Source organism: Oratosquilla oratoria, chromosome 4, assembly GCF_046742065.1.
Source record: "Oratosquilla oratoria isolate Oo_2021 chromosome 4, ASM4674206v1, whole genome shotgun sequence".
Taxonomy (NCBI): Eukaryota; Metazoa; Arthropoda; class Malacostraca; order Stomatopoda; family Squillidae; genus Oratosquilla; species Oratosquilla oratoria.
Window position 1 is genome coordinate 29840007 of NC_134780.1, and position 72089 is coordinate 29912095.

The window sequence follows — 72089 nt, forward strand, 5'->3', positions numbered from 1 at the left end:
CGAAGGAAATGGAAATAAAGAGAAGAGAAGGGAAGGGAATGGGAAGGGGAAGGGGAAGGGAAAAGATAATGGAGTGGAAGGGAAACGAAGGAAATGGAAATAGAGAGAAGAGAAGGAAAGGGAAATGAAAGGAGGTGAAGAGAGAGGAATGACAGGGAAGGGAAGAGAAAAGAAGGGAGAGGCAGAGGGGGGAATGAAAGGAAGGGAAAAGGACTGGGCTACAATAGAAGGGAATGAAAGGGAAGTAAAAGGAACAGAAGTGGAAAGGGAAGGGAAGGGAGGGCCGAGGAAGAGGTAAAAAGCAGAGAAGAGTAGGGAAAAAAGAGGAGAACGAAAGGGAAAGAGAGGGGAAGGGCTGAGAAGGAAAAGGCAGAGAGCAGGAAAGAGGAGAGAGAAGGGACTTATGTGAGAGGGGAATTGGAAGGGGAGGATGGAAAAGCGAGACAAATCGTACAGTTCTCTTGACCTCTCTGTACTAGATTGGCTGAGGATGAGGAGGACGAGGAAGAGGAGGAGGAGAAGGAGGAGGAGGAGAAGTAGTAGAAGGAGAAGGAGGAATATGAGAAGGAGGAAGAGGAGGAGGAGGAGAAGAAAAAGGAGAAGAAGAAGAAGGAGGAGAAGGAGGAGGAATATGAGAAGAAGGAAGAGGAAGAAGAGGAAGAGGAGGAGAAAGAAAAGGAGGAGGAGGAGAAGGAGGAAGAGGAGGAGGAGAAGGAAGAGAAGAGAAGGAGAATAAAAGGAGAAGGAGAAAAAAGAGAATGAGGAGAAAGAGAAGAAAGAGGAGGAGGAAGAGGAGGAGGATAAGAAGGAGAAGGAGAAAAAAGAGAATGAGGAGAAAGAGAAGAAAGAGGAGGAGGAAGAGGAGGAGGATAAGAAGGAGAAGAAAGAGGACAAGGAGAAGAAGAAGAAAGAGGAGGAAGACGAGGAAGAGAAACAGGAGGAAGAGGAGGAGGATTAGAAGAAGAAAGAGGACAAAGAAAAGGAGAAAAAAAGGAGGAGGAGGAGGAGGAAGAAAAGGAGGAAGAGAAGAAGGAGGAGGAGAAGAAGGAGGAGGAGAAGAAGAGGGAGGAGGAGGAGAAGGGGAGGAGGAGGAGAAAAAGGAGGAGACGAAGAAGTAGGAGGAGGTGGGCGTGAGGGTAAAGAAGGAGGAAGGAGGAAGGAATAAGGAAAGGTGGCAGGTGAGGTGAGGTGAGGGGAGGGGAGGGAAGGGACAGGAGGGTGATGGAGGGAGGCGGAGCAGGACAGGATAGAGTGTGGGGGAGTAGAGGAAGAGGAGGAGTGGGTCTGAGTGGCCATATAGAGGCACGAACGTCCGAAGATCCAACACTAGTCCGGTGGTTGTTACTTGATCGTGTGTTCTCCCCTCAGCCGCACAGCAACCGATCCACAAAACAAGGTAGGCACTGTCTTAGTCTTTCAGTACATTCTGGAGGAGGGGAAGGGGCGTCGCTACTAGGGTTGGGGGGAGGAAGGGGGCTTAGGGGGGACCACTCTCCCCTCCCCCCTTACCCGACAGACCTTCAGCTCTCCCACCAATTTGAAATTGTTCACTTTGAATCTAAATTGAGTAAGCACATTTGTGTATCAGAACAACTTGTTTCCCTCATACCTTGTTCTTTTTTTCTGTTCTCCTGTGTTCATTTATCATCTATATTTCTGCTGCCAATTGACTAGGGATTTATAGTCCTATTTGTTGTTATTTTGTTTATCTTGCTCACTGCAGTCCGGTATTTAGGACGTTGTGTCAAATGGTTTGCTGGATCAAATCAGATATTGGCACCAAAAATATCCTCATTGCCATTCAACCTATGTCACCTCAATCCGTATTTGGCTGCTGAGGGTAGACAGCGGTGGTGGTGGTAGGGTAGGGTTGTGGAATTTTTTTTTTTTTTTTTTTTGTTTTTTTTTTTTAGAACTATCACTCCCGCGGGCTTTGTTTGACCCCGTGCGGTGGTGTTTATGTAAGATCCACCATGTGGAGAGGAAGTGGAATAGCCTAGCTATTCAGAGGGGGATAGGGGGCAGTAGAAAAGAGAGGCTGCAGCTGTTAGAGGGGCAGCGGACGCTCTAGTAACTGACGGAGCTCATAGGGGCTTTGGAGGCGGCAGAGGCGGCTCACAAGACCTTCAGGGGGAGCCGGTGGTCCCCGTCTGAGGAAAGAGGTGGCGGGGCAATCGCTCAGGTAGTGGAGGAGGAGGTCGGCATTTTCTGCACGGCAGTGGTTGCACCGGCGGTCTTCCATGGTGCTCTGGGGATTAAGTTGCCAGAGGCAACGGTCCTCGAGACGCAGCCTGAAGAGCAGCTTTTCTATCCTTCTGGGAGTGGAGCGGGGGAGGACTAGAGGTTCATATGCTGTCACCTTTTTGTACCACCCCGCTCATGGGGAAATCTGCGCCTCCAGACTGTGTTGGAGGTGCCACTTGGTGCGTACTGGTGCCCTAGTTCTAAGTTGGAGCTGGCTCTTGCTGGGAGGGACCTGGACATCGACACTGGCGTGCTTGCGGGCTGCGGCAGCTGCTGCGTCTGCAAGGTCGTTTCCATGCGCACCGACGTGACTTGGCACCCAGTTGATGATGACATTCCGTCCAGCACAATGATATTGGTGAGGAGGTGGACATTATCTTCGGGCTCTGCCTGTTGCAAGCAGCTTCTCAGGTTCAGAGAGTCGGTGTGGATGACCACGGAATTGGAGTGGGATACAAGAACTTGTTCTAGGGCCCCCTGCATCGCCACGGCCTCGGTTTGAAGGCCGTGGCGATGCAGGGGGCCATAGAACATGCCCTTGTATCCCACTCCAATTCCGTGGTCATCCACACCGACTCTGGTGATATTTCTGTGTAGGAGGGGTGAGGTTGGCCGTCAAGACGAGGCGACAGATATGAATGGTAAAAGAAATGCGAAGTGTTAGAATCCGGGAGACGATGGGGGGTGATCTTTTCCGGTCTAGTGACGACGCGCAGTGACGCAAGAGCAGATGGTTACAACAGATTCCATGGCATAACACACACACACACACACTGTGGTTAGAGCTCTAACCTGCCACTACGAGGGTCCGGGTTCGACCCTCGCCCGGGGCTGAAATAATATCAGTATCGCAGCGCTGAGGGGTGTTACTCCAACTCTCGTGGGCGGGGAGTTGGGGGTGTGTGTGTGTGCAAGTTCATAGCATTACCCATAGATCGGACCTACGAGCTCTGAGCTCTCTTCCAGGAGGGAAATAGCTGTCGATCACGAGTCCAACACGTGATCCAAAGACCAAGTGAATCCAAAGACCAAGTGAACACACACACACACACACACACACACACACACACACACACACACACACACACACACACACACACACACACACACACACACACACACACACACACACACACACACACACACACACCTCGTAGCGCTGTTGTTAGAGTTCTCGCCTGCCACTACGGCGGTCCGGGTTCGATTCCCACCCTAAGCTGAAATAATTTCAGTATCGCTGCGCTGCGGGGTCTTACTCCAACTCTCGTGGGCAGGGAGTTGGGTGTGTGTGTGCGTGTAAGGTCACAGTATTACCCATACATCGGTCATACGAGCTCTGAGCTTTCATCCGGGAGGTTAATAACTGTCGATCACGAGTCCAACACGTGATCCAAAACCATAGAAAATCACAGAGAGAGAGAGAGAGAATTTTAGCCGCATTCTTCCAACGAAAAATTCGGAGTTCCAAACTGCACAACACCGTGACAACGAATGACCTCGTTGCAAAGGGTGCATACGGTCGATATTCGTCACGAATTTCCTAGCGCTCATGATCGTTCAATGTTAACTGTCCATCGTTGAAGTTTTGCTTAGAAGTGATTAAAAAAAATCATACTTCAGTGTTATTTCTAAGGGACATGGAGAATAAAGCAATGGTGGATTTACTCAAGGCTCTTGAGAAAACACGAATATATATGTATATATATACTTATATATATGTATATATAAGTATATATATACATATATATACTTATATATACACACACACACACACACACACACACATATACATATATGTATATATATATATATATATATAAATATATATATATATATATATATATATACTGTATATCAACCACAATTCACTTTAATTCTAAGCCATCAACGTCGAAGAACTCAATGGAGGAATACATGCAGACATTGATACGTAATCAAGCATATCTCTCTTTATAGCGCAATGGGCTAAGTCACTGTCACCTGTTACGTGTTGGCGGGGGTTCGAGTCCATAGCTTGACCACGTATCAATTTCAGCATGTATGCCTCTATCGAGTTCCTCGACGTTGATAGCTTAGAATTAAAATGAATTGTGGTTGATAAATGTAAATCTATTCATTGGGACCCATTCAGTGTTGTACACACACACACACTCACACACACACACACACAGACACACACACACACACACACACACATATATATATATATATATATATATATATATATATATATATATATATTTATATATATATATAATATCAACCCCATCTATACCTAAAAGAGTGACTCAAAGAGAAAACAAAATAAAATAACTGGTGGAAGGTAAGTTGAGAGTGGAGGATAGATGGAGAAAGAGGAAAAGGACAGAATATAGGGAGGTGCTTATAGTAAATTGCTTAAATGTGAAAGAAAAGGAGAAGTACAAGAAGAAGCTGAGAGAGGAGTGGGAGGGAGTGAAGAATAGAGTAGAACTAGGAGGGAGGAGGAACGGGGATGGTTCAATGGGAATGGTTTCCTTGTAAAGTGGAACTATACCGGGACTCCTCCAGTCCTCCGGCACTGTACCCTCTTTTAGACAAACACTAAACAACCTCACCAGCCAGTCCACCATCTATCCTGCACTTTCCTTTTACCTTCCACCAGAAAATTATCTGATATTCCCCCATTCTCTCCCCTTGGAACATGTACATCCAAAACTTCTCCTACTTTTCTGCGGTTACCACTATGTAGTCCATTAAAGCCCTCTCTACTACCTTTCCAACCACCACTCTCTCCCATGTGTACATATGCTTGACTTTCTTCCTAATCACCGTATTTGATATCATCAGCTGTCTTTCTAGACACATCTCCACCATCATCTCTCAATTACGATTTTTTTCCTGGAAATTCACACTTCCCAATCACTCCGTCTATTGGTTCATTTCCTACCCTAGCATTAAGATCTCCCAATACCACTACATTGATATTTCTCCCTAAACCCTTTATGCATTTATTTAAATCTATCTAAAAATCCTCCCTTTCTTCTACACTCTTCTCACTACTAGGCCCATATACACTTACAAAAACCCACATCTCCTTTACCAGTTTCACCTTTATCCACATTATCCTTGAAGAAACCTCCTTCAACTCCATCACACGTTTATATATCTCTTCACTTACTAATATAGCCACCCCTTTTTTCCCTCGTCCTCTCTTCACATCTGACAACCTCCCAACTACACTTCCAAACTCAAACTCGCCCCTCCCTTTCAACTTAGTTTCGCTCAATGCCAACACATCCATCTTTCTGTAATTTATTTGGTCTTCCTTGTTTCCTTCTGTATATGTTGGTACGATGTTGGCCTTTTTCCAGTCTTCTGGTATTTTTCCTTATTTAAGCGAACAACTTATCATATATATTTGCCTACCATTTCTTATTTTCACTCCTTTAGATCCAGTTTGCAATTCCATCTGGACCGTGCGAATTCCTGACATCAAGGCTTGTTATTTGATTCATTATTTGATCTCGTGTTGCTATTATTTCCCCCATAGAGGAAATTTCACTTCTCGCCCTTCTTCCCTGTGCTATACTTTTTCTCTAGTGAAAACCGATTTGAAACGTTTACTCACGACCTCAGCCATTTCTATATCTTCTGTGTATTCCATGCTCCCCTGGCGTAGTTTCTGTATATCTTGTTTGTTTTTCAGTTTACCGGTCACATATCTAGAATAGTTTTGGTTGATCCTTATATTTTTCTATAATGTCTTTTTCCTAATTTATTTTTCCTTCCCTGCGTATTTTTATATATTCATTCCTTTCTTTGATATATATTTGCTACTTTCTAGGATTTATTTATTTTGCCTCGCTGCACCCTCTGTTAAACCAGCACTTAATATATTTTTTTCCTGTTTTTGTCTTGGGTCATATATATGCACCCCTTCATTATAGATTTCCGCCAGAATTTTCCATTTTTCTTCCACTCGCGTCTCTTCGTGGTGGAAAATTTTCCCAATTCGCTTCTTGGAGAAAAAAAAAAAAAATCTTAAGTTTCGCCTGTGCGTGTGTCTGTGAGTAGGGCTGGAGGGGGTAGAGGAGGGGGGGGGGAGACTAAGGCTAACCAGGTCCCTTCTGTAGGCGAGACCTTCGTCTCCAGGGGAAAAGAACGAACAGAGGTTCTTCTGTGCCTCCTTCGGGAGAGGAAAGGTCTTTGTCCTCCTAACGTTCGCTTAGTTTGTCTAATGCAGGGCAAACGACAAATGCTTATTACCCGCTCATAAATTCATTTCTGTCAATTTTATATTTTACTGTAAGAAAAATAAAAAGACTAGGAGTAGAAAAAATGTTGCAAGATTGGAAATTGTCATTTCTTACATGTCCGTCCGTACATGTTCACTAGGACACAAACAGAATCGTTGTAAAAAAAAAAAAAAGTAAATGCAACTGAGTTGATAACACACACACACACACACATATTTAACTAATTCGTGGAACAAGATAAAAAGAAAGAGTACAGTCAGACAACGTAGGCGGATAAATTTGACAAATGGAAATACAGCGGATATAGCTATTTAACTCAACTGTGTAATTGCACACACACATATACACTGGCGCCTGTAATGTTCTTGGTTTTTGTAAATTATGTCATGGAAGACACTACCGACATAAATATATTAAGTCAGTTGACGACGCAATGATGAAGAGTTTCAACCGTTAAAAAAGATAGAACTTATAACTGGAGCTAAGTTTTGGAAATTAATTTCAATGCTAAGAATATACAAGTCTTTGAAATGAACTAAAAATCCAAAGAGGCCATCAAGGATTTGTTTAATGGTAAATGAAACAATAAGAACAATAAGAAATGGATGTGGGAGTATTGGTCACGGATAATTTGTCACCCGACAATTACATTAACAAAATTTTCGATGAGACTTTTAAAACATCAACGAACATCACATCTTACTTCATGGGCTGAGAAACGAAGGAAAAAGAAATGATCAGTTCTAAAGTGGAATATGCAGCAAAGTCGTGGTCACACAAACAATCGAACGACTGCAAAGAATAACAATCAAAATGGTAACTAAGCAGACAGAAAGTATACAAGAGTATGTTTTAAAAATCCTCATTAAAACATAGAAGAAAGAGATGAAATATTTGTTGTGTTAAGAAAAATGGACAAGCTATCCGAAGAATATCAACAGGCATAGTTTATCGTATAGACCAGGGGTTCTTAATTAACCTTTTTTCTCCAATTCCCCACTTTTTAGTGAGTCAACTCTCCATTTCCCACCACAGCATTGGTCTTTGACAAATTCGATTTTAACCCATGCAGTGTTTAGTACGTAAATATACAGTGCTGTCACTTTTACCCAAACATGACTTACAATACCTCATATATTGGTTGTTTTTGTTATTAAAACAGTCTGTAAATGGTTGTGATTTGTAAAGTAAGTCAACATTTGGATGTAATGTATTACATTTTGAAGCACTATCGATTATTTGTGGGTGGAAACAAATTCACGAAATGTGACAACAAGAAGACACCAGAAACAAACAAAAAGAAACAAAAATACATCGATTAAAAAAAAAAAAAAAAAAAAAAAAAGACTGGTTCTTCTGTCCAACCGGTCATTCCCCACTTGGCAACTCCGCCATTCACCACCAGTGGGGAATTCCCCACAGGTTAAAACCACTGGTATAGACACATCAACATTTAGTATAACTTAAATTAAAAGAAACTAATGGAATCAAGAAAGCATAAGAGAATTCAAAGCCTAGGTTGTCAGACGGAGACAAAGATATAGTAATTTACGAATGTGGCTCTTTTCCTATAAATAAGTTAGATAAATACAGGTACCAAAACATACAAACACGCGCGCGCGCAAACATTTTCAGCAACAGTGTACCTCCTCCAAGGTATAGGTCATCCTCCAATTCCACCCACACTCACCCACGCACATGAACACAAGGCTGCACTGTACCCAGGCATGAAGATGCTCTGGGTCAAAGCTCCCCTCCCTCCTCCTGTTTCAAGTGACGCTTCTCCTTACACAATCTTCCTTCTCTGCACAACACAGACTTCGCCGCTCTTTAAGTAACTAATTAATTAATTGAATAAGTAAATAAACCAATAAATTAATTAATTAATTTGTAATTAAGCAACAAGTAAATAAATCTATGAATAAATTTATATGGAAGAATAAAAGTATATCAGTAAATGATTGAATAAACAGATAAAAATTATGCAGTAAATTCACATATAGTAATCCGAATGTCATAAACAAGCAGGTCTTTCTAATGGAAATCTTCACTTCAGAAATCTCCAGGTCTCGAAATCTGGAAAATCCCATATGACATATGCACTTCCTATTACAGAAAAGATTTTTTTATTTTAGATACTCATTAGATTATATTCTCTAACTTCTGATTTCAATCATTCCTCTTTACTTCCTATCTTACGCCTACTCCTCTGCTCTTTTATGAAAGTTACTTAGTTTAAAGAGGGAGTTATCAATAAGCAAATAAGTCAACATATAGGCAATGAAATTAGATATAATATCATTATTCGAAAAGTGTGAATAATAAATCCAGAAAATTGAGTGGGGAAGAGAGAAATAAGGACATGCATTAACATAGAAGTAACTACACACTGCACTGTCAGTAAATTGCTCCTGGACTGACAGGATAGAGCAAGGTGAAGAATACATTTATTTATTCAAGTTATTAAGCACTACAGAAATCCAAGAAAACGGCCCAACAATACACACTTTACATTTATTATATCGAACTATGTGTTCTTGTCATTATTTGCACTTCATGTACATTGATTTATTGCCAAATAAAGTCTATCTATCTATCTATCTAATGCCTGACTCTTTTAAGTAAGACACGAGAGAGAGAAAAGTGATCTTCAGAAACGCTCTCATGACATCATATCGCGCCAGAACGGATGCGTGCTCGCCAACGGCCAACGACACTTGTCAATGGCGAAAATGCGTTGGCGTATAATTATTGTAATAATTACTTCCAAAATAATAATGATAATGATGATGATGATGAAAATATACTACTACTACTACTAGTATTACTACTATTACTACTATTATTACTACTATTACTGCTACTAATGCTACTGGTACTAATACTTTCATTAATAATGATGATGATAATAATAATGATAATAATAATAATAATAATAATAATAATAATGATAATGATAATGATAATAATAACAATAATAATAATAATAATCATAATAATATTAATGACAATAATAATAATAGTAATAATAATGATAATGATAATAGCAATAGTAATAATAATAATAATAATAATAATAATAATAATAATAATAATAATAATAATAATAATAATAATAATAATAATAATAATAATAATAATAATAATAATAATAATAATAATAATTACCCTGCCCGTTTTAGTACGTCACAGTTCCTAGCTTGACAAGCTTTCACTGATAGTGCATTCCATTATTATCACCCTTGAGTAAATGGACTGTGTGTGTTTGTGTGTTTTTGTGTGTGTGTGTGTGTGTGTGTGTGTGTGTGTGTGTGTGTGTGTGTGTGTGTGTGTGTGTGTGTGTGTGTGTGTGTGTGTGTGTGTGTGTGTGTGTGTGTGTGTGTGTGTGTGTGTGTGTGTGTGTTACCCACAGATAGGTCTGTATATGAATTCTGAGCTCTCAGTAGGGAGGGTAACATTTGTCAGTTACGATTATAGCACATGATCCAAGTGTGTGGTGGATAACGAACAAAATTATCTCGCAGATCTCTCCAGACTGTTGCTTGATTTGCGAGGGAATAGAGAAGAGAGAGGGAGAGAGAGAGGGGGGGGAGAGGAGTTCGGGCCCAGTCCGGGCACTAAATGCCAACCCCTCAAGGTTGCACCTCGGGAGAAATTGAGGACATTGATGAGTTCTGAAGATTGGTGGCGAGGGGAGTTGACCCACTCCGACGTCCCTTGCTGATGTTCATCATTGGTCCCAGCTAAGAGGTTGAGAAACCGTTATGAACATCTCTGTGATCACCTAGGGAGCCATCTAAAACACTCTCCTTGACAGAAAGGCCTCAGCCGATTGGACTCCCTGCTTTACAGGAAAGAGATTTATACAAGAAAGGGAAAGCAAATAAACGAAAAAAAATGAAAAATAAAAATGAAAGAAGAAGTAAAAGAAAAGAAAGGAAAGGCAAAACGAAAGAGAGAGAGCTTACGGACGTTGTACTGCTAATGGATGCCTGAGTACAGAGTTCCCCAGATCCTGTTTTCAACACCGGAATGACTCATTTTTTCTAGTAATTAATCTTCAGGAAAGGTGCCCTTGGGGAACCGCTGAGGGGGTTGGCCGACGACCACGGCCCGACGCGACGCCGTGTCAACGGCCTTGCCAAACGCGGGAATACTCAGTCACCTCACCTCATTTCCGGAGCCAGCTAATTCGGAAGACCCTATCGCGGTATCCCAAACTCTTCCGAGGCAGGCAGCCTGGTGGCTCTACATTCTCAAACAAACCTTCACCCTGAATGTACCTTTTCATATCGAAAATTATTAAAGAACTGGGTTGATAAAGTGACAACTGTTTCACAGGATCTCCACGAAAAGTGACACAGGATATCAAACTCAGAAACAGACCCCACACCAAAAACGTTGAACGGATTTAATTGAAAAACTTTGGGTAACAACTTGGCCTACACGCTGCCAGATTGCAGTTACTCAACTGATTGTGTCCCTGGAATTCTCCTGGTTGGTAAGTTGACCACGATTTGAGCCACATATATATTACCCTGGAAGCCACCAGTCAATTCTGTTCAACCGAGGAAAGCCCCCAAAGCAGTTAAGAAAGTCTGGACAAAGTACAGTACGTTGGAGATCCGTAGAGTTGAAGACCTGAATATTTCTATTAGGTTACGTGCTGATGAACGTGAGTACTTCGCATACATCACAGAAGTCGATATTGTCTTTCCTGTATTACTCGAGTTGCCAGAATGTATTTTATCTACGAGCAGGTCTTCATTCAGTCTTGTTCTTTTCCAGCAAACTGCGCCACATGAGTCTATCTTCTGTACATTTCTTAGAATAATATTTTGCATAAATAGATGAATAAATAAAAATTAAAATAGAATGATAAACTTTATTTCGGTCGCTTAACTGAAAACTAAATTTGAAAACTGGAGACGACGCTAACACGTTAAACGAATCATTGATACCTTTACAAATCTACCCAAAATAGAAATCTGATCCCCTTTTAACTTCTACACCTCTACTCCCGTAAATCTACTCTTTGCCATCTCTACGACTACCCTTCGGCGCGATATTGTCCTCTAGGATAGAAGCGCTGAGTACCACACGAAATGCTAACTATACTTTTATATCGTGATGCTGAAACCATAGTTTTATATCTGTAATGATCACAATCCCATAGAGAGCTCTTTCGCCAGACAATAGACCTATCTCATACATGTTCTGTATATTAAGGTCAAACCTAACAAACAATATTTTCCATTAAATAATCAATTATTGCCATGAGTTTTGCGGACTGAAAACCCGCAGCCCCACGGCAGATGACAACTGTCCTTAGGCTTTGTCATAGATCTCTCTGGGTGGAAACTTTGGACTGATATTTGATTTGACGTGTGACTGTTTATGTCACCAGCTGAGGAGGAGAGAGAAGTCGCCGGTTGCCAGGCCTTCTCGTGTTTAAAGACCAGAATGCACAATGGGAGAGAATTTTTCAGAACTGCAAGCAGAGTAAATAAATGAAAAAAAAACACTGCCAACCATTCCCACGAAATATATTTGCTGTCAAACTTGAATTTAGGCGACAAAAACGCTATTTTTCGACTGAATAAATCGTCTGCATTTCGATAAGTTTCGGTTGTCGTCGTGAATCTCCGGAAGTGTGACGTACGAGTATGAGTAGCCAATCATCGCTATTCACACGCCATTGTTAAACATTGATTCTATTGAATAGCTGTGAGAAATTTTAGACCATAATCCATTAAGTTTTCTCAGTTATTCTGTAGATTCACTGTTTAACAATGACGTGTGAATAGCGATGTTTGGCTACTCATACGTCACACTTCCAAAGATTGCCGACGATAGCCGAAACTTTTACCGAATTACAGACGATTTATTGTTGAAAATAGTGTTTTTGTTGCCTTAATTCAAGTTTAATAGCAAAAATATATTTCGTGGGAATGACCGGGAATGTTTTTTATCTAATCTACTTGGAGTTCTGAAAAAGTGTCTCCCATTTTGCATTCTGACCTTTAAACGTAGAATAAGTGCAAACGAAGCAGACACAAAGCGGTCTTGGGACCAGTCCGAATGTAGAGTGTCAGCCCCTCGGGGCTGCACCTTCAAATGGATATGAGGGAGTTGATGGGGTTTGGTGGAGATTGGCAGGGAAAATACTTTCTTTCACGTCCTTCTTGCAGGACCACCTCGTGCAGAGGTGCTTGTCGTCTATCTAAAAAAGTACCCAAACGTTTTTGTTGTATGTCTCATATTACCATTAGCTATGCCGAAACCGACCATGGCACTATAATTGACTACGGGGATAGGTTATCATGATTAGGGAACAGTACTGGAACAATTCGAATATATTTGTCTTCCCTTGGTGCTTTGCCTGAGACACCTCCTCTTCCAAACCAAGAGACCGTGGCACCTTCTCTCTTTAACAAGATCCTGACCACAACCTAAGAATAACACCCTTTCCCACCTCCTCAGGCAAGGACAAGCATCATGACGTTCTGCACTGCAAAACAACTCATGGGCGTGGCCCTCGTCGTTGTGGCCCTCTGGTCCACAACAGCTGCCGTGGTCACCAGAAACAGTTACGTGGCTCCCCAAGAGCCAAATCGGAGACCGCCCCAGGAGCGTCATCATGGTGCCTGGGCGGCTTGCGAGCCAGCCGTGTGCCACCAGATTCAGACTCAAGCCGAAGGCCTCGATAAGATCAAGACCCTGAGGAACTTCGTCACGGAGACGGTAAGTTCCTCGTTGAGAGAACGGGAAGAAAGAAATAGTTGAGTGAAGCACTTAGAAAGGGATACTTGGAGGCTATGCTTGGGGAGTTTACTCAGAGATGTTGAAAATCTTGTTGTTGAAATCAGAGGTGAAAGTGCATCGTACAGGTTCCTTTCACTGTGTAGGATCCTGTGATGTACATCTTGTGGAGCTGCTCATTATTGAACGTTTGTTGCAGCTGATGTTACTGGATTCGTTGGTGACAACACTGGACATGGAGCTGGTAGAGACGGGATCGTCGCTCCGAGAGTTCATAGGACCTCGATGTCCGACCTCTCACTCTATACTGGACCGAGTGGCCACGGTGAGTTGTATCCACAAGGGAATTAATATAATACACTGGAGGTTCTCAACTTCTTTGTTCACTGCAGGACCCTTTTCGCTATATGTCAAAAGGTCTCTCTCACAAAGAACATAAGAATGGAGGAGACTGCAAGAGACCATAAGGCCTACACTAGGCAGTTCCATGTCCCTTACCACCTGTCATCTCTATCCATAAATTGATCTAATCTTCTTTTAAAACAATAATTTGTTTCAGCATTCACTACATAGCTACTAAATCTATTCCATTCATTAATCAGTTGGTAAACCAGTTCTAGTCTATTTCATTCACACACATACACACGGTCATACGAGCTCTGAGCTCTCTTCCAGGAGGGAAATAGCTGTCGATCAGAAGTCCAACACGTGATCCAAGACCATGGTGAATCACACACACACATTTATGAATTTGTATTACTCAAAAAAGTGAAACATTTACCTTTATTGCTCATCTACTCTTAAAACCTAACATGACAAAATATGATGTCCTGAAGATTAGGTAGATTGTAGAATCTGTAGAGTTCCAGTTTGTAGAAAGATAATTATCCCAATAGTTTGAATCTATGACCCCAATCCATCTTTGAAACCTGACCCCCCCCCCCCCCCGCCTGAATGGAAAACGCTGATACAGAAACCAATCTGTTCCTCAGAATCAGTGCCTTGCCACTGAGCATACAGTCAGTATCTGTGTTATTTCACCTGTTTTCCAGTGCTCATGATGTCTATGAACAATGTTAAACCCCGGATTACCGTCATGCTTATGACAATTTATGCTAGTTCATGCTGCAGTGAAGCTTTCAAAACCCCTTTTTCTGTCTCACTATCAACCAAACCTTCCATCGCCAGAGTGACATTTCCGTGGACCGGGACAACTTCATAGGTCAGGATGGAATCGACATACACGTGGGGGACCTGGAAGTAGATACCACAGGTAGTGGGGTAAGTAGTCTTGTTCTCAGTAGGACCTAGAGATCTGTCGATGTTCTGGGTACTTGGCTCAAGAGCGGATCTTCAGGAGCTCTCAACTTGATGACCTGACAAATTCCTCTCTTCGCCTCCGCTCATCCATTCCCTCTACCCTCTAGTCTGCTCCTGTTCCCGACGTTGGGAGTGACATTTCACTCCCCCCTCCAAAAAAAAAAAAAAAAAAAAAAAAAAAAAAAAAAAAAAAAAAAAAAAAAAAAAAAAAAAAAAAAAAAAAAAAAACACGCCCCCTCCCTCCCCTCATCCGCTTCCTTCCCTTCAAGCAACACCTTGTCCAGGACCTTTCCGTCCTATTTTGGCGTCCTTTCTTTTTACCCTGTTTGATCTTTAAATGAATGCATGTGCAGGCTACTTACTCTATACATAAAACGGTGTGTCCATATATACAGTGTGTATGTATATATATATATATATATATATATGTGTGCATATGTATATATAATATATATATATATATATATATATATATATATATATTATACATATATATATATATATATATATATATATATATATATATATATATATATATATATATATATATATATATATATATACATATATACATGTGTGTGAATGTCCTCATTTTAAGTCTGTCTAGCCATGGACCAATGATCCGCCGCATTTTTTTCCCTCGACGAACAACCCTTCCATTTTCCAGTCGGAATAATTCCCGTCGGGCTTTCATCTCATCTGACTAAACATGCTGGACCTTGCAGGGCCTGGAGCAGTCGCGAGAGCAGGGTCATCAGCTTAACCAAGAGCACACAAGCCAACAGCAGCAGCAGCAGCAGCAGCAGCAGCAGCATCAGGATAAAGAAAAGCATGCAGAACATCACTACGGATATGAGCAGTCCAAGGAACATGGGTAAGATCGATGAATCTAGTTTCACGCCAAGTTTTGACAAAAATGCCCCTCAATCTGCTATTTTAAGTCCACTATTGAACAAAGGGCTCTCTCGTACCATTCCAGGACTGGCATGACTACACCAACATCTGCCACTTTATTCCTGCAATCCTCTTTATCTTGTTTCTCCACCTGTTGTCTGGTCTTCCTCTTGCACGCTTCCCACCTCGTGGCGTCCACTCAGTAACACACTTGCTCCATCGTTCATCAGACGTTCGCTCTAAATTATCTGCCCGATTCCACTTACTCTCTTTTACCACCTCCACAAAATATTTCACTCTATTCTGCTGTTCTCTCACCCAACTTGCATCTCTTTCGGTCTCTTAGCATTATTCCCATCATTGACCTCTTCATTCTCCTGTGTATTCCTTAGCTTTGTCTCTATCGCCTTCGTCAGTTTTCAAGTCTCACACCTGTATATAATGGCTGGCACTCTACACTAAATTTGTGTTTCCAGTATAGGGGTAGAGGGCCTCTCATAATCTTATGTTCACCATCATCTCTCATCTAATTGTAATACACCCTTTTATTTCATTATCATGATCTTTAGTCGTTTTTACCACCTGGGTGGTAACCATCTTGTCGCTGCATCATATTTTCTTCCTTCGGACTTCACTCAGTCTCACTTGATGTTTTCCAGTTCTTCCATTAGACTCTCCAGCCTGTGGTCTTCTGAGAGGACTCTCATGTCGTAAGCGTAGATCTTCAATTTCTTCATGCTATGTAATGTCTAAGACTTCGATCTGCATGGACAGTGCTTATATTCTGTGGCACACTGCCCATAAGTACACAAGGCAATGCAATTGGGCCTATCAGGTGAATAAGATTGCCTGACAGAATGAAGACTACGCATACAAGTCAAATTAATTCTGCTTCACCATGTGGGAGGGGGGGGGGCAAAGATGAGATCTATCTCTGCCATCTTCTGTCGGATAACCTCCAGGGTCCTGTAGTAGGTAGCTGCCCTCTTGTCCTGAGGAAGTAGACAAAAGGAGTCACGTGGTCCCTGAAGTCCCCATGTATGGTGAAGATCTGCTTGCTGATCCTGGGGCAAGCTTTGAAAATGCCGTTCATGAAGACAGTCGAATATCTGGCAAAAGAGAAGTAGGTTGTCTTGGGTAGAAAAGATGATGACATGGTTGGTTTTGGTAGATGGGGAGGGTTCTCCGTTTGCAGTCAGTGACCAGTTATCTGGAAAAGAGGCATCAGCCAGGCTCTGTGGAATAGGAGAGTAGTTGTTCTCTCCTTGCTCTGTATATGGAAGCCTTCACTGATTGGAAGAAATAAAGCACGGTGGAACCAGTCTCCTCAGTGATCTTGCTGGTAACATACTTCTTACAGACCTGGGGGAGAGGACTTCCACTGCTCTCTGTGCCAGATCCCTTACATCAACATGGGAGCGGCACTGTCTTGCTCTTTCCTCATCTGGAATGTGTTTGTTCGAGGCCCCTCCTACTTCTGTGTAGTCTTCCTGTCACTAATCACCCATAAGAATACCTAATTAAATCCAACAGGAAATAAAAACTTAAAATAAAAATGTGGCTTCTTATAGTATTCTTACTTGATTTTCTTCCAGCTGTGTCTATGGCTTCTTACTTGTATTTGTTTGCTGATGATATTGTTTTATATGATAGAAATACAATATGCTTGAAAATTTGTAAAAACATAAGCATATATGTTATAAAATACATTATATGAACACATAAATAACTATTCTATACAACTGTGAGACAGACTATGAATATGATTCAGTTTTAACGCTGCCCTCGCAACTCTTGTCTCTCTCACATGCCATTAAACTTGTCAAGAATAGCCCATGCCCATTTCCATTTTACAATACTTTACAAATATATAGAGGCATTATTCGTGTGTTATTAGCCTGTTTGATTAGGTTCGCTATTATGGGCTATCGCGACCTAGATACTTGCTACTACGAGACCCGTTATAAAGGCCATCCTTTGGAACTGTCACCTATTCCCGGATTCCTTGCTAAGTTACGGGGTTTTGAGAGAGGGAATATATATATGTGTGTGTGTGTATATATATATATATATATATATATATATATATATATATATATATATATATATATATATATATATATATATATAAAACTGAAGCCATACATTGTGCACGCAATAAGCCGTTAGTTGGGATGATGTAATATATTTCAAGAAAACACAAAATGATGAGTGGCCATAGCAAAAATAAGAAGTAAAATTTTCTTCTTTTTGTGAAAATCCTGATATGCGAATTTTACCAACTTACCCCAGGGTTGTGGCCTATGAATGCAAAGTGCATTATGTAGTGAGAAATGAGTACATCACCATAGTGAAATGTGGTAACCAATTGCAACACCTTTAAGTTATTAAATTATATGATTAGATTAAGTATTTCAGCTACTAAATCTATCCGAAGGAAATTATACTCCTACTTCTGGAACATTCAAAAGTATTAAATTTACCACTTCCGCCAGGCATTTTCTACTGCATTTTTTTTCTGCTGCAAGATTTTGTAAACATTATAAAGATATTTTTAGTTTGCTAACCCGTTATGAAAACATAATTATTTACCATGAAACAGAATGATCAAATTGAGTCAATTCGATTTGTCTACATTCTACTGTGACAGCCTGACCCCGCCCATACAAAATAGGTACCACAAATTTTAAGAATTATTTGATATTAGGTTGGATTCAAAGACCACCACTGACACGTATTCTTGTCTTGGGCAGATCAAGGTTTCCGAGTTTTTTTCATCATCTCTTCATCCATATTTAGCCACTTTATTCTTCTGCAGTAGACTCTCCTACAATCCTGCTGACTTGTCTGTCAGGTGACAGGTTGTCTTTATCAACACTGCCAAATCTCAAATCTTTCTCTTCTTTTGCTTTTGTAATGAATTTACATAAAGATGGCCCTTTTGTAGATATCACCTATTTCCCGTACTTTGCATTATTTGGTTTTGAAATAAATTTTCCATTCATAGCTCCATGACCTTGTGCAAATAGTATCTAGATCTCTTTTCTAATAGCCTACAGTCCTCTTTGTTTTTCAGTCTTTGCATGATTTTTGCATCTTCTGCAAACATGTTGTATCTTCCATGTCACTGACTTAAATAAGAAACATTACTGTTGCATTGAACCTTGCAAAACTGCTGTTCATCCTGACGTCTTATCTTTCACTATTGTCCTCGTGTAGATTTCCTTTAAAAAAAAACCTTGTATCCATTCAATTAGTTTGCCTCTTGGCCCTCATATATACTCCAATTTCCATAAAGTCGGTTGTTTGGTACTTGTCAAAAGCCTTCTCTAGCTTGAGGTGCACACCCAGCCTTTCCTCTCTTGCAGCACATTCTTGAAGAAAAACTTGAAAGGTTTGACACACACGACATTCCAGACCTAAAGCCAGACTGACTGTCTGTCAGAATGTTCATCTCTTCAAGATATTTGAACCAAATGACCTTTCACATAATTTCATTATTATGGTGGTCAGTATTGACCTGTAATTTAAAGGTGTTTTCTTTCTTCCACCTTTGTGAAATGGTACATTAGCCCTTTTCCAATTATGCAGCACTATTACTTCATGTAATGAACATACAATAAGTGTGAATTTTGTCTGCCAGTTGTTCCCTACATTCTTATGTATCTAGTTTAAGATCCTATGCTGAAGTTTTTCTCACATCCAATGATCCCAAAGATTGACCACTTCCCTTGCTGCTACATTTTTATCTTCTAAACTGAATTTTCACTCATCTGTCTTTCCTCTAAAAACCTCTCCTGATTGGAAATAGCTTGGAAACTTTCATTCATTGTTTCAGCCTAAGCTGAGGCCTCCTCAAAAACCTCATCACCCACTATTAGCTTGGTGATGTCTTCCTTGCATCTGAATTTATCATTGATAAGCCCTGTACAAGTTTCAATTTACCTACAACACTCCTTTCAAAACTACTTTCCTCCTACCTGTGAATTCTAGTATATGTACATATGGGAAAATAACATTTCTCAGCTGTGAATATGTTGGGGTATTGCATCTAGTGTGTATGATACAAGGTGGTTTGGAAAGAAGATTTATCTCTTGAACTAAGAAATGGAAAGAAGATGAAGGTATTGGTGTTGATTCTTCTAAAACAAGGTGTAATGATATTGTTATGTAAAAGTGATAAAATAGGTTGTTGCAAGGGGTCAAACAGGTGGGGCAGTAAAGTAAAATGTGATGTAGTAAAGGTAGCACCAGTATATTCCATCAATATTATCAAACATGACTCGTTCTGTGTATAAAAAATATAATCTTGTTTCATTTTGGTTTAAAAATTCTAGGATTGCTAAAAGTAGCAAAGAGCATTCCACATCAGCCAGCAGCAACAGCAGCAGCAGCAGCAGCAGTAGTAGCAGCAGTAGTGGCAGCAACATGAAATTTCAACAGAGTTCTCACTCAACATCTGGTGATGGTAAATCACTGTCATCACAATCAACTCATTCAAGTATTCATGAAGGAAGCAGCAGTAGTCAAATTCAAACTTCTGTTGGGGGAGCAAAAGGTGATACTATTAAAATTGGCAGAGGCTGTCGAGGGGTTAAGAAATGGTCCCCTAATTGGGTTCCGGGGATAAACTCCTGGTGTGAAGTAAACTGTTCACAAGGTTACTGTCCAGAAACTCACTGTGTTTGTGACCCATACTAAAGAATACAATATTCTTGTAATCACCAAATCTTGTGAACTTAAAAGCAAGAGAGCACATAGAAAGCTACCACAAGTTTAAAATGTTGATGAATAAACTTTATGGGCATGAAGACATGCTATATATTATTAGGCATTCATGATCTTGTAGTATTATCTGTTACTGTGGTGAATATATGAAAACTACAAGGTCTCAAATTGGTAGAAGTACTTAGTCCACCGAGGTAGTTAATCATAGCCTGTCACAGCTGTAGACACCCCCTTCCCACCTTAGTAAGAAATTTTAAGGGAAATTCTGAGCATCAGGGTGTGTTACTCTCTGCCACACAGGCATGGGCCACCCTCATCCAGATGGCTTTTGTGTCGAGTTGAAATGTGGATGTGGTAGGAAGATGTTAGATAAAACATCAGGTGAGTCTGACAAGGTGCACATGTATGTTTAAGTGAAACCCATTTTTATCTACCTATGGGGATTTGAACTTGGGTCACAAGCACACAAACTGAGAGCACTGGCCAACTGGGGTTCTCATTTGGGATGAAATACTAATAATATTCTATGGGAAATTATTCACTGCATCCACTGAAATAGGAATCAATGTATGTATGTATGTGTGTATATATATATATATATATATATATATATATATATATATATATATATATAATGCATATATTTGGGGGAAAAATGTAGGAAAGCATGAAAAATTCCAGTTTATTGACATCTTGCTCTTTTGGGAAAAAGCCACCTCCCTTTTTGGCTGGAACAATGTTAGCTAAACAATCTATGTATTCAAAGAAAAAGTGTACCTATAAATATTCACTATAGAAGATGAACACATGTCTTATCACGACTTATTTTTGTATATTATCTCATTTTGAAATATTTCCTTGTCCACGACTGTACAGTTTACAAAATAAATCATGGTCATTTTAAACCCTGCCTTTACAGAAACCCATTAGTGGTACTTCAAAGAAATTCTCCTTTTCCAACTCCTTTGTGCCATCTATTAACATAAAACCAGGAAAGTGGTGTGGACAGGACATATTCAGAAACTATAGCATAGACACTTTCACTATAGAATGGAAGCTTTGGCATTCCATGCTACGTACATAAGGGCAGCTTTGGAGACCTGAACACTCTTGGTAAACACGAAAATTCTATATTTACCTCAATGCAAATTACTTCTTCAAACATTATTTGTTGTTCAATATCTTAAAACTGTCTTTGACAGAACCAATTTAAAGCAGCATAATTCACCTTCTCAACAGCTTGTTTCAAATTTACCATCACTAAAAGGTTGAAGAAAAATAAAATCTCAATCCCTAAAAATCTTAAAAAAATATATATAAATAAATTAAAATAAAAAATAAGATAAATAATTTTCACTGTATGTATGCAATATCATGTGTAAAGATTTATAAATCACAGAAGTGTTGTGTAGGCCTGTGCCTGCTTGGATCTACTTGCCAAGAAAAGTAGTTATTCTACAAGTGCAAAATGCAAGAGGATAAAGGTAAAGCAAGTCTTGTCATAGATGAACAAGTTTTTCTTTCAACTTGTTGTGCCATTACCCACAAAGCTAGTTGGCAAGGCATGAACAAGCTAAAAATTATCAATCTTGATCTCTATTCCATTTGACCTTAGAGGCATGATATTTTTATCAAGAGCACAAATCCCTGCTACTAATACCACTGCAGTCATATGTAACCATATGCATGGCCCTTTACAAAAGCATTACCTAATTTAACACAAAGTGAAGATGGGACATAACAAACAAGACAAAAAGTATGGGTAGGGTATCAAACAGTAAGACTACAGTACTAACAGTTTAGAAGGATATCAAACAATATGAAAGGGAAGAAAATGAACATCATGTGAGACTGAAAGGGTAGCGTGAAAAATAAAAATGCAACATAAAAGCAAAATGATACACATTCACTGACAGAATGCAGGAAAGGTGCTAAGCATAAACACAAATGCTGGTGCTAGGCACTGAATAAAACAAGACAAGGTAGGTGTATCAAAATTTATTATGGATCCTATTGACACATACAGTAACCAACAACACTGACAAAGTGCCATTTGATGAAGGCAAGTAAAAGAATAAGGTTTGCTCTGCATCCCAATCAGCAGCTTTACTGCCCAATCATACCTAAACCTCTCTATATTGACTCATTCATACCACAGCCTCTCTGTCTTCTTAACTGCACCAAAACCTATTTATATCTGACCAATTACACCATAAACTCACCTAAAACCATTCAACCATCATGGCCTCAACATTTCCACCTCCATGTGCACCTGAAACCTTCAATCAATTATTGCCTCGAATTTCATTAAGTGGTAAACCCACAGCCCCATATTGGCCGGCAACAGTCCTCAGAACCTCCTAAAAACCTCAGGGAAGAAACTTTGGACTTTGTGCTGTATCAGAGTGGGACCGTTTCTATGTCACTGGCTTAAAGTGGTAGGGAGAAAAGAGCAGTTGCTGGTTGTCAGCTTTCCATGAGTGAAAAAGTGTAAGAAATACAGGTGAAATTGATAAAGAGAGATCTTGGGCTCAGTCCAGAGACTGAGTGCCAGCCCATCTGGGCTGCACCTCCTGATGGAGGTGAGGGAGTTGACAGGTTTTGAAAATGGGAAGCAGCTTTGCTGTCCATCTTGCAGGACCAACACATGCAGGTACCTGTTATTGGCCCCTCCTGAAACTTTACTAAGTCTACCCAATCATCCTATAATCTATATGCATCCAAACAACTCTATGCTCATCTACTCGTTCTATAAACACAATATGGCAAGCCAGTCATACTTCTCTACATTCATGTTTGGGACCACTGGGTACCTACCGCAGTGGTCCTGTAAAATGGATAACAGAATCATCTCCCTGATGTTTGTCTTCAAGATCTGTCAACATTCTCATCTCTGTCTCACGGTGCAGATCCAAATGGGCTGACACAATATGGACTGGGCACAAAATCTCAATTAACATTGACTATTTCCTTTTCAATAGGGAAAGCTGAGAGCTGGCTACTGCCCCCCTCTTCCTGCCACTATAAACCAATAATAGAAACTGTCCCACAACAATATAATACAATTAACATACCAATGTGTCTTCCCAGACAGATCTATAAAAGGGCTCCAGGACCATTGCCATCCACTATGCAACAGCAGGTTTCTAGTCAGTGAAACTTGAGCCAACAATTATAATTATTGTCTATGTTCTCATAATCACATGAAGAAACTTGTATGTCAGCCTGTTCAGTAAGTCTGTTAGCCTAAGCCAGCTTATCATATCCCATTATTTAGCTACCTATTTTCATAACAAAAACTAATGTATCTTGTCTGGTGTTGTTTGCTTTGTTTTTAGTAAAATATGAAAAGAAAAGGGAAAAGAAAGAAAAACTGGGGTGGGGAAAGAAGAAGAAGAAGAAGAAGAAGAAGAAGAAGAAGAACAAAAGAATCTTTGGTATGGTGGGGAAAGAAGTAGAAGAGAAAAAATCCATTATGGAAGTTGGGAGGTAACATGTGCCAATATGCCTGCAAGTTTGTGTCCTTAATGGGCTCAGAACAAGGGTTCCATAATGATTTGGAAAAAATTATGGTGTGTAGCTTAAATGCAAACACATTCAACATGTGAAGGTATGGCTATAGTGTGCAATATGTGCACAAGAGGTACACTGCAGAACTTGTACTGGGATTCTTGTTCTGTACTAACTAGATAAAGCTGTGGCAGTTATGGATGCCAAGTGTTTACTATGCTGCAAGATAGCTGTGGGGTTAAATATGGATTTGGGGGTACCAGTGGGTTTAACAATTATGTTTTTTTTGGTGTATACTATGCTTTTATACAGTTCTGGCAGATATAACACTTGCTTGGGTTGTCTGGATTCAGTTCTGCTAGGATGGATAAGTTTAGCACTCTTGATGTTGTTCAAGAAGTCTGATTCAACAGCAGTGTTAAATTCATAGGTTTTGAATTGTTGTTAACATGTAAGCTGGTTGAATACTAAACTGAAAAGAAAGATTTGAAAGCCTATGGTGTATAGATTATCAACAGTGAAGACAGTTTAATTTCAATTTAAGAGTTGACAAATGCAAAAGACAGCAGTAAAATTATAAATTAAAAGCAGAGTACATTTAAGGACTAGGGTAGATGTTCAAGTAGATAGTGGACAGGGCAAGGGTGAACTCTAATAGATTGTGGCAATACCTCACCGGTAACCTTGCAAGAACATGAAAAGGAACAATACAGAATCCAAAATCTTTTCTGATAATGCCCTCACAAAAAATAAACAATAAAAACTCAACAACTCAAATAGCTATTATATTTATAATTAAAAAAAATCACTGCAATTCATGACTGATTAAATACTGATTGGAAACTTTTAGCACAGAGCATATTCCTGCGGGCATCAATTTGTGCACGGATCATGACCAAGTTCCTTCAGTTCACCATGAGAATATATGGTTCTAATAGTGGGCATCTGCCCATTAGGAGTTGGTGCATTGGCAAAACTTATGCATAGCAGCACCACATATGCAACAAGCTTGTTCCCTCATTATATCAGTCTATGGTATAAACAAGCAAGCATATACAAACAAGCACTGTGTATATAAATACACACAAGTATCAAAATTTGGACACACAAACACACACATATACACACAGGTAAACAAAGGCATACACATGCACATCCATACAGTAGTTCAGGGATGTCCTACATCAATGCCTCTCTGGTATGGTGGTAATGCCCCAGCTCAATACTGGAGAAAAAACACTTGTAGTTTATCTTTTATATTTAGTTTCTGGTGTACTCCTGTGTGGTTAACCATATAGCCATTGGAAGGGATATACACCCTGAGTATGTTTAAAACAAACTATCATATAAATGTGAACTATGAAAAAAATAAATAAAAAACCAAAGCTGCAAATCAAACTAAATTTGTCTAAAGTAATACATATGCACACAGTATACTTTTAAAGTGAACTTCTTCTGGGACTAAAGAGATTTTTATTAGGAAAACAAAGTTGTGTGAAAGCCCCATTTTTTTTTCTCAGTGTGTAATTAAAAAGTGACTATTATTAAGTAATGAAATGAAATACACTACCAAACCTCAAAATTCCTTTGTTGCCCAATACAATCCCAACCTATTCCTCAGTGATGCTCATGTTTGAGCTGACTAATTACACTTTCCCCAAATTCTAAATATACAATTTTTTCAATAATAAGTAAGTAAAAAATTTCCAACCTTGCTTAACCATCCACTGCAAGAAATCTTTCACATAATGGCTACGACAAATATGAAAAATATACTATACTCCAGGCTAGACAAAATGCAATGACTGGCCAAAATATGTATATCTTTACCTAATACACAATAAGTACATGATGCATATTTTAAGGGAGAAACGTGGTATCCCTCACCAGTGTTTCTCACTGGGTAATAATACTGTATTTTTGTCATTTATGTCAAAGATTAAACAAAATACAACAGCACTAGTCAAATTGACTTTTGAAGATGTGGTTATTGGAACAGAAATGGTTAGTCTCAAATGGAAATTCCACTCAATGAAACTTGTTTCTGAAGCAACATAAAGATGATATCAGAAACAATGGGACACATGATGAAAAACATGACATAAATATATATATACTGCTGAACCCCAAACAGCCCAAAAGCTTAATAATGAAAATAGTAATCTAATATAATATTTTGGCCTGTCACCACACATTCCATAAAAAATAAATAAACAAAATAAAAATAAATAAATGATAATAATATAACCCAACATTCACACATATTTAACCAGCCATCCAAAGAATACACAAAGTCTTTATTGGGAGCTTTCCTCTATGCTTTACTTTCTCCATTAGCAATGTAGTTGTCCATTCAACCTCTTCCTCATCCACTATATTGTCAAACCTGAATTCCCACTTATAGTCTGTCCACATACTAAACTACTCCCTCTTATCACTCCTGTCTGATCAACAGCCAGAAAATGGCTCACAAATCCAAGCTAAATCATTATAAGGTGATATCCCCTTCACTGTGAGACCATGTGCATATGTGTGCATTTGTATGTATGTATATATATATATATATATATATATATATATATATATATATATATATATATATATATATATATATATATATATTATACATATATACATATGTTCTGAACCCACTATTTAGCGATTCATGAACAAACAAATTTGAAAGCAAGCCTAGTTGTTTACAAAGATACGGTGAAAGGAGAAGTGTATTTGGCGTGACCAGAATGTAACTGTCTTTGTATCTCCATTTTATCTATTTTTTTTTTTACTTTTCTTTGTCCTTTTTTATAAAAAATGGAAAGAAGCAAAGAAACTCCGAAAGACAAAGAACCAGCAAGAAGATGCTTGGAAGAAAGCAGAATAGAGACTCCATTTGGTGTCATTCAAGAGAGGTAGTGAAGAACCATCAAGGCTGGAATTAATACTTACGACAGAATCTGAAATTGTTGTCAAAATTGATTACAAAAATCCGATAGGAAAGACTGACCATGTACTAATAGAATTTGAGTTGAAAGAGCAAATGGATCAAGGTAGAAATGAAAAACATAGAACAGGAAGACTAATGTACAGCAAAACAAATTTTGAGAAACTCAAAAAATTCTTTCACAATGCAAACTGGGAAAAATTCCTAAATGAAGAAACAGGGATGGAAGAGAAATGGAATATACTACAAGAAATTTATAATGAGGGAGTGAATAAATACATACAACAAAAATGGAAAGACCATACATAAAAAGCTGGTACAACAAAAAATGTAGTGAGGCTAAGGATAAGAGGGACAAAACTTGGAAGAAATAGAAAAAAGACAAGAAAACAAGCAAATGGCTAATGTACATCAAACTAAGAAATGATTACGTAAAAATACGCAGAGATGAAAAGGGAAACTACGAAAAAAATAAAAGAAAAATGCAAGGAAGAACCCAAACTATTTTACAGGTATGTAAATGTCAAACTGAAGAATAAACAAGAAATAGAAAAGCTGCACCAGGGTAAATATGAATATACAGAAGAACTGGAAATGGCTGAAATTATGAACCACTTCAAGTCAGTATTCACAATAGAAAACTCACCTAACTGTGAGGAAATAGAGAGACATCCCCCTCAATGAAAGAAATAATTGTAACACAGAAGGAAATTATTGACCAAATCAAAACCCTTGATGTCAGAAAATCACATGGTACAGACGGAATTGCAAATTGGATACTGAAAGAATGCATGGAGGAATTAACAGATAAAATATACAATATAATTAAATTCTCACTTCAAGAAGGAAAGGTGCCACAAGACTGGAAGAATGCAAATATTGTACAATTTATATGGGAGGAAATAAGGAAGATCCATCAAATTACAAACCAGTCTCCCTGACAAGCACAGTAGCAAAAATTTGTGAAAAGATCATCAAAAATAGATGGGTTAAACATTTGGAAGAAAAAACTATACTGAATCCTAATCAATTTGGATTCAGACAAGGAATATCATGTACAACAAACTTGATCTCCTTCTACTCGAGATTGATAGATATAATACAAGAGAGAGATGGTTGGGCAGACTGTGCCTTTCTGGACCTACAAAAGGCATTTGATAAGGCACCACACAAGAAACTAATAAGGAAAATAGAGTCAATAGGTGGCATCAGAGGAAAATAATTGGAATGGATGAGAGACTTCCTGACTGGGAGGAAAATGAGAGTAGTAATTAGAGATAAATTCTCAAATTGGGAAGAAATGACAAGTGGTGTCCTGCAGGGATCAGTACTGGCCCCGATCATGTTTGCCATATACATAAATGACATGGATGAAGGAGTAGTGTTATATGAATTTCTTTGCAAACAACGCAAAAATACTAAAGAAAGTAAGAATGGAGGATTGCAACTCATTACAAGACTTGGACAAGATCTGGAAATGGACTCAAAAGTGGAAAGTGAAATTCAATATCAAGAAATGTAGTATAATGGAATTTGGAAAAGGCAAAAACAGAATATCGAGAGATTATAAAATTGGTGAAGAAGAGGTAAAAAAAAGTAAACTCGGAAAAAGACCTTGGAGTAATGATCGGCAAAGACATGAAACCAGATAAGCATATTAATAAAATTGTCGGAGAAACCTACAATTTATTGAGGTCAATAAAAGTGGCATTTGTCTATTTGGATGAGGAAATTAAAAAAAATATATTTAATTACACTAATAAGACCAAAACTTGAGTATGCAGCAACACTATGGACACCCAGTACCAAAAAGAATATAAAAAAATTATAAAGAATACAAAGAGCAACAACAAAACTGGGACCAACTCTTTCCAAAATGACATATGAACAAAGACTGTCCAAATTAGAATTACCAACTCGGGAACAAAGAAGGGAAAGAGGAGACCTACTAGCTATCTATAGAATTATGAAAGGAATGGAAATCTTAGATAAGAATGATTTATTGATATGGGACAATGGGAAAACAAGAGGACATGAAAAGAAACTCAAAAAAGATCATTACAGAAGAGATCTGGGAAAAGAAAAAAAAAAAATCCCACATAGAGTGATAGATACCTGGAACAAATTAGACAAAGAAACAGTGTGTGCAAACACTGTTCAAGATTTCAAGAAAAAACTTGATGCTGAAAGATACAAAGATGGGTCGCCACGAGCATAGCTCCCTTCCCGTATAATATAACTAAGTAAATACAGAGGCGACCTGCTGACCATTTACATTATCATGAAAGGCATGGAAGTCCTTGATAGACAGGACTTACTAAATTGGGATAAAAGAAATACAAGGGGACATGAAAAGAAACTCAAAAAGGATAGTTATAAAAGAGAGAGAGAGAGAGAAAAAAAAAAAAAAAGTGGTGGATATCTGGAACAAACTGGATAAAACAATAGTGTGTGCAAAAACTATACATGGATTTAATAGCAAACTAGACACTGTGAGATACAAAGACAGGACACCATGAGCATAGCTCCCCTTCCCGTAAGATATAACCAGGTAAATAAACATACATACACACACACACACACATATATATACATATCTATATATATATACACAGACACATATATATACATACACATAAAATATTCTAATACTCTGGCCATATGTCACTTTCTCTGATAGTTTATTTATAGCATCCCAAAGAATGAATGTGATTCAATATTTTGTAGTCATACCTGAATTCATCAACTCTTATAAAGTTACTGTTCCTAATGAAGTTCAAATCATTTCAAAACCTATCTTTTAGATTTCATCCTCCTCCTACTAATCCTTACTGACAAAATCCCTTTTCTATCCTCTTTCTCAACCAATTATTTGCCACTGTATCTTTACATATCCTACCATCTATGGTTTAATTTCCTGTCTATAATTCCCTATAATTCACCTTATCACTGTCAATGCAATCATCATAACCTGTCATATATATATATATATATATATATATATATATATATATATATATATATATATATATATTTATATATATATATATATATATATATATATATATATAGAGAGAGAGAGAGAGAGAGAGAGAGAGAGAGAGAGTGACATGGGGGAGGAGGAGATAGAGAGAAAAAAAAAAAAAAAAGGATTGGGTGGGAACTTGAAGGCAGGAGCATTTAATCAAAGGGAAAATGTGCCAAAGGGAATGGAAATGGGGTGGAAAAACTGAGGAAGAGGATGAGGATGGAGAGTAGTGCTGGGCAAATACCGCTAATTTCAATATCGAAATTATTGGTGAACAACAATACAGTTACCGAAATTACCGACAGTTTACCGGTAAAAGACTCATGAGGTAGTAGTGACGTCACAAGTTCGAGTCGAGTTCGAAAAATCAATGTTTTTGTCCTTTAATAAGCTATATCTCTGGTTCTATTTTACATATTGTTTTTATTGTTATGTCATTGTAAAGGGAAAAGGTCATACTTTAATTGGTGCTACTATAGTATGCTATCTAGTATCTACTGCGCGAGTGAGTGAATGGAGGGTAGTGGTGGGCAGCTACCGGTGAAATTACCGGTTTTATCGGCAACAAACTTAATGATAGCTTACCGACAAAAATTCTGCTACCGGTAAAGCTTCGTTAACTGATAGCTCGATAAGCTATACCATAACACTCAGAGCGGTAACTTCGGTAAGCACGTCTCGGCTTGGTGGTACTGAGTGACACTCAGTACCACCAAGCTGAGACGTGCTTACCAAAGTTACCGCTCTCTGAATGTTATGGTATAGCTTATCGAGTTATCGGTTAACGAAGCTTTAACGGTAGCAGAATGTTTGTCGGTAAGCTATCGTTAAGGTTGTTGGATAAAACCTGTAACTTTACCAGTAGCTGCCTACCACTACCACCTCCAAACATGAACCCATGCATGCAGACACGAATGAAAATGTATACACCACACCCACCCTCAGACACTCTCCATTGGAGGATGTCTGAGGGTGGGTGTGGTGTATACATTTTCGTTCACTCAGTGCCACCAAGCCGAGACGTGCTTACCGAAGTTACCGCTCTCTGAGTGTTATGGTATAGCTTATCGAGTTATCGATTAACGAAGCTTTACCGGTAGCAGAATTTTTGTCGTTAAGCTATCATTAAGTTTGTTGCCGATAAAACCGGTAATTTCACCGGTAGCTGCCCACCACTGATGGAGAGGATCCAGGAGGAAAGGAGAGGGAAGGAGAGGGAAACAAAAGGGGGGAAAGAAAGAAGAAAGATGATGGGGGAGGGGGGAGAGGAGAGAGAGGGGAGTGGGGAAGAATGAGTGAGAGAGATAGAGAGAGAGAGAGAGAGAGAGAGAGAGAGAGAGAGAGAGAGAGAGAGAGAGAGAGAGAGAGAGGAGGGAGGGAGGGAGGGAGGGAGGGAGGGAGGGAGGGAGGGAGGGAGGGAGGGAGAGAGAGAGAGAGAGAGAGAGAGAGAGAGAGAGAGAGAGAGAGAGAGAGAGAGAGAGAGAGAGAAGAGTGACAGAGAAAGACAAAAATAGAGAGACAAAGAAAGAAAGGAGAGGGAAGGAGAGGTAAAGAGAAAGGAAAAGAGAGACAAGAAGAAAGATGAAGGGAGACACAGAAGGAGATAGGGGCAGTGAGAGGAAGGAAAGGAATAAATGGGAGAAAGAAAGGTAAATAATTATTGTCTCAGTTTTCATAAGTGAAAAACCCACAGCACCACAATGACTGGCAACAGTCCTGAATCCCTCCCACAGATCTCTTTGGGAAGAAGCTTTGGACTGTCACGTGTTACAGCGGTGTGGGCAAGTTTCTATACCACTGGCTGAAAGTGGTAGGAGGTGGGGAGTAATCACCAGTTGTTAGCTGCCTATGTGTAAAAAGGTGTAAGAGACATTGCCGAAGTTCCTCGAGATCCTGGACTCTGTCTGGAGACCAAGTGTCAGCCTTTCAGATGGAAACATGGGGGCTGCCTATTTTGGAGTATCACCACAAGTAGGTACCCAGCAGTGGTCTCAAAGAAAGAGGTAACAAGGGTAAGGAAAGAGAGGGAAGCTAAGTGGAATAGATTATGGTGACTGCAGATTAGCTTACATCAGTCTTATGTGTTGTGGGAGTGATTTCACTCCTGGAATAATGTCTGGAGGGTGGGTAGTTTGATGAAATATTATGGGTCAAGTTACAAGTGCTTACTTTGTAATATGAAAACATGTGCCTACAAGAGGCAGACATGTTGACAATGAAGGAGAAACCATGATACACCAAGCAGTAAGACATCATCCCTACTTCCACCTAGACGTGCAGCCCCCATGAGGACATCCCTCTATTGGCAGTTGACTGCAACATTCTTATGTAGTCAATATTTTCAGGACTTTTGTGGCACTTTTCCTATGGACCAGTCGGTCAACATTCTTCTAGGACTGGAGGTTAACTTCAACTCAAATGAGAATATTAATCACTGATAACACACACACACACATTATACATATATTGGTTGTCATGTAAAATGTCTGACTAAGGGTAAAGTAGTTGAAGGACTGGCTGGTGAGATTACTTAATATGTTTCTATGGGAAGTAAACATAGACGTCCCTCGATTTAATGGACAAAAGGGATAGGCATAAGTCTGACAAATATAATAAATCCAATATACTTATTGTAATTCGATATTAGACTTACCAAGGATTGTGAAGATGAGTTCTTGAAATGCTGTGATTGTATAGTGGAGGACTCGGAAACTTATTCCGAGTCACTGGATTTTGTCCATTTCCTCTGAAATTCATTAAACAGAGGTCTGTTAAACCAAGGGCTGAGTGTACATGTATGTGTGTGTGTGTGTGTGTATTTACCTAATTGCAGTACACAGGAAATGAGCAACACTTGCTGGATCCCATCTCCCATTTCCTATTTTTCTAATAGGCTCAAATTCATGTACGGTTCCAACTTAATCTATATTTTTGATTTCCAATATTATATTTAGATTTGAACTCATGTGCTGTTTGAGCTTGGGCTATATCACCTAAGCTATTCCACATCTATAAGGAAAACTGTATTTCTTCACATCCATTTGACAAGTAGTCTTTCTTAATCTACTTCCATGACCTCTAAAAGCCCTCCCATCTTTAATCAGGAGCTCTCTTCTTTCAATGCAACTTATCCCCTTTAGTGACCTAAACACTGTAATCATGTCACCTCTTTCTCTTCGATCTTTCAAAGTTGGTAGACCCAGTACTTTTAGTCTTTCCTCGTATGGTTTATCTGCCAGGCTGGGGACCAGTTTGCTTGCTGCTTTTTCTATTCTCTCAATCTTGCTTCTATCCTTCATTCTGTGTGAGGACCGTACAACTGATGCATATTCCAGTCATGTGTGTGCGTGTGTATTTACCTAGTTGTACCTAGTTGTATGCTACAGAAAGGGGAGTTATGCTCGTGGTGTCCTGTCTTTGCATCTCGCAACATCTATTTTGTTCTTAAATTCATGTATGGTATTTCCACACACTACTGTTTCATCCAGTTTGTCCCAGACATCTACCACTCTGTGTGGAAAGCTTTTTTTCAGAACTCTTTTATAACTGTTCTTTTTGAGTTTCTTTTCATGTCCCCTTGTTTTCTTCTACCCCAATTTAATAAGTCTTCTCTATCAAGAACTCCCTTTCATAATTCTATAAATGGCCAACAGATCACATCTCTCTTCTTTACTCCAGGGTGGGTAATTCCAGTTTAGACAATCTTATATGTCAGTTTTGAATGTGTTGGCGCCATCTTTGTCATTGCTCTTTGGATTCTATTTTCCTTGTATTCTTTTTTGTACTGGGTGTCCATAGTGTCACTGCATACTACAGTTTTGGTCTTATCAGTGTGACTAGTATTTTCTTTACCATTTCTTCATCCCAGTAATCAAAAGCCACCTTTATTGATCTTAACAAATTGTAGGTTTCTCTATTTTGTTTATCTGTTTGTATGGGGACATGTCTTTGGTGATTACTCCTAGGTTCTTTTCGGAACCAATTTTCGTTACCTCCTTTGCACAGATTGTCCTGATTTTTTTTTTTTTTTTTTTTTTTTACTTTTTCCAAATTCAATTATACTATATTTCTTAATGTTGAAGTCCACTTCCGACTCCATTCCCAGACCTTGTTCAGATCTCTGTAGCAATTCACAATCTTTTTCCGTTCTTACTTTCTTTAGTAGTTTTGCGTCATCTGCAAAGAAGTTCATGTAACATTCTACACTTTCATCCATGTCATTTACATATATAGCAAACATTATAGGAGCCATTACTGAACCCTGTTAGACTCCACTTATCATTTCTTCCCGAGTAGAATTTTTATCTCTGGAGCACCATGCTCATTTTTCTTCCATGCAAGAAATCTATCCATTTCAATAGTTTTCCTTGTATACCTCCTGTTGTTTCGAGTTTATTACTAATTTTTTGTGCGGTACTTTATCATACACCTTTTCTAAGTCCAGGAAAGCACAGTCTACCAATCCGTCCCTTTCTTGTATTATATCTATTAACATTGAATAGAAACACAAAATTTGTGGCACATGACCTTCCCTGTATAAATCCAAATTGTCTTGGATTCAGTTTATTATTCTCCTCCATGTTTTGTCCATCTACTTTTGATAATTTTCTCATAAATTTTGGCTATTGTACTTGTAAGGGAGACCATGTGTGTCTGTGTGTATACATGTTTATGCAGATGTAATTTAGTCTTTAGTTCAACAAATGTAATTAGCTTATCTTCACAGTTGAACATTACTGTTCTTAATTCCTTCACCTATAAAATTCACTTTGCTAATGCAGAAATAATGTGTTTTGATAACTTTAATTCACAAAAAAAATTTTGCATACACTGTTAACACTGGGTGCCGTATGAACATTAGAATTTTCTTGTCCCCTTGTAAAGCTGCTCTTCCTCAATGCCACATTCCTCTTAAGCAGTATTGATTGTTTAGTAAACTTTATTTCCTTTTTAAACTTTAGCTTAAGCCACTGTGAGGTGGCAAAGCAGCAAACACCTTTGTTGGAATTTGGGCATTAGAGATAATACACCCTTACTACCATCACACACTGGCTCTCTTACTGGTACACAAACTGCCATCCATCTAGTTTCTGCCTCCAGATGTCAGCACCTTAGTCTACTCAGCCACCATGCTCCACTTACCATTTGGTAAAACCATGCCCTCTCCTACATCCTCTTTCATACAGACCTCTTCTCACTCCTACCTATGCAAATATCTACACTACAAGCTGTTCCCAGCACCCATGTCAACAAACACACTATTTTTCCCCACCACCTTCCCATCAGTATTCATAACACCCCTTGGCCTATGTCCATTCATCAGCCATGCCTTCTTCATCGTGACATTAATAAATGTTAAATCCCCTTCTCTCTCTCCTCCCCGAGTCATTCTGAAAGACATTGCATGCTAAGAAACTTTTGGTAAATGCTAAATCTGCCTCCATTCAAATGCCGCTTCTACAGTAAAATCTTGGCAGAAAAAAATCCAGTCATAAAAAGCTTAAAATTATCATCTTGCTTTTGTACAGGGAACCCAATGTGTCCAAGTGACAGCAGATTCTACCCAATGGAACGACAGCAAAACTATCCCCATCCATCTCACTAATTAAGAGATTTGTACTTGGAACAACCATATGCATGCATGCATACACATGCACACAACTATAAAGTAAAATGCACATATATCCACACTATATTTGTATCTTAAAGATGTTGATAGTGTTGATGATGTGAAATAGACTGTCAATGCTGATGACACCCGATGGGCACACTCCAGGGGAAACACAGTAGGTCTAATATATGCTAGTTACTAACCTACAACACACACAAACACTTATACACCATCCTTACAAGCACATATCTATGTTCACACATACACTCACTCATGTACATATCTCCCATTTCCTTCACCAACAATTATATTTACACTTCAAACTTGCAGACATATAATGTATTTGGAAGATTTTACCTGGGAACACAATCTACAAATATCAGCAAAACCAGAAAAATGACACTGTATGCATGAGTGGGCAGCAAATTAACATGAAAGAGGAGAAAAATGACACTGTATGCATGAGTGGGTAGCAAATTAACATGAAAGAGGAAAACAAAATAGGAAGAAAAAATAGGTGAGAGAGAGAGAGAGAGAGAGAGAGAGAGAGAGAGAGAGAGAGAGAGAGAGAGAGAGAAAAGCAACACAGGACGGGCAAACTGCTTCAAAACATGGAGGTATAACTGCTAGGGTCCTATCTAAAAAAATATCATAAATATTGAGACACTATAACTGAATTAAAAATTAAGTGATTCAATCATTCTGAAAGGAGAAAGGAGTGTATGGTTTGTCCACAGATGGGGTATTGGGCTATATGGTAAGGTTAGATGCCACAGTTAAGTAAGAATGGGATGCTAAGAGTAACTGTGGTGAAAGAGATTAAAGAAAGAAAAAGACGGAAAGAAATAAAAATTCAGAGACTGATGCAAAGAAGAGGTCCTAATCATGTGGGGAGAAAGTGAGGCTATCTGTAAATTGTGAGAAGTTATACCAGAGGAGACAAAGATGAGACAAAGGAGACAAAGATAAATGGTGAGCAGAGCAAGGAGGCAAACAAAGATTATGAAGAAAAATATGGTTCCTCAGACCATGAAAGGAGATACAAAACTTGTCTAAAGGAGGAAAAGGACTTGATTTTATGGAAATGGGTTTGGTTACAGGGCTGGAAGAAAAGGAGATGGGATGAAGGGGCAAGAGAGATTTTGACAGTCAACAGGCAAGGGACAAATTCAAAATTATGGTGAAAGGCGAGGGGATGGATACTGGGAACTTAAACTCAAAGCTCTTATTTGGGGTGGGGAGGGAGAATCAAGGATGGCATAGAAATAGTGACTACTAGTTTTAAAACAAAATTTAAACAAATGGGCCATAAGTGCTTGCTGGGCTCCCATCTTCCTTTAGAACAGCTGCTTCTTGCTTCCAACAAACTCATGACAAAATCTTTTACAACTTCATTCCCAAGCTAAAAATTCATAAACCTTTGCAATCTACCTATAAGAAATCATACCAGGGATAAAACTGCATGTGATATGAAATGATACATGTTGTATTATTGATGGTGATCTGTGTCATGTATGTATAGTTTGATGTTGAGTACCTTAATGTAGTAATACAATGAGATGGGACAGCAGTGCAGCAATATGTCATGATCATGTATAATGCAATGATGCTTACGAATATATGATGCATTGATGCTTACTGCTGCATCATATGCAAAAGGTGCCTTGATGACATCATGAAAATACTTAATTCAAAAATATGATGTTATGGGTATATTATGTCTCATGATATGTTGGTCAATGAAAATAAAATATACAGCAATATTACATATAATGCCACCAGTATACACAGCTCAAATGCTGTGATGATAGAATGCTTTATGAAATGGACTGTGTGCATGATATATGATACAGTAGTGATTTGCAATGAGAGGTATGTGGTGTGAAGCAATTAGTTAAAATGATAAGGATGATGTTACATGACAATTTTGACATAATGCTTTGCCTGTTGATGTTATGTAGTAATGTACTAACATTTCCTGATAGTCATAAAATGATACAAATAATGACACTATGACACTACATAATGTTATGATTTGAAAATTTATGTAAAGCTATGATGATGTGCTGCCATGTACCATTTAATGATGATGTCTGGCTCTGTGATATTCATGATATGAGGATGAATTCATGCCATACCATTCGGAGATGATGCAATTCTATTTGTAATGCTGCACACAGATGTTATGCTGTATATGACAATGTCATGTGAGTGACAACATGCAAATGCTTAAAATTATGGTAGGTTGTGTGCAGTAATGCAATTCTGTGACAATTTATGGGATAAATGGGATATTCATGATGACAATATATGAACAATGATGTGACAACGCTTGATGCTAAAAAATGTTCCGAGGCTCAACGACTGTCAATGGCAGCAACTCCTCTTCAGTGCCTACATACTGGAGAATGCACAGCATATACAGGCTACTACAGATTAAACTCAGCATCTACAATATATATATGAAAAAAAAAAAAAAAAAAAAAAAAAAAAAATCATAAAAAATAATAATAATAATAATAATGTCATAACAAATGGATAAATATTACAAAACACTGCTATGGTACAATAATAAATCTTTCATCAAAACTGCAATAATAAGGACATGACAGGGTAAAAGAGCCCAGCAGACGCGCAAGTGTGGCAGAGGAGAATGGAAAATATTCAGGCACCTGCCTCAACACCATTTAGCCTTATGGGTTTGGAATTAAATGTACATTTACATACTATTTTATGGCATTCTTTCCTTAATTATATATGCCTATACACCTGTAAAACTGTCTCACAGAAAATCTTTGTATCCGCATAAATGGTTTTACATACATTTCTCCAACTTGCACACCAAAGTTAAGATTTTGTACAACTGTGCCCAGACAAGTTTTTCCTACTATAGATGCACTGATGTAATTGCTTCTACACAACTCTATCACTGTATATGCCTGTACAAACTTGTCTTGGTACACATTCCCATCCCGAAACTGGTAATCTGAGCAGTGCTTCAGCAATTCTTTATAAGTACCACTCTGTGTTATTCATATTTCCAGATGCAACAATTTAATGCAATTGAAACACTGCGACACCTGCAAACATCTGCCAGGCCAAGCAACACCTTTCCTGTGGCATTGATAAATTGGATATTTTTTTTCCCCTTATCGGCACAACTAAGCAAGATAGTCTCCTGCATGGCAGAAGATAAGTTTACACAAATTCCACACAGGTCAACAATCAAAAACCAATCTGGAACATATGGCCATCTTGTAAAATATACTTTTTGAATCCTAATGTTGGTTTCCCCGAGATACCTCTAGAGTGGTGTCCTCGGACAGTTAAAAATATACACTTAGGTTATCTTTACATCTAGCACTCCTCTATCTACACTAAGAAATATAGACTTTTAAAGAAAACATAATGGCAACTATCTCAATACAGTGACAAGAGAAGTTGTGTGAAACCATCACGAGATTACGTGTTACAGTGCAGAGGTTGTTGGGCCAGACACAGCCGAGGGGGGAACAGCTGCTACCACAGCAGCAGTAGTCGTCGTGGCTACTGGCGTGGCTACTGCTGGAGCTGTTGGCGGTTGTGGTTGTGGTTGTAGTTTGTTATCCATGTAGGGAGGAGGTGCCTCTGTAGTAGAGTCCCTTCGTGATGGAGAGAGCATCTCCTGTCTATCTCTCTCTCTTTCACGTCCCGGACGGTATGCTTCCAGTAGGGCATCAACACGATCTTGTGTGGGTCCCCAGCGGGCATATCCAGCATCATTTTGTAGCCAGACCACAAGTGTTCCGTGTACACTTTTTAGTACTACCTCTGTTCTGTAAAGGAAAAAAAAATGGAAACTATTTTTTTTAACTCCAATTTCATATCTCATTGGGGGACACATGAAATGAGGAGGGAGGGTCATCATGGAAGTGAAGCAGCCCTGCTGTTGATATGCTGTGTCTTGCTGCATTGCTTCTGACCTGGTCTGTGGGCAGGGGACAGGAATGAGATTAGAGGGAAACAAAGGTGGTGGGTGACAGTGAAATGGGTGCGAGTGGGTGCATGCCTTACTTGGCTGCCTTCCTCATAAGGGGTAAGAACCTCTTGGTATATAGATAGGCATATCTCATGAAACAACTGGAATCACAACATTTTAACATGCATTATCTCATACCAGTGTGACTCACCATGGTCTTGGACCACATGTTGGGCTCGTGATCAACAGCTATTACCCTCCCAGAAGAGTGTGTTACCCCACACTTTAATATTGACTGCCTTGGGGCACTTATGGAGGGAAGGGAGAAAGGAAGGAATGAAGGAAGAAAGAAAGGAAGCAAAGAAAAAGATATCCTTATAAGGAGATGGTCCAGCCAAGAAACACATCTATCCTTCATCCATCCCACACTTATCCAACAGCAATTTGTTGTCCTTTTTATCTTAGGTCCTGGATGAAGGCCCGTCCCCATTCTCCACCCACTGCCTGGGCCAGAAGTAATGCAGCAAGACACAACACCTACACAACAGGACCCAACTTTCCCTCCTTTTCTGCTTAGAAGTAGAGATGACAAGGACAAATCTTTTCAGCCAGGATCATTTATCACCCATACACAACCACTTTCTACTCATACCTATATTTTGCCTTCTCCCTTTCCTGCTCAACAGACATTTACTTTTTACCCATGGCCTTTTCACTCTTACAAAGGAGTGACTGAGGCATAGCACACACTCACACCAAAAACAAATAAAAACCTTTTCAACCACCCCTTCCATTTCCTTGAGGATGAGGGAAATAATTGATACATGTACTTGCTTTTCTCTCTCTCTCTCTCTCTCTTTTTTTTTCTTTTTTAAAGGAATGTCCCCTTTAAGGCTACAACTAAAGTGGAAATACCTGTTGGCAGTATTCTTTTCCCCCCCACCACAGGGTTAAGCAAAATGAGAGAATGAATATTCAGAGTAGTAGTACTGGACAGTAACAAGAGTGGGGGGCAGCATAACAGAGGGACAATCGCAGTATAATAAAGTATCACCATTTCTCTATGAATAGAGATTTCCTCAACCATATATAGACCCTAAAGTATCAGCTGCATGCTACTAAGCTGCTTTTAACCCCACAATAACATGCAGTCAATACCACAGACAGGGGAGCCAAGATATGAGGGAGAGAAGGGGATGAATGGGAGTGGAGTATGTGGGGATGGAATGGGTGGTAGTGGATTTTATGCCTTTGTTTTTTGGCTACCTCCCTTGTAAGGAGGTGTATGCCTTGGGGGATTACAAAGTGAAATGACAATAGGCATTTGAGAATGAATGCAAAGAGGAGATTATATGAAGAGATGATTGTGCCAACAGCACTGTAAAGGGCAGAGACCTGGAATTTAAGAGAAATGTCTGAGAAGTATGGTAAGGGTTACAAAGTTGGATGGAGAAACAAGGAAGTGAGGAGGAGACTGGAGGTGGAAAAAGAGATGGCAATTAGGGCTGATGAAAGAGTATTGGGATGGTTTAGACACATGGAAAAAATGTGTGAAGAAAGCTTAGTAAAAGAGGTTGGAAGGCAAAGAAGGATGGAGTGAACTTAAGTGGACGACCAAGGATGAGATGGATGAATGGGGTGAAGGGGGTGCTGAGCAAGAGGAGAAAGTCTGTTGACCAAGGATTTGAGTAGGCAGGAGATAGGGGTGAGTGGAAAATGGCTGTGTATAATTGATACTGTGATGCAAGGAAGGGAGGGGGTGGGAGATGGGGGCTGTTAGGGAGTTATGTGTGAATGATATTTTGACAACCCAAAGGGATCTCTCCCCATCTTCTTTTTCTGCATGAGGGGATGAAGAGGGGAGTCACTGGTTAAGTGAAGTGGCCTTGCTGTGGATAAGCTGTGTCTTGCTGCATTGTTTCTGACCCAGGGCAGTGGGCATGATACAGGGATCACCTGTCATTCATGAGGAGCTAAGATGAGAGGGAGGAGGAAAGAGTGGTGGATGGGAGTAGAATGGTTGGGAGTGGAATGGTTGGGAGTGAATGTATGCCTTTTGATTTTGGCTACCTCCCTGGTAAAGGGAAAAAAGCCTGTGGTATATATATAGATGGATTTACATGGATACATATAGATACATACATATACCAATGGCATTTTCCCCCTTACAAGGGCGGTAGCCAAAAAGAAAAAGGCATAATAACCATTCCCACCCATTCCATCCCTAATACACTCCACACCCTTCCACCCTCCCTCTTATCTTGGCACCTCCTGGATGATGGGTCATCCCTGCATCTTGTCCACTGCCCTGGGTCAGAGGCAGTGTCGCAAGACACAGCACATCCACAGCAAGGCCGCTTCATTAAATCGGCGACCCACCCTCCCTCTCCGTCCCCTCATGCAGAAAAGGAGAAGATAGGGAGAAATCCCTTCAGGCTGCGTCAAATTTTTCTCGCACATAGTACCTCACCCCCCCATCCCACCTCATGCATCACGACATCATCCATATACAACCTTTTTCCATTCACCCTGTCTTCTGTCCTCTCCCATCCTTCCTCAGAGCCCCCTTCACCCCATCCATCCACCTCATCCTACGTCGCCCCCTCATGTTCACTCTCTCCATTTCTGCCTTCCATACCTCTTTTACTAGTCTTTCTTCACCCATTCTTTCCATGTGTCCAAACCATCCTAATACTCTTTCATCAACCCTATCACCCAACTCCCTTACCACCCCTGTTCTCCTCCTCACCTCATTTCTCACTCGATCTAGCCTAGTAACTCCTATCATACTTCTCAGACGCCTCATCTCAAACAAATTCAAACTCCTTCTCTCTTCCTCTCTTATGTTCCATGTTTCTGCCCCATACAGTGCTGTTGGCACAATCACTCCTTCATACAATCTCCTCTTAGCATCCATTCCCAAATGTCTATTTCTCATTACACTTTTCAATCCACCAAGGTTTTACTCGCTTCTCTCAATCTACATTCTACCTCCACCTCCACTCCACCCTTTCCTGCCACACTTCCACCTAAGTATCTAAAACTATCCACTTCCTCCAGTCGCTCTCCCTTAATGCTCACTTCCAGTCTATTTCTCATTACACTTTTCAATCCACCAAGGCATTTACTCACTTCTCCCAATCTACATTCTACCTCCACCTCCACTCCACCCTTTCCTGCCACACTTCCACCTAAGTATCTAAAACTACCCACTTCCTCCAGTCGCTCTCCCTTAATGCTCACTTCCAGTCTACTGCCACTTTCACCCCTTGTACATCTCATCACCTTACTTTTACCCACATTTATCTTCAACTTTCTTCTTTCACACACTCTCCCAAACTGTCACCAACTTCCTCAATCCCTCCTCTGATCCTGCTACAAGTGCAGTGTCATCCACAAACGACAGCTGGCTCACCTCCCACTTTTCTTCATTTTCTTTAACCATCTCCAATCCCTGACCCACCACCCTTGCATTTACCTCTCGCACCACCCCATCCATGTATAAGTTGAACAGTCAGGGCAACATTACACAATCCTGACATAGTCTCACCTTTACCTCGAACCATTCACTCTCTCTACTTCTAATCCTGACACATGCTCTACTACTCTCGTAAGAACTCTTGACAGCTCCTAGAAGCTTTCCTCCTATCCTGTATATCTGCAAGGCCTCCCACAGTGCCTTCCTGTCTACCCTGTTGTAAGCCTTTTCCAGATCCATAAAAGCCCAAAAAACATCCTTACCATTTCCTATTGCTTTCTCACATATCTGTCTTACCACAAAAAAATTGATCTACGCAACCTCTACCTGTCCTGAAACAGGGGAGTGATTGGCGAGGAGCAGTGTGGATACATATACATACATACATACATACATATACCAAGGCTTTTTCCCCCTTACAAGGGAGGTAGCCAAAAAGGGAAAGGCATAAAAACACTCCCACCCATTTCATCCCTACATACACTCCACACCCCTCCCACCCTCCCTCTCATCTGAGCACCTCCTGGATGACGGGTCATCCCTGCACCCTGCCCACCGCCCTGGGTCAGAAGCAGTGTCGCAAGACACAGCACATCCACAGCAAGGCCGCTTCATTTAATCAGCGACCCCCCCCTCTCCGTCCCCCCTTGCATATAAGGAGAGGACGGGGAGAAATCCCTTCGGGCTGCGTCAAAATTTACTCACACATACTACCCCACCCCCACCCCCCCGCCCATTCCTCCTCATGCAATCACAACATCATCCATATACAACCATTCTCCACTCACCTCTGTCTTCCGTCCTCTCCCTTCCTTCCTCAACAGACATTCCCCTCTTCCCCAAAGCCCCCTTCACCCCATCCATCCACCTCATCCTAGGACGTCCCCTCATGTTCACTCCCTCCACATCTGCCTTCCATACCTCTTTTACTAGTCTTTCTTCACTCATTCTTTCCATGTGTCCAAACCATCCTAATATTCTTTCATCAACCCTATCTCCCAAATCCTTTTTCACCCCTGTTCTCCTCCTCACCTCCTCATTTCTCACTCTATCTAGCCTAGTAACCCCCACCATACTTCTCAGACACCTCATCTCAAACACATTCAAACTCCTTCTCTCTTCTTCTCTTATGTTCCACGTTTCTGCCCCATACAGTGCTGTTGGCACAATCACTCCTTCATACAGTCTCCTCTTCGCATCCATTCCCAAATGTCTATTCCTCATTACACTCTTTAATCCACCAAGGCATTTACTCGCTTCTCTCAATCTACATTCTACCTCCACCTTCACTCCACCTTTTCCTGCTACACTTGCACCCAAGTATCTAAAACTATCCACTTCCTCCAGTCGCTCTCCCTTAATGTTCACTTCCAGTCTACTGCCACTTTCAACCCTTGTACATCTCATCACCTTACTTTTACCCACATTTATCTTTAGCTTTCTTCTATCACATACTCTCCCAAACTCTGCCACCAGCTTCCTCAATCCCTCCTCTGACCCTGCCACAAGCGCAGTGTCGTCCGCAAACAACAGCTGGCTCACCTCCCACTTTTCTCCATTTTCTTTAACCATCTCCAATCCCTGACCCACTACCCTAGCATTCACCTCTCGCACCACCCCATCCATGTATAAGTTGAACAGCCAGGGTGACATAACGCATCCTTGACGAAGTCCCACCTTTACTTCAAACCACTCACTCTCTCCATTTCTAATCCTGATACATATACCAACAGATAATCCTGATACATATACCAACAGATAATTTTTATGACCATCACATGTAGGACTCAAACCTACCACTCAGAGGCCATAAGGCTACTGGGCAGCAGTAGATTCAAGTACTACACCCGATGGTCATAAAAATTATCTAATTCATGTTGCTATCCACTAGTGAATTTCTCACACATACCAACAGCTTTTTCCCCCTTACATGGGAGGGAGCTAGAAACATACATACATACATATACCAAGGCTTTTTCCCCTTCCAAGGGAGGTAGCCAAAAAGGGAAAGGCATAAAAACACTCCCACCCATTTCATCCCTACATACACTCCACACCCCTCCCACCCTCCCTCTCATCTGAGCACCTCCTGGATGACGGGTCATCCCTGCACCCTGTCCACCGCCCTGGGTCAGAAGCAGTGTCGCAAGACACAGCACATCCACAGCAAGGCCGCTTCATTTAATCGGCGACCCCCCCTCTCCGTCCCCCCTTGCATATAAGGAGAGGACGGGGAGAAATCCCTTCGGGCTGCGTCAAAATTTACTCACACATACTACCCCACCCCCCACCCCCTCGCCCATTCCTCCTCATGCAATCACAACATCATCCATATACAACCATTCTCCACTCACCTCTGTCTTCCGTCCTCTCCCTTCCTTCCTCAACAGACATTCCCCTCTTCCCCAAAGCCCCCCTCACCCCATCCATCCTCATCCTAGGACGTCCCCTCATGTTCACTCCCTCCACATCTGCCTTCCATACCTCTTTTACTAGTCTTTCTTCACTCATTCTTTCCATGTGTCCAAACCATCCTAATATTCTTTCATCAACCCTATCTCCCAAATCCTTTTTCACCCCTGTTCTCCTCCTCACCTCCTCATTTCTCACTCTATCCAGCCTAGTAACCCCCACCATACTTCTCAGACACCTCATCTCAAACACATTCAAACTCCTTCTCTCTTCTTCTCTTATGTTCCACGTTTCTGCCCCATACAGTGCTGTTGGCACAATCACTCCTTCATACAGTCTCCTCTTCGCATCCATTCCCAAATGTCTATTCCTCATTACACTCTTTAATCCACCAAGGCATTTACTCGCTTCTCTCAATCTACATTCTACCTCCACCTTCACTCCACCTTTTCCTGCTACACTTGCACCCAAGTATCTAAAACTATCCACTTCCTCCAGTCGCTCTCCCTTAATGTTCACTTCCAGTCTACTGCCACTTTCAACCCTTGTACATCTCATCACCTTACTTTTACCCACATTTATCTTTAGCTTTCTTCTATCACATACTCTCCCAAACTCTGCCACCAGCTTCCTCAATCCCTCCTCTGACCCTGCCACAAGCGCAGTGTCGTCTGCAAACAACAGCTGGCTCACCTCCCACTTTTCTCCATTTTCTTTAACCATCTCCAATCCCTGACCCACTACCCTAGCATTCACCTCTCACACCACCCCATCCATGTATAAGTTGAACAGCCAGGGCGACATAACACATCCTTGACGAAGGCCCACCTTTACTTCAAACCACTCACTCTCTCCATTTCTAATCCTGACACAAGCTCTACTACTCTCATAAAAACTCTTGACAGCTCCCAAAAGCTTTCCTCCTATCCCATAAATCTGCATAACCTCCCACAGTGCCTTTCTGTCTACCCTATCATAAGCCTTTTCCAGATCCATAAAAGCCCAAAAAACATCCTTCCCCTTTCCTATAGCTTTCTCACATATCTGTCTTACCACAAAGATCTGATCCACACAACCTCTACCTGTCCTAAAACCACACTGTTCCTCACCAATTACTCCTTCTGTTCCTTTCCTAATCCTCTCAATTAAGATCCTCCCATAAGCCTTCCCTACTACACTTAACAGGCTAATCCCTCTGAAACTACTACATTCACACTTGTCCCCTTTTCCCTTGTAAAGAGGAACTATACAGGCACTTCTCCAGTCCTCCGGTACTCTACCCTCTCTCCAGCAAACATTAAATAACCTCACCAACCAGTCCACCATCACTGAACCTCCCTTTTTCAGACATTCTGCATGGCATCCATCCAGACCAGGTGCCTTACCTGCTTTCATCATCTTTACAACTGCCTTCACCTCATCCTTCCCTATTTCTCCTCCATTCTCCTCACTCATCACTCTCATTTTCTTCACATTTCCCACTGCAGCTATCTTTCCTTCCCTATCCTCCTTCACATTTAGCAACTCCCTAAAATATTCTGCCCATCTTCCCCTTACTGCCATCTCTTCCATTATCATCTCTCCATCTGTACCTTTTACCTTTTCTTCCCTACTTGATTCGCCTCCTCTTCCTCTCTTAATTTCTTTCCTGGAGGGCTGGAGGAGCTAGAAACAAAGGCATAAAATCCACTTCCACTCATTCCATCCCCACATGCTCCACTCCCATCCACCCCCCTCTCCCTCAAATCTTGGCTCCTCCTGGATGACAGGTCATCTCTGCATCTTGCCCACTGCCCTAGGTAAGAAGCATTGTAGCAAGACACAGTACCTCCATAGCAAGGCTGCTTCATTAAATTGGCGACCCCCCTCTGGGAGTCCCCTCATGCAGAAAAAGAGAAGATGGGAGAAACCCTTCCAGCTATGTCAAAATACCATTCATACATACTCCCTCACCCCCCTCCATCCCCCACCCACTCCCTTCCATGCATCACAGCATCATCAATACACATTCTCCACTCACTCCTATCTTCTCCTATCCTTCCTCAACAGACATTTCCCTCTTTTCCAATGCCAGGCTATGTCAAAATATCATTCATGCATACTCCCTCATCCCCCTCCATCCCCCACCCACTCCCTTCCATGCATCAAAGCATCATCCATACACAAACATTCTCCACTCACACCCTATCTTCTGTCTTTTCCTATCCTTCCTCAACAGACATTCCCCTCTTTCCCAATGCCCCTTTTACCCCATCCATCCACCTCATCCATGGTCACCTCAAGTTCACTTCTTCCACCTCTGCCTTCCACACCTTTTACTAATTTTTCTTCATTCATTCTTTCCATGTGTCCAAACCATCACAATACTCTCTCATCAACCCTATCTCCCAACTCCCTCTCCTCCTCACCTCCTCGTTTCTTGCTCTATCTGGCATAGTAACCCTTACCACACTTCTCAAGCACCACATCTCAAACACATTCAAACTCTTCCTCTTTTATGTTCCATGTTTCTGCCCTATACAGTACTGTCAGCATAATCACTCCTTCATACAATCTCCTCTTAGCATCCATTCCCAAATGTCTGTTTCACATTACACTTTCTAATCCCCCAAGGCATTTAATTGCTTCTCTCAATCTACATTCTATCTCCACCTCCACTCCTCCCTTTCCTGCCACATTTGCATCCAAGTGTCTAAAGCTATCCACTTCCTCCAGTCTCTCTCCCTTAATACTCCCAATCTGTTGCCACCTTCTCCCCTTGTACATCTTATCACCTTACTTTTATCCACATTTATCTTCAACTTCCATCTCACACACCTTCCCCAACTCTATCACTAACCTCCCGTCGGCCTATATATACTCAGAGTGTTTGCCATGACTGTACTTGAAAAAGCTGTAACAAGCGAAATGTCGTACCAATAAAGGTTTCGATCTCACACGGTGTTTATTCTCACAACCTCCTTAATCCTTCCTCTGATCCTCCAACAAGTGCAGTGTCATCAGCAAACAACAACTGGCTTATCTCCCACTTTTCTCCATTTTCTTTAACCATCTCCAATCCCTGGCCCATTACCTTTGTGTTTACCTCTCACACCACCCCATCCATGTATAAATTGAACAGCCAAGGCAACATAACACATCCCTGGCAAAGTCCCACCTTTACCTCAAACCACTCTCTCCTTTTCTAATTCTAACACAGGCTCTACTACTCTCATAAAAAACTCATAAAACCATAGACTTACTTGTGCATAACGTGCTGAAATCCATGTCTGTATTCATGTTCAAATGGAAGCATCACTATCTGTTTACGGTTGAATCTGAAAATAAAGATAAGTTGGTCAATGTGTGTACTGAAGCAAGTAAATATCTGGGGTGAAAGAGAAGTGTTACAAAAAACATCTGGATATTAATACAAAAAGAAGATTGTATGAGGAAGTAATTGTGTCCAAGACCTAATATGGAGTGGGAGCATGGAATTTCAAGGAGGCAGAAAAGATGAGTCCAAATGTGTTCAACATGAAGGGTTTAAGAAGTATGGTGGGGGTTATGAGAATGAACAGAGTGAGAAATATGTAGTCAAAGCAGAGTAATGGTGGAATGAGAACTGGCAGACAGAGTTGATCAAAGAATGCAGAGATGGCTTGTACAAAGAGTGTGTAAAGAAGAGATGGATAGAGGGAACTTGAGGAGATAAAAAATGAAATAAATAGATGGGGTGAAGGAGACACTAGATAAAAGAGAAATGTGTCAATCAGTGAAGTGATAAAAGAAATGTGAAAGGAAGTACACTGGGAAGACAGGCAAAAATGCCACTGGGATGATGCAAACTAGGAAATGTAAGAAGATAAGATCAATTAATCAATCTATTGCACCAAGTCTCTCTTGCAGACCCATGGCCTCCATCATGATGAGATAAACATTCATTAATATTTACCTGGAGGCCTCAAGGTGCAGGAGGGCTGAGGGGGCAGGTTCCCTCCATTCAGGTACAAAGACGATGAAGGACAAGGGCTCATGTGATTCTGAGAGAAGCTTCTCAAAATGCCGCACCATGGCCTCCATTAATTCCTCACAGAATGGGGGATTGGCTTCAAAGGAACCACAAACTGGTTTGAAATCCAAAATAGGTCTGGGGACAAAAACAAAACCTTGGCCTAAAAACTCAATAGCAATGATGAAACTAAACAGTATATTGTCTTAATGGTCATTGCAAACATCTCTCTCTCTCTCTCTCTCTCTCTCTCTCTCTCTCTCTCTCTATATATATATATATATATATATATATATATATATATATATATATATATATATATATATTTTTTTTTTTTTTTACAGGTATAAAACTTATCAAAGATTACCCACTGATTCTACTTTCTATGAAGTTTTAATAATAAACTCCTTAAATGTAAAAATGACTAGCTCACCCTCTGGAGCCAAAATAGGAGTCTGTGTCTGGGAATGCAGAGCAGAACTGCCTGAAGTAGCAGTTGAGTGGAGACGCAAAGCACTCAAAGGTTACACCAAACATCTTGTTGAGGCACTCCAGTACAGTCACTGGTAACCCACCTTGGGTTCCATGGCCCTAGAAAATAAGGAAATAACCAGTCATGCTGAATTATTCTGTAAATAGTACATATATACATATACCAATGGGTTTTTCCCACTTACAAGGGAGGTAGCCAAAAACAAAGGCATAAAACCATTCCCACCTATTCCATCCCCACATACTCCATTCCCATTCACCACCCCTCCCTCCCTCTTTACTTGGCTCTTCCTAGATGATGGGTCATCCCTGCATCTCACCCACTGCTCTGGGTCAGAAGCAATGTACTGCTCTGGGTCAGAAGCAATGTAGTAAGACATAGCACATTCACAGCAAGACTGATTCATTTAATTGGCAAACACCCTCTCCATCTCCTCAGGCAGAAAAAGAGATGGGAAGAAATCCCTTTGTGCTGCATTAAAATATCATTCACACATAATCCCCCACCCCCCATCCTCCACCCACTCCTTTCCATGCATCACAGTATCATCCATACACAACCATTCTCCACTCTCCCCTATCTTCTGTCTTCTCCCTTCCTTCCTCAACAGGCATTCCCCTCTTTCCCAATGCCCCTTTTACCCCACCCATCATATTCACTCCCTCCACCTCTGCCTTCCACACACCTTTTACTAATCTTTCTTCACACATTCTTTCCATACATAATACATAAAAACACTCTTAAGCATATTATGAAGTCTCTTATTCATCACATTCCCATTTCCTTAGTGTTATAATTCTCTACTCTCATAACTTTCTTTCCAATTGACCCATTTTGAAGCCTTCTATATTTCCTTTTCCAGAATTCTTTTCAAGTGCCATCTCAGCTTTTAACACATTATATATCAGACCCAGGGCAGTGGGTGAAATGTAGGGATGACCCATCATCCAGGAGGTGCCAAGATAAGAGGGAGGGAAAAGGATGGAGGAGAATGGAGTGTGATGGTGATGGAATGGGTGGGAGTGGTTTTTATGCCTTTGTTTTTTGGCTACCTCCCTTATAAGGGGGAAAAACGCCTTTGGTATATGTATGTATGAGATATCATGAAATTCTTGCCCAGTTATCCAGTGTGGGATGGGTGAAAGGTAGGTGCCTTGACTTCAACCCTTGAATCAAGGCATGAGCTACTTCATGCACAAATTCTTAGTCAAATATTTCTAAAAAAATTTAATGTAAGGTTGAATAAGAAAAGGAAATAATACCCACAACTTGCATCTTAATACATCATATCGTGTTTAATTTTTGCATGTTTTTATATAAATTAAGTCATAATAAAGTCTGAAATATGCAGACAGTAAGGCAGTACAAGCAGTTCAGTAATCTCACCTCACTAGGATTAGTACTTAGAAGAGTTTGATATCTTTTCTGCAGACACCAGACTCTAGGCAGGAATAATTCAAATTTTCTATCATCAAAACAGTTATACCTATACAACTGCTCCTGTAGAAGAAAAAAGAAAGAAATAAATAGTACAGATCTTCAAAATTAAAACATGTTACAACAATTATGTAACTTAACTCACCCCACCCAATTATTAACCACTTCCATACGGTGACGCCTACGTGGGCGGCATGAGGAGTAAGTGGATACTCGATGATGCCGACGTCGGCGTCTTGATTATATTTATTGTAGTCGTACCTACGTAACCTCCATTCTCTCTAAACTGGCTTCATCATATTTTCTATGGTTATCAAAATACACGGGTGAAAGAGAACGAACGATTGAGCACTGACTTTATTTTTTATAATGCGATTATTATGACACAACATCGCACGTCGGGCAGCTAATGCTGCCAGACGTGCGATGTGCCCCGGAGTGAAGAGGTTAAAGGTGAGAAGCACATGCCAAAAAATGCTGAGCTGTGACCATGTGATGTTCTATGGGAAGGATTTTGGTTTTTACTTACATTTGTTCTACTGGGGCGGTTTGGGTGCATCCTGATGTTATTCTCAATGTTTTATTCTATCTAGCTGGTAAGGTGTTTATGCCTGTTTTCCTGATCACTGAGAACCGTGATGTAGAACTGTAGTCAAGTGTGATTCTCAAGAATAGTTTGTATATTCTAATTTAATTTCCTTCTGGGGTCCCAGACCTATGCTTGCTTTAATCTCAGTATGGCTACTCATGTAGTGATTACATGTTAATACATATCCAATACTTTAGGGGCTGTTTTGGGGGGACACAAATGGACTAGAGCCACAAGTTCATTTACGTTTGAATAATTTTTTTCATAAAATAATGAGGATACTTTTGTACTACAGGTGTCCCTCCTTTATGCTGCTCTCTTGAACCTATGCTTTACTACTTCTGATTCTACCTCTTCAATGGGGAGAAAGAATTCTGCCTCCATATTTCCCATGTATGTCATAAAAGGTGACTAAATGTGACAGTGTTGGGCCTAGGGATACTACACGGGGTGTGTGTTCCTCCTATGAAAAGTCAAAGCCTATGAGGGTCTTGGATGAGGACTGCAACCAGAACCCTAGTTACTTGATCATTAAATGTGCATGGTTGTAGCACAGATGAGAGTACAGGGAAGAGATCGGGAGACTTCCAACCAGTGACAGTCAAGGTAACAATTACTATTAAGGAAATATTTTATTAATGATATGGTTTAACATCACACACTCCCCCCACCCCCTATCAAGAGGCTAGGACGGTGCCCCTCACAGAGGGCTTAGGAATTTTATGAACCATGCCCTTGGTTCAACTTCACTGGTGGCAGGATTCGAACCGCCCTCACCTCAACCTTCGCCGCAAGTAATGACGCCCTAACCCACTCAGCCACAATCCTTGATAGGGTGTTATTTTTTTAACTTAACCCCTTCCATACGGTGCCGCACACGTAGGCGTCATTATGAGCAAGTGGATTCGCGACGCTGCCATATCGGCGTCTTGATTATATTTATTGTAGTCGCCCCTGTGTTTTTACATTCTCCCAAATGCGCCCTGAATCCCATTCTCTGTGGTTTTCAAAATTCGCGGGTGAAAGAGAGAACGATCGATATAAGCGGTGACTATATTTTATGATGCGAGTATTATTACGACACGTCATACGGCTGGCATTGGCTGCTGCCCGCGAGATTTAAGTCCCGTACTGAAGTGGTTAAAAACTACCATGAACAATGAAAACTTAAAAAAATCATTACCAATTTGTGAAAATAAAGGGTATTAACTCGAAGAGTCTCTCCTTTATATCGCAGACAGGTATGATCCTTATCTTGCAGAAAATCGATGGTTGGTGGACGAGGGCTTGGTGTAGTAAACTGGATGGGATAACACCACACTTTCCGCAAACCACTCACTGGTGGTACTGGAACCTCTGTAGACATACAATATGGAGGTAAGTACCAGATGAGTAGTAGAGTTTGTGTATGTGGTATATTGTGGTCAGGAATGAAGAGAGTGAAGGCATTATGTTAGGGTTGTGTAATGGTGCCATGGTTATTTGATGTATGCATGGATCTGAGGGTAAGGGAGGTATGCAAGAGTGCCAGACAGAGGTCTGCAGTTGGTGAGCGAGAGTAGAGGCCTTCCTATTGATCTCTCTGGAAGAGACTTTGGACTGTTTGTGCTTAGTGTGAGACTGTTTCTACATCACTAGATAAAAGTTATAGAATGGGAGCTGTTACCACTTGTCAGCTTTCCCTATGTGAAATGGTGAAAGAAATACAGATGAAACTGAATGAGAGATCTTAAGCCAAGTCCAGGAGATGCCGGCCCAGGTGAGTTAAGTAACGGGTTTTGGAAATGGCAAGTACCACTTGTGGGTGTCTGTCATTGGTCCCAAGGGGTGACCTACACCCACAGAATTCAGAGTATTTAGAAAATTAATAGAAGTTATAACTTGAATAGAACTGAGACAAAGTGATGAAATAGGAAAGGATGTTCCTCTCCCATGCTTGGCCACCTTGCTCTGTGGGTAACAGCAGATTGGATGGGATGAGGGTGGCAAAGGATACTAGAAGTCCGACTTAATCTTGCTATGCTTAACTGAGTAAATACACTTAAAAGGAACACATATGAATATGCATAAATCTAGACAAACCTCTGATATTATTCTGCTCCAGTATATGAATGTGTTTCTCTCTTAATTTTTTAGAGTGCTCAACAGACAAATTGTAGATCTTGGTGCAGATGCCTTCCACACTCTGTTTTGCTGCCTCGGTTAGATGCGGTTGACACTGACGCTGTAAAAAAAACATTCCTCTTAGTACAGGTAAAGGTAAAACTGGCACAAAGTAACTATGTTATGTGCATCCAAAAACAATGAGTTGAGAGAGTAGACATAAAAAATCACATAATTAAGGTGGGTTTATATCTAATATATTCAATTATTACTGAAAACAACAAGCATGCTAGGCCAGCAATTTTATTAATAATCTAATGAAATGGCAATTTTATGTCATATTTTTAAACGTTTCAACTCTAGACATGCTTAAAATGGCAAGTCTATGTTATTACTCATCAAACAATCCAACTAATTTAGCTCATGATAGCAATGCTCTCTTCAGAATGACTTGACTAGGTGACCCAAACCTTAGGGTTCTGGTGGGAAAACTCCCAGACCCTCTTGTGCCTTGACTTCTTTAGGAATTTACTCTTTAGGGCTACATAGAGCGAGGATGCCTAGTCCCATCCTCCATCCCATTTTAGTCTCCTTTTACAACCCAAATGGGAAAACTTGGTGGCAGTATTTTTTCCTACCTTAGTACAGGGTTAGGCAAAAATGGAAATACATATTCAGAGAAGTGGTACAGTACAGTATTAAGTGTGGGGGGGGAACAGCATAACGAAGGGACTGTCGCAGCACAATAAAGTAGCATAATTTCTCTATGAGCAGATATCTACTCTAACACATACAAACTGATGTGTGACTCTGGTCCATAGGGCACCCCATATAGACTCTAAAGTAGCTGCATGTTACAGAGCAGATTCCTACCGTACAATAACATGTAGCCAATACCCAAACACATGCTCTGTCTTGCTGTATTGCTTCTGACCTCCAACGGCAGTGGGCAGGATACAGGGATGACCCATCATCCATGAAGAGCTAATATGAGAGGAGGGAAAGGGTTGTGGAGGGGAGGGGAATGGGTGGGGATGAAATGGGTGGGGAAAGGTATATACCTTTTGACTTTGATTAACCCCCTGGTAAGGGGGGGAGAAAGCCCTTGATATATAGATAGATAAAGTGAAATATGAAGTGGTGTGAGGTTAGGTAAAGTGTACTAAGTTGCTTTGGGATGATGTTTATTTAAATGAAATCTAAATTACATCGTGATGAAGTTTGGGGGATCACAACAGTGGAATAATAATTATAACAGCTGCTACCTCAAGTTTTAATGAATGAGAAAACCTGCAGCCCCAGGCAACAGTCCCTGGGTTCTCCCACTTCGGAAGAAATTTTGGACTGATGTCTGTGTTGTATTGGTGTGGGATCTTTTTTATACCACTGCCTGGAAACTGTAGTAGGAGGGGAGAAGTCATCAGCTGTCAGCTTCATATGTGTGAAATGGTATAACCTGTTAAAGGTGATACAGAGATATCCTGGACCCAATTTGAGTGTCATCCCCTAAGGGCTGCATCTCCTGATGGAGGCAAGAGGGGATCACATGTTTTGAAAATGGGTAGCAATGCTGTCAATCTTCTAGGAACACCACATACAAGTACTCATCAGTGATCCCATTCCAATAGAATGTTGGAATGAAGAGGTGACGGCTATGGTGGCAGAAAAGATATTTGCAAATGAAGAATGGTTGTAAAAAATAAAACAAGGAAGTATATAAGGTGTCTCACAGACAAGTGGCAAATTCACCAATTTCTTACTTTTGAGTTATGAGTGTTTAACTGCAGCCAGTACCCCATCTGGGGTATTGGCTGCATGTTATTGTGGCAAAGTAGCATGCAGTTGATACTTTAGGGTCTATATGGGGTGCCCCTATGGACCAGATCCACACATCATTTTGTCTGTGATAGAGGAAGACTGCTCATAGAGAAATGATGACACTTTTATTATACTACGACTGTCCCTCCGTTATGCTGTCCCCCAACCCCTTCTTACTGTCCTGTACCATTTCTCTGAATATTCATTTCCTTTTTTTGCCTACCATGTGGTGGGGGGAAAGAATGCTACCACCAAGTCTTCCTGCTTGAGTTGTAAGAGGCGACAAAAAACAGGAGGGGGGATAGGATTAGGAATCCTGCTACCTGTAGCCCCAAAGGGGACATTCCTAAAAGAAAAGTAAAGGCATAAGAGGGTCTAGGAGTTTTCCAACCAGTACCCTAAGGTTTGGGTCTTTTAATGTGTGTGGATGTGGTACAGATCAGAGTAAAAGGGAAGAGATAGGCATTATGTTTGTGAGAAAGAAGATGGATGTACTGGCTTTGAGTGAAACTAAGTTGAGAGGGAGGGGAAGAGTGTGAGTTTGGGAGTGTAGCTGAGAGGTTCTCAGGAGTGAAGAGGGGACGAGGGAGAGAAGGGGTGGCTATACTAGTAAGTGAAGAGATAGGTAAGTGTGTAGTGGAGTAGAAGGAGGTTTCTTCAAGGCTGATGTGGATGAAGGTGAAGCTGGGAAGGGAGATGTGGGTATTTGTAAGTGTGTATGGGCTTGAGAGTGAGAAGAGCGTAGAGGAAAGGGATTCTTTTTGGACAGATTTAAATGAGTGCATAGAGGGATTAGGGAGAAATATCAATGTAGTTGTATTGGGAGACCTTAATGCTAGGGTATGAAACAATCCAATAGATGGAGTGATTGGGAAGTATGGAGTTCCAGGTAAAACTTGTAGTGGAGAATTGATGGTAGAGATAGGTCTTGAAAGCAAGTGTTTAGGAAGAAGGTCAAACATAAGTACACATGGGAGAGGGTGGTGGATGGAAGAGTGGCAGACAGAGCATTAATGGACTATATAGTGGTGACCAGGAGTATGGTAGGAAGAGTTAAGGATGTACATGTTCTAAGGGGAGAGAGTGGGGGAATATCAGATCATTTTCTGGTGGAAGGTAAATTGAGAAGGGAAAATAGGTGGAGAAAGAGGAAAAGGGCAGAAGGTAGGGAGATACTTCAGAGTAAACTGCTCAAATGAGAAAGAAAAGGATAAGGAGTATAAGAAGCTGAGAGAGGAGTGGGAGGGAGTGAAGGATAGAGTAGAACTAGGAGTGGAGGAGGAATGGGAATGGTTCAAGGAGGGAGTCACAAAGTGTGCAAGGATGGTGTGTGGAACAAGGAGGGTGGAAGGAAATAGAAGGAAGGGGAGTGAGTGGTGGGATGAGGAAACAAAAAAGGGTGTAGAAGAGAAGCAGGCCTTCATAGATTGGCTACAAATTAGGACGAGGGAATTGTATGAGAGGTACAAAGTAAAGAGAAGGGAAGTTAAGCATAAGATAAAGGAAGCAAAGAGGAGAGCAGATGTGAAATGGGGTAAGAGTATGACAGAAAATTAAGTAATAAAAAGATGTTTTGGAAAGAAATTAAAAGAGAAAGAGGAGGCGAATCAAGTAGAGAAGAAAAGTAAAAGATGCAGATGGAGTGATGATAATGGAAGAGAAGGCAGTGAGAGGAAGGTGGGCAGAGTATTTTAGGGAGTTGCTAAATGTGAAGGAGGATAGGGAGGGAAAGGTAGTTGCAGTGGGAAGTGCTAAGAAAATGAGAGTCATGAGTGAGGAAAATGGAGGAGAAATAGGGAAAGATGAAGTGAAAGCAGCTGTTAAGATGATGAGAGCAGGTAAGGCACCTGGTCTGGATGGATGCCATGCAGAATGTCTGAAGAAAGGAGGTACAGTTATGGTGGACTGGCTGGTGAGGTTTAATGTTTGTTGGAGAGAGGGAAGAGTGCCGGAGGACTGGAGGAGTGCCTGTATAGTTCCGCTTTACAAGGGAAAGGGGGACAAGTGTGAGTGTAGTAGTTTCAGAGGGATCAGCTTGTTAAGTGTAGTTGGGAAGGCTTAAGGGAGGGTCTTGATTGAGAGGATTAGGAGAGGAACAGAGGGAGTAATTGGTGAGGAACAGTATGGTTTTAGGACTGGTAGATGTTGTGTAGATCAGATTTTTGTGGCAAAACAGATATGTGAGAAGGCTATAGGAAAAAGTAATGATGTTTTTTTGGGCTTTTATGGATTTGGAAAAGGCTTACGACAGGGTAGACAGGAAGGCACTGTGGGAGGTATTGCAGATATATGGGATAGGAGGAAAGTTGTTAAGAGCAGTCAAGAGTTTTTACGAGAGTGAAAAAAGACTAGTAAAAGAGGTATGGAAGGCAGATGTGGAGGGAGTGAACATGAGGGGGCAACCTAGGATGAGATGGATGGATGGGGTGAAAGGAAATGTCTGTTGAGGAAGGACGAGAGAGGACAGAAGACAGGGGTGAATGGAGAATGGTTGTATATGGATGATGTGATGCATGAGGTGGAACGGGTGGGGAGATGAGGGATGAGGTAGTATGTGTGAGAAAAATTTGATGCAGCCCAAAGAGATTTCTCCCCGTCTTCTCCTTTTCTGCATGAAGGAACAGAGAGTGGGGGGGGTTGCTGATTTAATGAAGCGGCCTTCCTGTGGATGTGCTGTGTTTTGTGATACTGCCTCTGACCCAGGGCAGTGGACAAGATACAGGGATGTCCCGTCATCCAGGAGGTGCCAAGATAAGAGGCAGGGTGGAGGGGAGTGGAATGTATTAGGGATGGAATGAGTGGAAATGGTTTTTATGCCTTTTTCTTTTTGGCTACCTCCCATGTAAGGGGGAAAAAAACCTTTGGTATATGTATATGTATGTATGTAGTAGAGCTTGTGTTAGGATTAGAAATGGAGAGAGTGAATGGTTTGAGGTAAAGGTGGGACTTCATCAGGGATGTGTTATGTTGCCCTGGTTGTTCAATCTATACATGGATGGGGTGGTGCAAGAGGTGAATGCAAGGGTAGTGGGTCAGGGGTTGGAGATGGTTAAAGAAAATGGAGAAAAGTGGGAAATAAGCCAGTTGTTGTTTGCTGACGACACTGCACTTGTAGCAGGATCAGAGGAGGGACTGAGGAAGTTAGTGACAGAGTTTGAGAAGGTGTGTGACAGCAGGAAGCTGAAGATAAATGTGGGTAAAAGTAAGGTGATGAGATGTACAAGGGGAGAGAGTAACAGCAGGCTGGAAGTGAGTATTAAGGGAGAGAGACTGGAGGAAGTGGATAGTTTTAGATATTTGGGTGCAAATGTGGCAGGAAAGGGAGAAGTGGGGTTGGAGGTAGAATGTAGATTGAGAGAAGTGAGTAAATGCCTTGGTGGAATAAAAAGTGTAATGAGGATGCTAAGAGGAGGTTATATGAAGTAGTAATTGTGCCGACAGCACTGTATGGGGCAGAAACATGGAACATAAGAGAGGAAGAGAGAAGGAGTCTGAATGTGTTTAAGATGAAATATCTGAGAAGTATGATAGGGGTTACTTGGCTAGATAGAGTGAGAAATGAGGAGATGAGGAGGAGAACAGGGGTGGAAAGGGAGTTGGGAGATAGGGTTGATGAAAGAGTATTAGGATCATTTGAACACATGGGAAGAATGAGTGAAGAAAGATTAGTAAAAGAGGTATGAAAGGCAGAGGTAGGTGTAAACACAAGGGGGTGACCAAGGATGCAATGGACAGATGGGGTAAAAGAGGCATTGGGGAAGAGGGGAGTGTCTGTTGAGGAAGAAAGGGAGAAGACAAAAGATGGGGTGAATGAAGAATGGTTGTGTATGGATGATGCTGTGATGCATGAAAGGGAGTGGGTGGGGATGGAGGGTGAGGGAATATGTGTGAAAAATTGATTTATGCAGCCTGAAGGGATTTCTCTCCATCTTCTACATTTCTGAATAAGGGGACAGAGAGTGGGAATTGCCAAATTTAACCACTTCCATACGGTGACGCCTACGTAGGCGGCATGAGGAGCAAGTGGGTACTCGATGATGCCGACGTCGGCATCTCGATTATATTTATTGTAGTCATACCTACGTAATCTCCATTCTCTCTAAACTGGCTTCATCAATTTTCTATGGTTATCAAAATACATGGGTGAAAGAGAACAAACGATTGAGCACTGACTTTATTTTTTATAATGCGCTTATTATGATGCAACATCTCACGTCGGGCAGCTAATGCTGCCAGACGTGTGATGTGCCCCGGAGTGAAGAGGTTAATGAAGCAGCCTTACTGTGGACGTGCTATGTCTTGCGATACTGCTTCTGACAAGTTGCAGGGATGACCTGTCATCCAAGAGGAACCAAGATAAAAGGGAGGGAGACGGGTGGATGGGAGTGGAGTATGTGGGGATAGAATGGGTGGGAGTGGATTTCATGCCTTTGTTTTTTGGCTACCTCCCTTGTAAAAGCCATTGGTATATGTAAGATGTTTTGGAAAGTGAAGGGAATACAGGGCAGTCTCTTGTAGGAGATTTGTAGCCCCTGGGAAACTGGTAAAAGATATTGGTTCATCCCAGAAATCACTTGCTGAGACCTAGAGTTACGGCTGAAAAACAGTGAGTGTAGAACAATATAGCATAAGGTGATCTATATCTTCTGTGTGATGACCGCAGCTATGACATGTGGAGTCTGTTATCAGGCTGATTCTGTATGGGTACTGTTTCAAAACAAGAGGATGAGGTGAATGCTAAGGTGAATTAGTACAATTCTTGTTCCTCTTGGGGGTTAATTACTCAAATGGAGGAATGTGGTAAAATGAAAAAGTAACAGTCTGTTAAAAGCCACTACTGGTCCTATAAGAAGGAAAAGAACATTATAATCTTACATGCAACCGCCACTCTGTCCTTGTCCATTACCTTGAGATGTGCAAGCCGATCCATGTAGTCATCGAAGGTTGCTCCCACAGTTCTCCGTAGCCATTGGAACGTGTCTTCTACATTCCATTTGACAATCTTTCGACTTTCTTGACTTGCATTACGACTGTCAACAAAGAAGAAAGAATTCAGCACATATTTCTGTAAAAATCTATTTGGAGTTCCAGCTTTAATATTCATCTTACCCCTGTGAATGTTGTATTTCCTGAATGACAAGTTTCTGCTGTGCAGTAGTACATATTTTCAAATGGGGGGAAAGAGAGACAAGGAGAAAAGGGAGAAAGAGGGAGGGAGGGAGAGAGAATGGGAGACAGACAGAGACAGAGATGAGGAAGAGGATGAGGAAGAGGAAAATAAAGAGGAAGCTGAGAATGAAGAGGAGAAGGTAAAGGAGGAGGAAAAGGAAGACGAGGAAGATTTAGGTGGTGGTAATAATGGTGGAGGAGGAGGAATAGGAGGGGCAGAAGAGAAAAAGAGAAGAAAAAAAAGAGGAAAAAGAAGAGAAAGAAGAAGAAGAACAACAACAACAGCAACAAGGAGGTTTATTTGTACGATGAAAGGTAAAAACCTTAATCACGCACCTGGCTTCAATTCTTCTTTTGGCTGCTTCTGCATACTTGGAGAGCTGTTTCCTGGCTTCCCCCGTGAACTTTGGCCTCTGGAGCTTGATGGGAATGTCGTTCATTATCTCCCTATACATGGACTGTGACACTTCAGGAAAGCACTGACTTGGTAGCAGTGGGTCTGATCCCTGATCCACCACTTTGCGCTCCATCAACCACCGATTAAACGAATCTCTGGGAGCATCAATACCTTGAGAAAAGAGACATGGGTGAGAATCGTCTATTTACAAGGCAGTCACTGTTCCTAATACCTCTTGCTAAGAATCTGTCTGCCACTTATTCTTACAATCTTTCTGTTTTCCATAAATGTGCTATACAGATAACTCCAGAATACTGTGGGTAATTATATACACACACACTTAATGGCCCTTGTTTTCCTTAAAGGGAGGGGGGGGGGCAGTCAAGGCATACATCTGCCCTTCACCTATCCAAAACCCATTTGGTGTCCCTTCTATCTTGGCTCCTCAAGGATGAAAGGTCATCCCTGTCCCTCACCCACTGTTTGGATCAGAAGCAATGCAGCAAGACACAGCATCTCTATAACAAGACCCAACACCTGAAGCTGGTTTACCCCCACCACTTTGTTACAAGGCAAACATGTAATTTTCGCAGGAAAATTAATTTTTCCCTGATACAAACCTGAGGTACTCCTTACACTAGGATACTCTCGCGTAGCGCGAATATTTCTACTGCGAAATTAAAATCCTCACTCTGTGGGTCTGGGCAACGCTTATCCTCAGTAAGGGGCCCCATTGGGGCAAGGGGGGGGCCCTTGCCCTCCACCACAAGTCTCGCACACTATAACCATTCTCTGAGCCAGGTATGATTTAAGCACAAGGTTGTCAGGCAAGGAGAAGGAACTGTTTAGAGGGGTGGTTGAGGAGGGCCATTAAAGGTAAGGAGTACCTCAGGTTTGTATCAGGGAAAAATTAATTTTCCTGCGAAAATTACATTTGTTCCGAAGAATACAAACTCTTCGGTACTCCTTACACTAGGAGACTCGGACTTAGGAGGGAAGGAAGTTGTTATCTAGCCTGGGAAACCGCTGTAAGGAAAATCTAGTGTGCTAAGACTATGTTGACCAGACCCCTATACATTCCCCTCACTTTGAAGTGCACCCCTTTCTGTTCCCTGGAGTGGAGACAGAAAGGTTATAATCACTTTGTACCACTGAAGGGCTTGAATTGATTCCCTTGGAATGCTAGAGAGCCCGCAGGTGAGGTAAGGGAATGTAAGAGTATGAGAAGGACTTTAGAAAGTTATCCCTGCAGTTGCCGAGCCAGAACCTGGATGAGTTGTCAGGGTCGGCTGTGTGCTCTTGAGGAGGGGTATATCATTTTCAGGACTTCTTGGGTGGCCACTATGGGGCCCAAAGATAAGTTCCCTAAAGATTCCCGCATAACTTCTTTGAGGTAAAAGGAAGTGAACGTATTCTGGCTTTTCCATATACCTGCTTGAAGAACCTGGTTGACTGACCGATTCTTTCTGATGACTAGGGAGGTCCCTACTGCCCTCAGGTCATGGGCAATCTGTGTGGTCCATGTCGCAGGCTCTGCGGATGACTTCCATTGTCCAGTAAGAAAAGGAATTCTTAGTGATGGGCTACCTTTAGTAGAGATGAACAACCACTTTAATTCTGGTCGAAGATGTTCGGTTCTCTTGAGGTAGGTCCGGATGGCTTGTACCGGGCATAGAACTGTTTCAGTCTATTCTCCCCCTGCAAATTCGTCTAAGGATGGAACACTAAAGGACCAGAATCTAGGGTCGGATTTGGCAGGATCTTTGTTTTGGCAATGAATTGAGGCATGAAAGTGAAGGAGACCTCTTTCCATCCTTTGGAATGGGCGACTCTATAAGAGATGGCATGTAACTCCCCTACTCTCTTGGAAGATGCCAGGGCTAGCAGAAAAAACTGTCCTCTAGGAGTGGTCCTTCAGATGTGCCTCTCGGAGAGGTTCGTAAGGGGGACCCCTCAGAGAGTTCAGGACTAATGCCACATCCCGCGGAGGAGAACTGATTTCCCTGGGGGGGGCATGATCTTTGAAGTGCCTGAAGAGCATGGAAATTTCCTGTGAAAGGGCTAGGACCATGCCCTTCAGAGAAAACACCTGATTTAGAGCTGCCCTATAGCTTTGTACTGCCGAGAGGGAGATCTTCCTGGACTTCCTGAGGACGTGGAAGGAGGCGATCTCAGGAATGGTGGCTCGAACTGGGACTAACTTCCTGGAGTGGCACCATTTGCAAAGGCGCATTTCCCTTGATAAAGGTTAGCTGAGGAAGAGCAAATAGGAGCGGACATGTCCTCAACCACTTCTCTGGGAAAACCCTTCTTTAGGAGGATCTGGACCATAGTCTGAACGCGTGAAGATCGAGTGCTGAAGGGTTCTTGTGTCAAGGCCCGTTGATGGGTGGATACAGAAGATCTGGTCTTCCCTGAAGGGCCAGAGGCTCTTCTACTGCTAGCTCGAGGGCGTCCGGAAACCATGGGGCTTCGGGCCACCAAGGAGCGATCAAAGTCATCCGAAGGTAGGATGCGTGTCTTGCTCTGAGGTACCTTCTGGAGCAAGGGAAATGGTGGGAAAGCGTAGGAGTCCAGGTTGTCCCAACTGTGCAGAAGAGCGTCTTCTCCTGCTGTCAGAGGATCCAGGAAAGGGCTGAAATATTGGGAGTTGGTGATTCCATCTCATTGCAAAAAGGTCCACTAGAGGGGAGCCCCATTTGCTGAGGATGAAGTTCACTACCTCTCGATAGAGGGACCATTCTGTGTTGATTATCTGATTCTTCCTGCCGAGGTGGTCCGCCCAGACATTCCTCTTCCCCGGGATGTAACGGGCTTTGAGTGACACCTGGAGATTCTTGGCTAGGTTGAGGATGTCCATCATCAGAAGGCATAGTTCCTGGGAGACTGTGCCCCCCTTGCTCGTTCAGGTAGGCTACTACCGAGGAATTGTCCGACATTATGCCCACTACTTTTCCTGAGACTTGATCCTTGAAGTGACGGAGAGCCAGGAGTACTGCTTTCAACTCAAGCCAATTGATATGGGCTGTCCGCTCGACTGTGGACCAGGAACCGCTGATGTGATCGTCGTTGAGGTGGGCTCCCCAGCCCTCCTTGGAGGCATCGGAGAACAGGAGGACTTCGGGGGGAGATGGGCCGAGGGGCATCCCCATGAGAAGGTTGCATGGGCCTTCCACCAGAGAAGAGAATCCTTGACTTCTTCGGTGAGGGAGATGTGTTGTGGGGGTTCTCCCTCTTGCGGGGCCCACTGAGACTTGAGGAGCCACTGTAGTGGTCGCATTCTTTGTCTACTCCAGGGGATTAATTTCTCTATGGAGGCCATATGGCCCAGGAGGATTTGGCATTGTGTAGCCATCAGGAACCTGGTCGATAGTGCCTGTGCAACTAGAGAAGCGAGATTCGGGATCCCCTTTCCTACTAGGAAGGATTCCATTAGGGAGGAGTCCAGGACCATACCCAGGTACGTGACTCTCTGTTCTGGTAAGAAATCTGACTTTTCCCGGGTTGACTACTGTGCCCAATTTCAGGACAAAGGTTAGGACCATTCTGAGGTATTCTGGCATAGCTGGGCGGAATGCATCTTGGAGGTCCAGCGACACCATGAAGTTCCCTTCCCTGATAGACGCCCTTACGGACTCTGGGGTGGCCATTCGGAACTTCGTCAAGGAAAAGGAACTTGTTGAGTGGAGACAAATAGATGACTGGTCTCCACACCCCTGTTGTCTTTTCTACTAGGAATAGCCGTAAGAAGAACCCTGGGTCCGGAGTCGAGACTTCCACTAAAGTTCCTGTCTGGAGCAGAACGGAGGATTCCTCCGCTAGGGCCCGCCTGCGAGCCGAGTCCGGGTGGAAGCTGCTGACTTGGATGGGATAGAGGGAGAGGTTTGGGACAGTGGAAAAGGGAAGACAATAGCCCGTCTTAATGACTCAGTAGGTCCAGTCTTCCGCCCTGGCCTCTTCCCATGCTCTCCAGTAGAGGGAGAGGCAACCCCCTATCTTGTGCGGAGGGGCTGGCGAATTCCTAGGAGTCCTGTGGGGGAGTCCAGAGCCTCTATAATGTTTGCGTCTAGGATCTCGGAGTCCACCATATCCGGGGGAATCAGCGTGTGGGTGAGCATAAATCTCCCTGAGGAGGGGGTCACTGGGGTCCCCGAGGATGGTGTCTCTCCTGCGGGACTCGAAGTTGGCCCAGGACGTTGAGAGACAGGAAACCTGATGCTTCAGGGCTCTGCTCGCGCTTGCCAAAAAGCCTGGAGGTCGCATTCTTCCTGGGGTTGTAGTGCGGGTAAGAACTCCCACGCCGAGGCAAGGAGGCGTTCTAGCCAGGAGTTCACCGCCAGGGACAGAGCCAGTGATTGAAGGTGGTCGCTGACTTCCCTGCCAGAGAGGAGGACGTTTCGCCTGCGCAGCGACTCGGCGTCCGCCTAACCAGCTCTGGTAACCTCGCCGGGATCGAGGCTGCTCCGAGGGTTGACCCCGATGGGGTGTAGAAGCGCTTCTGGTGTTCCAATGGGACCGGAAGCCAACGCGTCTTCTCGGTCGTCCTTGTTGCGAGAGCGTCGGAGGCCTGGGCCATGGCTCTCGCCGTCTGCGTACTCCATGGAAGGGGGAGGGGAGGAGGCTGGGCTTTCTGAGAGTTGGCCGTCATGAAGATGTCAGACTCGAATGTGGCTTCCTCTTCTTTCGGGTGGCCCAGTCGATTCGCCCTCCGAACCCTCGCGAGGACGTCCGAGAAGGAAGGTGGGACCACCATCGAGGATTCCGACTGGGAAACGGGAGGGGAAAGGGAGCGTGGCCCCCCCCCCTACGGAGCTGTGGACATCGTCGTCGGCGTAGGAGGGGTCGGCACGGGCAGAGAGGAACCTCACGCTACCATCCCGGTCACTGATGGGTACAGAGGGGGGCCGAGCAAGTGGAAGATGGTCGAGGGGGGCCCTTGGGGGCGGTGACTCCTCACGAGCTTCCGTGCGGTGCACGAACCGCGCTTGAGAAGCGCGGAACGGGGCCGGCGGACGCATCCGGGAAAAATCTCGTACCCGGGGGGGTTCGCGGGGGCTAGCGCGTGCCCGTCGGAGCTAACCACCCTGTGGGCAGGAACAGGAGAAGGGGGGAGACAACTGCCCTCGTCCTCCGCCGACGTAGCATGCCTTCTCCTGGTGTCGGGTGAGGGGGGAAGCCATCTAGAAACACCGCGTCTGCAACCTCGTCCCTGATCTCTGTCCCTGTGAGCAAAGGGCATGGGAAGGGCACCGTTGATCACCCGGCTCTTCCTACGGTGGGTGTTGTGCGTACTGCGGGATTCCTGAGTAGAAGAGACTAAGGGGCTCTTTGCCCCCCCCCCTTTGTCCGTGCCGGCGTCGAGTTTCGGGGGCAGCCGCAAGCGACCACATCCGGGAAAAATGTCATACAGGAACGGTAGCTAGCGGTGGCTTGACGCGCATGTCCGACTACGCTAACCGTCCTTTGTTGAAGGAAGAGGACAACTTGGCCTGAGAATGACTCGAAGTGGCGTTGTACCACCTTCCTGGCGACTGTTGAGGTTCTGGGATGGGCGAGGGCAAGCCGCAAGCGACCTCATCCGGGAAAAGCTCGTACAGGAACGGTAGCTAGAGGTGGCCTGAGGCGCATGTCCATCTACGCTAACCGTCCAGGTTTAAAGGAATAAAGGACAACTTGGCTTCCTGTCTACTACGCCGTGGAGGAGGGAGAGAATTGCTCGTCTCCTCCGAAGCCGTAGGCCGCCTTCCCTTGTTTTTGGGGGGGTGAAGAGGGAAGCCATTTTCTATGCGTGCGCACCTTTCCCCTTATCTCCCTTCGGCGAAACCACAACAATACTGGAACCAGATTCCATACTTACAGTGAAGGGTAGGATACCCGGTGGCGGTTAAGGGAATAATACAGGGAATGGAGAAGCACTTAATAATTCCAGGACACAGGATGGCGTAGGGAAAACCCCGATGAAATTGAAGGACGACGAACTCCTTAGCGTCCTTAGAGTGAGCTGGCGACAATCGAAGCGGATTGCTTGATTTTCGGCACCGACGTAAACATAGAACCGCTGAGTAAGTAACGGTTCGCTGCCGCGCCAATAAAGGAATTTGACTGAGAATCGGCCCATTAAGGGGGAAACCGATAAAAACTAAACATGCAGTAGAGAGATGTTAACGCGGTCACTACTGCGAAGAGAATGGTTATAGTGTGCGAGACTTGTGGTGGAGGGCAAGGGCCCCCCCCTTGCCCCAATGGGGCCCCTTACTGAGGATAAGCGTTGCCCAGACCCACAGAGTGAGGATTTTAATTTCGCAGTAGAAATATTCGCGCTACGCGAGAGTATCCTAGTGTAAGGAGTACCGAAGAGTTTGTATTCTTCGGAACAACTACCTCCTCATCCACTCAAAAATTGACCATAGTCTAAAAAGAAATACTTTCAAGCAATTTCTCATTCATTTACAACCTCTCTTCACTCACATCTAACTCTTACCCTCTCCCTTCCTTGTACAACAGACATTTCCCTTGTACCTATTTTGTAACCAATCTGTGAATATCCATTTCTTCTCTACAACGTTTCTTTGCTTCATCATCCCACCACTCACTACCCTTCATTCTATTTCCTCCCATCCTCCTTGTTCCACACACCATCTTTGCACACCTTGTGACTCCCTCCTTGAAACATTCCCATTCCTACTCACTCCACTCCTTATTTAACAACACAAAATCTTACCTTCTCTAGCCTGACACATTTCCTGATAACACTGACGGAGTTTGGCAACAAGAGTACCCCTTAGTACCTCCACATCAGGGTGAGGCTGGGGAAGGATGATAGGAGGACGTTCAAACATGATGACATTGGTTGGAATCTCAAGGTCCCATGGCCCGCTGTAAAAGGAATGCATGCTAAGTATATTATCAAAAATATGTTTTTCACCTAGCTACCAAGAGTATTTTATAAACTCATCTTACAACAAAAATAATATAAAGCTGCTTCCACTAATAATGATCACAAGTATGTTATGATCCTACACTGTCACAATAGAAACAGGTACTAATAGACACTTAATGGATACTTACGCTAGAATAAACTTTTTCGTAACAGGTGTACCACTAGCTTCCTCTGATGCTCGACGCTTAACTCCCTGGCCCACTACTGCTTGGGGGGCAGTGTTCCCATTGGCTGGACTCTGAATCCCAAGGGGGTCACTGATCGGGTCATACTGTAATACAATTAACTTGTTTAGAGCACAATTGGCTAAACACAAAATTACTATTATGTCTAAGTATATATATATATATATATATATATATATATATATATATATATATGTATATATATATATATATATATATATATATATATATATATAATGTATGTATATGTATATATATTATAAATATATATATATATATATATACATATATATATTATATATATATATATATATATATATATATACATATATACTGTACACACATACATATATATACCAAGGCTTTTTCCCCCTTACAAGGGAGGTAGCCAAGAAGAAAAAGGCATAAAACCATTCCCACCCATTCCATCCCTAAATACACTCCACCCCCCTCCACCCTCCCTCTTATCTTAGCACCTCTCCTGGATGACGGGTCATCCCTGCACTTTGTCCACTGCCCTGGGTCAGAGGCAGTGTTGCAACACACAGTACATCCACAGCAAGGCCGCTTCATTAAATCGGCGACCCCCCCTCCCTGTCCCCCCCCACGCAGAAATGGAGGAGACAGGGAGAAATCCCTTCAGACTGCATCAAATTTTTCTCACACATACTACATCACACCACATCCCCCCACCATTCCACCTCATGCATCACAGCATCATCCATATACAACCATTCTTCATTCACCCATCTTCTGTCCTCTCCCGTCCTTCCTCAACAGACATTCCCCTCTTCCCCAAAGCCCTCTTCACCCCATCCATCCATCTCATCCTAGGAAGTCCCCTCATGTTCACTCCCTCCACATCTGCCTTCCATACCTCTTTTACTAGTCTTTCTTCACTCATTCTTTCCATGTGTCCAAACCATCCTAATACTCTTTCATCAACCCTATCTCCCAACCCCCTTACCACCCCTATTCTCCTCCTTACCTCCTCATTTTTCACTCTATCCAGCCTAGTAACCCCCATCATACTTCTCAGACACCTCATCTCAAACACATTCAAACTCCTTCTCTCTTCTTCTCTTATGTTCCATGTTTCTGCCCCATACAGTGCTGTTGGGACAATCACTCCTTCATACAGTCTCCTCTTAGCATCCATTCCCAAATGTCTATTTCTCATTACACTTTTTAATCCACCAAGGCATTTACTCACTTCTTTCTATCTACATTCTACCTCCACTCCACCCTTTCCTGCCACATTTGCACCTAAGTATCTAAAACTATCACTTCCTCCAGTCGTTCTCCCCTAATGCTCACTTCCAGTCTGCTGCCACTTTCAACCCTTGTACATCTCATCACCTCACTTTTACCCACATTTATCTTCAACTTTCTTCTTTCACACACTCTCCCAAACTCTGTCACAAACTTCCACAATCCCTCCTCTGATCCTGCCACAAGCGCAGTGTCGTCCACAAACAACAGCTGGCTCACCTCCCACTTTTCTCTATTTTCTTTAACCATCTCCAATCCCTGACCCACCACCCTTCCATTTACCTCTCACACCACCCCATCCATGTATAAGTTGAACAGCCAGGGCAACATAACACATCTCTGACGAAGTCCCACCTTTACCTCGAACCACTCACTCTCTCCATTTCTAATCCTGACACATGCTCTACTACTCTCATAAAAACTCTTGACAGCTCCTAGAGGCTTTCTTCCTATCCCATATATCCGCAAAACCTCCCACAGTGCCTTCCTGTCTACCCTGTCATAAGCCTTTTCCAGATCTATAAAAAAACAAAAAATATCATTACCTTTTCCTATAGCTTTCTCACATATCCGTCTTACCACAAAAATCTGATCTACACAACCTCTACCTGTCCTAAATCCACACTGTTCCTCACCAATTACTCCCTCTGTTCCTCTCCTAATCCTCTCAATCAAGATCTTCCCATAAGCCTTCCCTACTACACTTAACAAGCTAATCCCTCTTGAACTCCTACACTCACACTTGTCCCCTTTTCCCTTGTAGAGTGGAACTATACAAGCACTCCTCCAGTCCTCCGGCACTCTACCCTCTCTCCAGCAAACATTAAATAACCTCACCAACCAGTCCATCATCACTGTACTTCCTTTTTTTTAGACATTCTGCATGGCATCCATCCAGACCAGGTGCCTTACCTGCTTTCATCATCTTAACAACTACCTTCATTTCATCCTTCCTTATTTCTCCTCCATTTTCCACACTCATCTGTCATTTCCTTAGCACTTTCCACTGCAACTATCTTTCCCTACCTATCCTCCTTCACATTTAGTAACTCCCTAAAATACTCTGCCCATCTTCCTCTTACTGCCTTCTCTTCCATTATCATCTCTCCATCTGCACCTTTTACCTTTTCTTCTCTACTTGATTCACCTCCTCTTCCTCTCTTAATTTCTTTCCAAAACATCTTTTTATTACTTTCAAAATTTTCTGTCATACTCTTACCCAATTTCACATCTGCTCTCCTCTTTGCCTCCTTTACCTTGTGCTTTACTTCTCTTTTCTTTTCTTTGTACCTCTCGTATGACTCTCTCGTCCTATTTTGTAACCAATCTGTGAAAGCTCGCTACTTCTCCTCTACAACCTTCTTTGTTTCCTCATCCTACTATTCACTACCCTTCCTTCTATTTCCTCCCATCCTTCTTGTTCCACACACCATCTTTGCACACTTTGTGACTCCCTCCTTGAACCATCCCCATTCCTCCTCCACTCCTAGATCTACTCTATCCTTCACTCCATCCCATTCCTCTCTCAGCTTCTTCTTGTACTCCTTCTCCTTTTCCTTTCCATTTAAAGAGTTCACTCTAAGCACCTCCCTACCTTTTGTCCTTTTCCTCTTTCTCCATCTATCCTCCACTCTCAACTTATCTTCTATTTATCTGATATTCCCCCACTCTCTCCCCTTGGCGCATGTACATCCTTAACCTCTTCACTCCGGGGCACATCGCACGCCTGGCAGCATTAGCTGCCCGACGTGCGATGTTGCGTCATAATAATCACATTATAAAAAATAAAGTCAGAGCTCAATCATTCATTCTCTTTCACCCGTGTATTTTGATAACCATAGAAAATTGATGAAGCCAGTTTAGAGAGAATGGAAATTACGTAGGTACGACTACAATAAATATAATCAAGATGGCGACGTCGGCATCATCGAGTACCCACTTGCCTCTCATGCCGCCTACATAGGCATCACCGTATGGAAATGGTTAACTCTTCCTATTATACTCCTATCTACCACTACATACTCCATTAACGCTCTATCTACCACCCTTCCATCCACCACCCTCTCCCATGTGTACTTATATTTGACTTTCTTCCGAAACACTGTATTTGCTAACAACAACTCTCTTTCTAGACACATCTCCACCATCAACTCTCCACTACGATTCTTTCTGGAACTCCACATTTCCCAACCACTCCATCAATTGGTTCATTTCCTACTCTAACATTAAGGTCTCCCAGTACTACTACATTGACGTTTCTCCTTAATCCCTCTATGCACTCATTTAAATCTATCCAAAAGGCCTCCCTTTCTTCTACACTCTTCTCACTACCAGGCCCATATGCACTTACAAAAACCTACATCTCCTTTCCCAGTTTCACCTTCATCCATATTATCCTTGAGGAAACCTCCTTCCACTCCACTACTCACTTACCTATCTCTTCACTTACTAGTATAACCACCCCTTCTCTTCCTCTCTTCACTCCTGAACGCCTCCCAATTACACTCCCAAATTCACACTCGCCCTTCCCTCTCAACTTAGTTTCACTCAAAGCCAACACATCCATCT

At 41.8% G+C, this 72089-nt stretch overlaps 2 protein-coding genes across 5 annotated transcripts in view; one reads left to right on the plus strand and one right to left on the minus strand.

Annotated features, from left to right (window-relative positions):
* Window positions 1–1240: 1240 nt before the first annotated feature.
* On the plus strand, window positions 1241–21091 carry LOC143024733 (uncharacterized). 2 transcript variants are annotated; one of them, XM_076183819.1, is made up of 6 exons: window positions 1241–1396; window positions 12966–13226; window positions 13444–13569; window positions 14433–14525; window positions 15290–15438; window positions 19796–21091. In XM_076183819.1, the coding sequence occupies exons 2-6, from the start codon at window positions 12981–12983 to the stop codon at window positions 20157–20159; spliced, it is 978 nt and encodes a 325-aa protein (XP_076039934.1). In that variant the 5' UTR covers window positions 1241–1396; window positions 12966–12980; the 3' UTR covers window positions 20160–21091. The 2 variants fall into 2 exon arrangements, with proteins under 2 accessions (XP_076039934.1, XP_076039935.1); XM_076183820.1 differs by lacking the exon at window positions 1241–1396 and adding an exon at window positions 10755–10983.
* Window positions 21092–31108: 10017 nt separating this feature from the next.
* The window catches only part of LOC143024734 (mRNA (2'-O-methyladenosine-N(6)-)-methyltransferase-like), a 54804-nt gene continuing 13823 nt past the window's right edge, over window positions 31109–72089 (minus strand). For all 3 annotated transcript variants that reach the window (XM_076183822.1, XM_076183821.1, XM_076183823.1), the window contains 11 exons: window positions 68193–68335; window positions 67846–68000; window positions 61064–61295; window positions 60465–60588; window positions 53720–53861; window positions 52821–52993; window positions 50998–51111; window positions 49552–49709; window positions 49062–49256; window positions 48370–48444; window positions 31109–39094 (listed from right to left, as the gene is read on the minus strand). In XM_076183822.1, coding sequence (XP_076039937.1) covers window positions 38749–39094; window positions 48370–48444; window positions 49062–49256; window positions 49552–49709; window positions 50998–51111; window positions 52821–52993; window positions 53720–53861; window positions 60465–60588; window positions 61064–61295; window positions 67846–68000; window positions 68193–68335 — 1857 coding nt within the window. In that variant the 3' untranslated portion in view covers window positions 31109–38748. The remainder of the gene's footprint in view (window positions 39095–48369; window positions 48445–49061; window positions 49257–49551; window positions 49710–50997; window positions 51112–52820; window positions 52994–53719; window positions 53862–60464; window positions 60589–61063; window positions 61296–67845; window positions 68001–68192; window positions 68336–72089) is intronic.

Bases quoted from the DNA above. Each gene is read 5' to 3' on its own strand.
- LOC143024733 (XM_076183819.1), top strand. From the start codon at position 12,981: ATGACGTTCTGCACTGCAAAACAACTCATGGGCGTGGCCCTCGTCGTT. The intron at 13,570-14,432 runs GTGAGTTGTATC...TTCCATCGCCAG, and splicing joins TACTGGACCGAGTGGCCACG to AGTGACATTTCCGTGGACCG. The intron at 14,526-15,289 runs GTAAGTAGTCTT...TGGACCTTGCAG, and splicing joins TAGATACCACAGGTAGTGGG to GGCCTGGAGCAGTCGCGAGA.